Here is a 72,089-nt window from a genome sequence, read left to right on the forward strand (position 1 = left end):
CCCTACTAAACCACGTTGAGGAATTTTTCTCAGCATGAAGATTAAAAGTATATGATCGCCAGCCGCATACACAGATGACCCTTCTGGCTGCCATGGATGTAACGTGTGATGACATCACAGCTGATGCCTGCAGAGGCTGGATTAGACACTCTGAAAGATGATTTTCACGCTGTATCGCAAGAGAAGATATTTGTTGTGATGTGGATGAGAATCCGCTGCCCAAAAGACAGGAACGTCAGGAGGTGTAGGAAGACTGCACTGTAATTCCACTGCACTGCATGTACAGTTTTCCCAAAGGAGATTGTCTTATGTTCAGATTTCTACATTTGTTTGTGCTATGCAGTGCTGTCTTTTCCTGTCTGCATCACAATGACACTGTCTGTCAATAAATTATTGTACAAACAGTAAAAGCGTTAACGTGAATCATGTGCCGTCTCTTGCAATCAAACAATCAAAACCAGAAATGCACTTACTGTTTTGCAAATGACAAGGATGATTCGAGAAATGCTCCACTCATCACTCTCAGGTCACTCCGCTGCACACGTCTGATCACTTCTTTGTCACCCCCGACCTCACCGCTCCAGACAACGCAGATGTCTTACCGCTGGTCACTTTCCGGCGCTACCTACGGTCCCTCCCTCCTGCTTTTCCTCTGCTGTCTTGTCTGCACTCCCCCCCTCTGAGGAGCTCTCACTTTTGAATACCAACAGTGCCACAGACACTCTGTGTTCCACGCTTACATCCTGCTTGGACAACATATGCCCTCTTGCATCTGGACCAGCCCTTGCATCCCTGTCTGCCCCCTGGTTATCGGATGTACCACGTGAGCATCGCATCAGCCTCCGGTCAGCTGAGAGAAAATGGCACAAGTCAAAAGACCATACTGACCTCTCTCTCTCAACTTTCTCCGTTGACGTCACCTCTGCAAAAACTGATTATAACCACTCGAAGATCAGCAACTCTCCTGACTCTCGCACACTCTTAAAAACCTTCTCTGCTCTCCTCTGTCCGCCTGCTCCCACACCTTCATCGGAGTTAACGGCTGATGATTTTGCATCGTTCTTCGTAAAGAAAACTACCGCCATCAACAGCCAATTTTCTACGCCACCATCACCCGCCTTTTCTCCTATGTCTGAAGATGATGTTTCCAAGGTCATTGGTTCCAACCACCCTACCACCTGCCCACTGGATCCCATCCCCACCCATCTCCTCCATGCCATCTCTCCAGCAGTTGTGCCTGGTCTGACCCGCATCATCAACTCTTTGCTCACCACTGGGACATTTCCCACTGCTTTCAAAGAGGCCTGCATCACACCGCTACTGAAGAAACTCACTCTCAACCTTACACTGCTAGAACACTACAGGCCGGTGTAGTGTGTGAAAATGCATATCTTCCGTCAAAATGTAGATGACTGATTTTAACCTCTTATTATTTTCTGTCTTCTTAAAAAATAATTTTTTTACTTACCTCACTATTCTTAGCTTTGTATACTGTGCTAGGCTTTAATGGACTGGATTTCATTAACTTATGCATTTTGTTGCCTATATTGTTATAATTGCTTCCAATGTTTCCTCGTCTGTAAGTCGCTTTGGATAAAAACGTCTGCTAAATGACTAAATGTAAATTTTATGAAATGTGTAATGTCATGTGTAATGTGTAATGTGTAGTGTGTGGCCTTGAAATTTTAGCATGTCTACGTAATCATGAATAAATGCTTCTTGAGACACACAGTGTTGCTTCTTTGCATGCATCAAATGAATTGTTTCTGGCTATATGCATCCATGCATTAGTTTGAGAGGGGTGGAAATGGGACACTTGGATGAAACAAAACTGCCCCAAAAGTACCCCCCCCACTTTAAATACAGTTTTTTCTAAGTCAATTTGGTACATTTCTCAGATCCGATTTGAAATTCTCAAAACTTCTTGTTCAATCCTTACATCCTTGTGTCACGTGTGCACATCAAACAAGCATTTTCTCATTTCTTTGAACAAGTTGCAAATGCTTTGGTACATCCATGCAAATGATTATGACAAAATTCTGTGCAGATTCCTACATTATCAATTGCTTATGTCATGTTGATCAAAATGAATTATAATGGGTCTCTGTAGAATAGTATAATCCCCACGACATTTAAGCACTAGTTTTACAATATACAGTAAGTATACTTTAAGTAAACGGTGGCATTTTATTTTACTCAATTTAGTGTTTTGCATTGCTATATTCTTTCCACATAGGACTGCAAGACAACTTCACTGTGTTGCAGACGGCCCCTTTTCACACCTAAACAGTCTTTTGACACTCTCTACAGGGATCTCATCCCTGAACAAGAGAGGGGGCAGATTGGAGATGACCTGCCAAAGTACGTGTTAGGTTGGGACAATGTCAGTTTCCATCGCTCCAACATCATCAGGCAATGGTTTGCGGCCCACAACAGGATGCTGGTGGAGTTCCTCTCACCCTACTCAACCCCGTTGAGGAATTTTTCTCAGCATGAAGATTAAAAGTATATGATGGCCAGCCGCATACACAGATGACCCTTCTGGCTGCCATGGATGTAACGTGTGCTGACATCACAGCTGATGCCTGCAGAGGCTGGATTAGACACTCTGAAAGATGATTTTCACGCTGTATCGCAAGAGAAGATATTTGTTGTGATGTGGATGAGAATCCGTTGCCCAAAAGACAGGAACGTCAGGAGGTGTAGGAAGACTGCACTGTAATTCCACTGCACTGCATGTACAGTTTTCCCTAAGGAGATTGTCTTATGTTCAGATTTCTACATTTGTTTGTGCTATGCAGTGCTGTCTTTTCCTGTCTGCATCACAATGACACTGTCTGTCAATAAATTATTGTACAAACAGTAAAAGCGTTAACGTGAATCATGTGCCGTCTCTTGCAATCAAACAATCAAAACCAGAAATGCACTTACTGTTTTGCAAATGACAAGGATGATTCGAGAAATGCTCCACTCATCACTCTCAGGTCACTCCGCTGCACAAGTCTGATCACTTCTTTGTCACCCCCGACCTCACCGCTCCAGACAACGCAGCTGTCTTACCGCTGGTCACTTTCCGGCGCTACCTACGGTCCCTCCCTCCTGCTTTTCCTCTGCTGTCTTGTCTGCACTCCCCCCCTCTGAGGAGCTCTCTCTTTTGAAAACCAACAGTGCCACAGACACTCTGTGTTCCACGCTTACATCCTGCTTGGACAACATATGCCCTCTTACATCTGGACCAGCCCGTGCATCCCTGTCTGCCCCCTGGTTATCGGATGTACCACGTGAGCATCGCACCAGCCTCCGGTCAGCTGAGAGAAAATGGCACAAGTCAAAAGACCATACTGACCTCTCTCTCTCTACTTTCTCCGTTGACGTCACCTCTGCAAAAACTGATTATAACCACTCGAAGATCAGCAACTCTCGCACACTCTTAAAAACCTTCTCTGCTCTCCTCTGTCCGCCTGCTCCCACACCTTCATCGGAGTTAACGGCTGATGATTTTGCATCGTTCTTCGTAAAGAAAACTACCGCCATCAACAGCCAATTTTCTACGCCACCATCACCTGCCTTTTCTCCTATGTCTGAAGATGATGTTTCCAAGGTCATTGGTTCCAACCACCCTACCACCTGCCCACTGGATCCCATCCCCACCCATCTCCTCCATGCCATCTCTCCAGCAGTTGTGCCTGGTCTGACCCGCATCATCAACTCTTTGCTCACCACTGGGACATTTCCCACTGCTTTCAAAGAGGCCTGCATCACACCGCTACTGAAGAAACTCACTCTCAACCTTACACTGCTAGAACACTACAGGCCGGTGTAGTTTGTGAAAATGCATATCTTCCGTCAAAATGTAGATGACTGATTTTAACCTCTTATTATTTTCTGTCTTCTTAAAAAATTATTTTTTTACTTACCTCACTATTCTTAGCTTTGTATACTGTGCTAGGCTTTAATGGACTGGATTTAATTAACTTATGCATTTTGTTGCCTATATTGTTATAATTGCTTCCAATGTTTCCTCGTAAGTAAGTCGCTTTGGATAAAAACGTCTGCTAAATTACTAAATGTAAATTTTATGAAATGTGTAATGTCATGTGTAATGTGTAGTGTGTGGCCTTGAAATTTTAGCATGTCTACGTAATCATGAATAAATGCTTCTTGAGACACACAGTGTTGCTTCTTTGCATGCATCAAATTAATTGTTTCTGGCTATATGTATCCATGCATTAGTTTGAGAGGGGTGGAAATGGGACACTTGGGTGAAACAAAACTGCCCCAAAAGTACCCCCCCCCACTTTAAATACAGTTTTTTCTAAGTCAATTTGGTACATTTCTCTGATCCGATTTGAAATTCTCAAAACTTCTTGTTCAATCCTTACATCATTGTGTCACGTGTGCACATCAAACAAGCATTTTCTCATTTCTTTGAACAAGTTGCAAATGCTTTGGTACATCCATGCAAATTATTATGACAAAATTCTGTGCAGATTCCTACATTATCAATTGCTTATGTCATGTTGATCAAAATGCATTATAATGGGTCTCTGTAGAATAGTATAATCCCCACGACATTTAAGCACTAGTTTTACAATATACAGTAAGTATACTTTAAGTAAACAGTGGCATTTTATTTTACTCAATTTAGTGTTTTGCATTGCTATATTCTTTCCACATAGGACTGCAAGACAACTTCACTGTGTTGCAGACGGCCCCTTTTCACACCTAAACAGTCTTTTGACACTCTCTACAGGGATCTCATCCCTGAACAAGAGAGGGGGCAGATTGGAGATGACCTGCCAAAGTACGTGTTAGTTTGGGACAATGTCAGTTTCCATCGCTCCAACATCATCAGGCAATGGTTTGCGGCCCACAACAGGATGCTGGTGGAGTTCCTCTCACCCTACTCAACCACGTTGAGGAATTTTTCTCAGCATGAAGATTAAAAGTATATGATCGCCAGCCGCATACACAGATGACCCTTCTGGCTGCCATGGATGTAACGTGTGATGACATCACAGCTGATGCCTGCAGAGGCTGGATTAGACACTCTGAAAGATGATTTTCACGCTGTATCGCAAGAGAAGATATTTGTTGTGATGTGGATGAGAATCCGTTGCCCAAAAGACAGGAACGTCAGGAGGTGTAGGAAGACTGCACTGTAATTCCACTGCACTGCATGTACAGTTTTCCCTAAGGAGATTGTCTTATGTTTAGATTTCTACATTTGTTTGTGCTATGCAGTGCTGTCTTTTCCTGTCTGCATCACAATGACACTGTCTGTCAATAAATTATTGTACAAACAGTAAAAAAGTTAACGTGAATCATGTGCCGTCTCTTGCAATCAAACAATCAAAACCAGAAATGCACTTACTGTTTTGCAAATGACAAAGATGATTCGAGAAATGCTCCACTCATCACTCTCAGGTCACTCCGCTGCACACGTCTGATCACTTCTTTGTCACCCCCGACCTCACCGCTCCAGACAACGCAGATGTCTTACCGCTGGTCACTTTCCGGCGCTACCTACGGTCCCTCCCTCCTGCTTTTCCTCTGCTGTCTTGTCTGCACTCCCCCCCTCTGTGGAGATCTCTCTTTTGAATACCAACAGTGCAACAGACACTCTGTGTTCCACGCTTACATCCTGCTTGGACAACATATGCCCTCTTACATCTGGACCAGCCCGTGCATCCCTGTCTGCCCCCTGGTTATCGGATGTACCAAGTGAGCATCGCACCAGCCTCCGGTCAGCTGAGAGAAAATGGCACAAGTCAAAAGACCATACTGACCTCTCTCTCTCTACCAGTCTCTTCTCTCTTTTTTCTCCGTTGACGTCAATTCTGCAAAAACTGATTATAACCACTCGAAGATCAGCAACTCTCCTGACTCTCGCACACTCTTAAAAACCTTCTCTGCTCTCCTCTGTCCGCCTGCTCCCACACCTTCATCGGAGTTAACGGCTGATGATTTTGCATCGTTCTTCGTAAAGAAAACTACCGCCATCAACAGCCAATTTTCTACGCCACCATCACCCGCCTTTTCTCCTATGTCTGAAGATGATGTTTCCAAGGTCATTGGTTCCAACCACCCTACCACCTGCCCACTGGATCCCATCCCCACCCATCTCCTCCATGCCATCTCTCCAGCAGTTGTGCCTGGTCTGACCCGCATCATCAACTCTTTGCTCACCACTGGGACATTTCCCACTGCTTTCAAAGAGGCCTGCATCACACCGCTACTGAAGAAACTCACTCTCAACCTTACACTGCTAGAACACTACAGGCCGGTGTAGTGTGTGAAAATGCACATCTTCAGTCAAAATGTAGATGACTGATTTTAACCTCTTATTATTTTCTGTCTTCTTAAAAATTTTTTTTTTTACTTACCTCACTATTCTTTGCTTTGTATACTGTGCTAGGCTTTAATGGACTGGATTTAATTAACTTATGCATTTTGTTGCCTATATTGTTATAATTGCTTCCAATGTTTCCTCGTCTGTAAGTCGCTTTGGATAAAAACGTCTGCTAAATGACTAATTGTAAATTTTATGAAATGTGTAATGTCATGTGTAATGTGTAATGTGTAGTGTGTGGCCTTGAAATTTTAGCATGTCTACGTAATCATGAATAAATGCTTCTTGAGACACACAGTGTTGCTTCTTTGCATGCATCAAATGAATTGTTTCTGGCTAAACGTACAAAAAAGTATGAGCATATTAGCCCGGTTCTGTCAACCTTGCACTGGTCACCTATAAAGCATCGCATAAATTTTTAAATCTTGCTTATTACCTATAAAGCCTTGCATGGTTTAGCTCCTCACTACTTGAGAGAACTTCTAACGTATTATAGTCCATCACGTGCACTACGCTCTCAGCCGTCAGGTCAGTTGGTAATACCTAGAATTTCAAAATCAAGTGCAGGCGGCAGATCCTTTTCTTATCTAGCGCCTAAACTTTGGAACAGTCTTCCCTGCAATATCCGGGAGGCGGACACACTCTGTCAGTTTAAATCTAGACTAAAGACGCATCTTTTTAATCTTGCATACACTACATTATCATAATATATGTATTTCAAAGATCTAGGCTGCACTAGTTAGATCAACCGGAACCAGGGACACTTCCAATAACAACTGATGCATTTGTTGCATCAAAGAGTGCAGAACAGTACTCTACTCTCAGCCAGTCTTGTCTCATTGTTCCAAGGTTACAAGAGCGGAGCGGGCAGGGCGCAATCCATTCCTAGACCTGACAAATGCTGGACGAAGGAAGTGACGTCCCTACAAAACTTCAGCCACTATTAGATTATTAATGATAATTTTAAATCTATTTTTTTTTATTTTCGCCTTGTTGTGCAAGCACTGTTGAGCTTGTGCAGAGGCTGCAGTTTTTGCCAGAGGGGAACTGGAATCCCCTGGTTAGGCCTGGTTTCCCTCCGAGGTATTTTTTCTCCTCCAATGGAGTTTTGGGTTCCTCGCCACCGTTTGCATACTGTTTTGCACTGTTTTGCCTGGCCGGGGGGGCTGCTAGAATTTGTTAGTCTTATTTAATTAACACTGCATATAGGAATTTATTATGTGTCTGATATTTGACCTGTGTTTTGAATTCCATAACCTTTTATGTTTTACTTATAGTCATTTTTTCTTGTACAGCTGCTTTGTAACAATGAAAATTGTAAAAAGCGCTATATAAATAAAGCTGACTTGACTTGACTTGACTAAATGCATCCATGCATTAGTTTGAGAGGGGTGGAAATGGGACACTTGGATGAAACAAAACTGCCCCAAAAGTACCCCCCCCCCCACTTTAAATACAGTTTTTTCTAAGTCAATTTGGTACATTTCTCTGATCCGATTTGAAATTCTCAAAACTTCTTGTTCAATCCTTACATCCTTGTGTCACGTGTGCACATCAAACAAGCATTTTCTCATTTCTTTGAACAAGTTGCAAATGCTTTGGTACATCCATGCAAATGATTATGACTAAATTCTGTGCAGATTCCTACATTATCAATTGCTTATGTCATGTTGATCAAAATGCATTATAATGGGTCTCTGTAGAATAGTATAATCCCCACGACATTTAAGCACTAGTTTTACAATATACAGTAAGTATACTTTAAGTAAACGGTGGCATTTTATTTTACTCAATTTAGTGTTTTGCATTGCTATATTCTTTCCACATAGGACTGCAAGACAACTTCACTGTGTTGCAGACGGCCCCTTTTCACACCTAAACAGTCTTTTGACACTCTCTACAGGGATCTCATCCCTGAACAAGAGAGGGGGCAGATTGGAGATGACCTGCCAAAGTACGTGTTAGTTTGGGACAATGTCAGTTTCCATCGCTCCAACATCATCAGGCAATGGTTTGCGGCCCACAACAGGATGCTGGTGGAGTTCCTCTCACCCTACTCAACCCCGTTGAGGAATTTTTCTCAGCATGAAGATTAAAAGTATATGATGGCCAGCCGCATACACAGATGACCCTTCTGGCTGCCTTGGATGTAACGTGTGATGACATCACAGCTGATGCCTGCAGAGGCTGAATTAGACACTCTGAAAGATGATTTTCACGCTGTATCGCAAGAGAAGATATTTGTTGTGATGTGGATGAGAATCCGTTGCCCAAAAGACAGGAACGTCAGGAGGTGTAGGAAGACTGCACTGTAATTCCACTGCACTGCATGTACAGTTTTCCCAAAGGAGATTGTCTTATGTTCAGATTTCTACATTTGTTTGTGCTATGCAGTGCTGTCTTTTCCTGTCTGCATCACATTGACACTGTCTGTCAATAAATTATTGTACAAACAGTAAAAGCGTTAACGTGAATCATGTGCCGTTTCTTGCAATCAAACAATCAAAACCAGAAATGCACTTACTGTTTTGCAAATGACAAGGATGATTCGAGAAATGCTCCACTCATCACTCTCAGGTCACTCCGCTGCACACGTCTGATCACTTCTTTGTCACCCCCGACCTCACCGCTCCAGACAACGCAGCTGTCTTACCGCTGGTCACTTTCCGGCGCTACCTACGGTCCCTCCCTCCTGCTTTTCCTCTGCTGTCTTGTCTGCACTCCCCCCCTCTGAGGAGCTCTCTTTTGAAAACCAACAGTGCCACAGACACTCTGTGTTCCACGCTTACATCCTGCTTGGACAACATATGCCCTCTTACATCTGGACCAGCCCGCGCATCCCTGTCTGCCCCCTGGTTATCGGATGTACCACGTGAGCATCGCACCAGCCTCCGGTCAGCTGAGAGAAAATGGCACAAGTCAAAAGACCATACTGACCTCTCTCTCTCTACTTTCTCCGTTGACGTCACCTCTGCAAAAACTGATTATAACCACTCGAAGATCAGCAACTCTCCTGACTCTCCCACACTCTTAAAAACCTTCTCTGCTCTCCTCTGTCCGCCTGCTCCCACACCTTCATCGGAGTTAACGGCTGATGATTTTGCATCGTTCTTCGTAAAGAAAAATACCGCCTTCAACAGCCAATTTTCTACGCCACCATCACCCGCCTTTTCTCCTATGTCTGAAGATGATGTTTCCAAGGTCATTGGTTCCAACCACCCTACCACCTGCCCACTGGATCCCATCCCCACCCATCTCCTCTATGCCATCTCTCCAGAAGTTGTGCCTGGTCTGACCCGCATCATCAACTCTTTGCTCACCACTGGGACATTTCCCACTGCTTTCAAAGAGGCCTGCATCACACCGCTACTGAAGAAACTCACTCTCAACCTTACACTGCTAGAACACTACAGGCAAGTGTAGTGTGTGAAAATGCATATCTTCCGTCAAAATGTAGATGACTGATTTTAACCTCTTATTATTTTCTGTCTTCTTAAAAAATTATTTTTTTACTTACCTCACTATTCTTAGCTTTGTATACTGTGCTAGGCTTTAATGGACTGGATTTAATTAACTTATGCATTTTGTTGCCTATATTGTTATAATTGCTTCCAATGTTTCCTCGTCTGTAAGTCGCTTTGGATAAAAACGTCTGCTAAATGACTAATTGTAAATTTTATGAAATGTGTAATGTCATGTGTAATGTGTAATGTGTAGTGTGTGGCCTTGAAATTTTAGCATGTCTACGTAATCATGAATAAATGCTTCTTGAGACACACAGTGTTGCTTCTTTGCATGCATCAAATGAATTGTTTCTGGCTATATGCATCCATGCATTAGTTTGAGAGGGGTGGAAATGGGACACTTGGGTGAAACAAAACTGCCCAAAAGTTTGTTGCCTATATTGTTATAATTGCTTCCAATGTTTCCTCGTCTGTAAGTTGCTTTGGATAAAAACGTCTGCTAAATGATGTTGTGGAATTTTCTTATTCCTTAATCAAGGTGAGTCAATTTTGACAAACGCAATATACAGAGACATCAAGTACTTTGCAAAGTATTTTATTGTCGTTTAATCTGCATCATGAGCAATGAGCATGGTGCAGAGCAAAGGCGCTCTTTCCTCCTGCACCCAGAGTATATATATGATTAAAAACGTGACACCCCCTCCCTTTGCCCCTAACAAGAATCCCGAGCTGGTTTACGGGAAGTTCCGTTATTCCAAACAGAACATCTTGGCCTCTGCTCGAGGGCAAAGGCAGAGTGGTATGACGTGTTTAGAGAAAAACATGATAACATTAGAAAAGAAAACATAGATAAACACTTCGTAAACATATAGACAGACACATCAAGAAGCTAGACTAGAAAATTTTCATTACATTCCCCCCTTTTATCATATATGATAACCAAAATCTTTATACTTTGACCATGTAAGATGAGCAACGCCCTTTCTCTTACAGGTTTCATTCTTCTATCTAAACAGTTCTTAAAATCCCACTAGAATTGGTAACACCACCTGCTTCAGCCCCACTCCCCAACTTTAGCTATTCCACCATTTCAACAGACTGTTAGTCATATCATCCGGTTCCCTGATAATAAATTTTTTTCTGAGTTAGAGCTAGTCTTTTTCCTTTTTATTTGGCCGTTCCAGGGGACATAATTGCCCATATTTTCAAATTTTGTTGCCTTATCCAGAACATCAACTGAGGTACACGTACCTCTACACAAATACATATTTGTTCCCCAGTACCTAGCAGAATTAGGGTAACACTGTCCCTCCCCATACCATTTTATTAAACTTGGAATATAGTGTTAGACAGAAACAAAATTCTATAATCTCTAATTTCTCAGGGTTCGATGTGTCCCCGACTCGAACAGTTGATTCCCTTTGCGAGCACCAATAGTGCCCCTCCTGTCGCTTCAGTCAGCACGACCATTGCGAAGAGCCATACGGTTGGAGTTGCCCCTCCTTGGACACCTTTTTGCTGTGGGAGGTGTGTCTTTCCCACGACTTCCTCCTGAAATCTTTGACTACTTGGAAGTCTCCTGGCTGGAAGCTGTGGAATGATTTGTCAGCTCCGTTTGCTACTGCTCCTTTGACCTGCACAAATATTTTGAGAGCAAAAAAACAAAAACACATTGCTTGTAACATCCCCCCTTTTGAAGCGTGGTCTAGGCCATGCGTCAAAATCGCAAAAGCAGGGAAAGAATGTTTTGGCAAACAGGTGAGGCCATTTGGGCCTCCCCAAACATTGTCAGTGTATTTACATGAGCACTCCTTCCAGAGTGCACGCTCAGCTGGTTCTGCAAAATGTTTGCATCTCTGCAAGAGAAAGAGTTTTGTAAGTGATTTCTGGAGAAAATCTGTCTGTCTCTGATGTTGCTTGCTTTGCTGCAAGGTCAGCCGTCGGCTTCCTGCAAAAAAATTGTTTCAGATACAAAAGTGTGTGCGTCACAGTTACACACAACAATGGCTGATGGGAGAAGAATGGCAGATAGCATATCAGCAACCTATGTGTGATTAAGAATGTTTTTACCATCATCTTTTACAAAGTTTCTGTGTTTCCACAGTGTGCCAAAATCATGAGTTACACCAAATGCATATCTACTATCTGTGTGAATGTCTACATTTTTATTCTTTGCTAATCCCCATGCGCGTGTGAGTGCAATGAGCTCTGCTGTCTGAGCAGAGAAATGGTCCCTAAAAATGATATCAATTGCTTCTTTGCTTTTGGACTTGCGATGTCTGTAAAAAGATGGCGCCGGTGCAGGCTTGCCGTCAATCACTTAATATTGTTGTGTGTGTTTTAATTTGTTTTATGCAATTTTTTATACGATGCGCATCCTCAGTTTTAACCTACGACCGACTTACTCTTTTAAACTTGAAAGATGCTTCAATTGCGCTATCAAACCAAGCATTTTGTGTTGAGCCCTGCACCCCCCCCCCTACTACTGAAGTCGATACCTGCCCACCTTCGCCGCTGTCTGTACCTGTTACCGGTGAGAAAGCGCAGGAGGCGCCGTGGAAAGCGGGGCGGCCTAGCGATGAAGCTAAAAAACTTCATACGCTTACATCGGATGCCCGGAGTGCATCTGGCGTCTCTTGAGGATGGTATGGCTGGAGCTTTCCGTGTCCGCCGGCGCTCGCTGGAGCCAGTGTGCGGATGGATGGTTGCGGTTCTGCCTTCGTCGTTGACGCCGCCCCCTGGCTTTCGCTCTCCTCGGTTTTTGCGTGGGGGAGTGTGCAAGAACCATCTCCGCTCCCTTCCTCGGGAAAAACAGGCAGCTTCTTCGGACTATCTACCGCGGGTTCGGATGGCCTTGGTCAACGCCAGATCGGTAGTAAACAAAACATTTATTTTAAACGATCTTTTCTCTGCTTGTGAACTGGATTTTCTTTTTCTGACTGAAACATGGGTCACCATTGGGGATCTTAGCTCCTTTTCCGAAATGCTGCCGAAAAATTGCTTATTTTTAAATTCTCCCCGGATCTCGGGGCGAGGGGGAGGCCTGGCATCCATCTACAAAGACTCGTTTCTTTGTCATCTTGTGGCGTCAAACAAACAAAACAGCTTTGAACTGCAGTTATTTACTATTAAACTGGACAAGCCCTTGTTGGTTGCACTAATATATCGACCTCCGAAATATAACAAGGACTTTTTAAATGACTTCTCAACCCTTTTGGGAGATCTGTTACCCAAGTATGAACAACTATTAATTTTGGGAGATTTTAACATTCATGTCTGCTGTGCTGATGATTCTTTGGCAAAAGAATTTAAAAACCTTTTAAATGCCTTCGACTTAACCTCTCAGGTTAATATACCCACTCACCAGCATGGTCATACACTTGATCTGGTTTTAACTCATGGGGTTTCTTTCGGTGATCTTGATGTATGTGAAAATGGCTTCTCTGATCATAAGACTGTTTTGTTTTCCTTTTCATCTCAGTTAAATGTTGTCAGACAGGCATCTGCTGCTCGTCAGGCTCGGCTTATCACCTCAGCTACTAGAGAGGACTTTATGTCCACTTTTACTAAAGAAAGCCTACATATGGATGAGTGGAATGAAAATTTAAGTTGGAGGAATTACTTCTCAGTTTTAATACCATTTGTGTTGGTGTTATGGATTTGGTGGCACCTTTTAAAACATTTTTTCATAAATCTGGACCGGAGCCATGGTTAACTGACTCTACACGTGCTCTTAGGCAGATGTGTAGGCGAGCAGAGCGAAAGTGGAAAAAGGACAAACTTAATGTCTCTCTTCAAATACTAAGAGAATCCCTATCACAATACCAGAAAGCCGTTAAATCAGCAAAATCTATATATTTCACTGAAATTATAAACAAGAACAGTCATAAACCCAAAACTCTTTTTAATATTATTAATGCTACTCTTAACCCCTCCTCTGGCTCATTGTTAGAAGGATCCTCACAACTTTGCGAGGACTTTCTATCATTTTTTATGAGTAAAATAAATGATCTTAGAACAGGGATAAATCATCTACAGCCTAATCCCGCGGAGTACCAAAGATGTCCTACTGTTCTGAGTGATTTTACCCCGGTCTCCGATGTCCATTTTACTACATTAGTGACTCAGCTCAAGCCTTCTGGCTCGGCTATTGATGTAATTCCCCCTAAGCTTTTAAAACAAGTTCTGGATGTGGTAGCTCCTTACCTTTTGTCTATAATAAACTGCAGTCTAGAAACTGGTATTATTCCAGATCTGCTAAAACATGCAACTGTGCGGCCACTACTGAAAAAAACAAGTCTAGATCCCACGATTTTAGCAAATTTTAGACCTATTTCAAATCTGTCCTTTATTACAAAAATTATGGAGAAAACTGTTCTTGAACAATTGCAAACTTATTTAGCTGATAATATGATCTTTGAAGTTTTTCAATCTGGGTTCAGGAAACACCATTCCACTGAGACTGCTCTTTTGAAGGTATTAAATGATTTAGTTGTCATATGTGACTCAGGTGACCATGCTGCGCTGGTGTTGTTAGATCTTACCGCCGCCTTTGATACGGTTGATCATGCTATTCTTGTCGGTCGTCTGGTGCAGGCATTACAGGCAAAGCTCTGAACTGGTTTAAATCGTACCTTACAAACAGAACTTTTTCTATCAATATAGGTGATCATTCATCTAAAAGTGCTGTCTTAACATGTGGGGTTCCCCAAGGATCGATTTTGGCTCCCATTTTATTTTCTTTATATATGCTCCCATTGGGTTCAATTTTTAGAAAATATGGACTGGATTTTCACTGTTATGCGGATGACACGCAAATTTATCTGCCTATTAAACGAAACTCTAATGGTGTCGATGCCCTTCTTGCCTGTCTGTGTGATGTAAGGGTATGGCTATCGATGAACTTTCTGAATTTTAATGAAGATAAGACCGAAATCACTATATTTGGACCGTCTGACTCTGTGGCTGCCCCCAATATAAATCTCGGTGGGCTGTCCACTTGTGTCAAGCACCATGTAAAAAATCTGGGTGTTATCTTTGATGAACACTTGAAGTTTGATAGGCAGATAAATGTAGTGGTAAAATCATCATTTTTCCAGCTGAGACTCCTGTCAAAGGTAAAGACTTTTCTCTCGTTTAAAAACCTTGAGAAAGTCATTCATGCTTTTATTACGTCAAGACTGGACTATTGTAACTCACTATATTTTGGGATCAGTCAATCTTCTATGTCCCCGCTACAATTGGTCCAAAATGCAGCAGCTAGATTTTTAACTGGAACCCATAAACGTGCTCATATTACTCCTGTTTTAAGATCTCTGCATTGGTTGCCCGTGTGCCATAGAGTAGTTTTTAAACTCTTGCTTATTGTTTTAAAATCTTTAAATGGTCTGGGTCCCTCCTACATTGATGATCTACTGGTTGAGAGAAAGACTTGTAGATCTCTTCGGTCTTCCAACGATCAGACTCTGTCTTTTCCCAAGATGAAACGAAAGCGCAGGGGCTTCCGAGCCTTCTCATATGTTGCTCCTCAACTTTGGAACTCACTGCCAATGACAATAAAAAATGCTCCATCTGTGTCTTCTTTTAAGACTAGGCTAAAGACCTATCTCTTTGATAAGGCTTTTGATAGTTGATTTGTGTATCTTTATTATTATTTCTTTCTTATCACACTGTATAATATTGCCTCTTTTTTGTTAAAGCACATTGGTCAACCTTTGGTTGAAATTAATAGTGCTATATAAATAAAATGCCATTGCCATTGCCATTGCCATTGCCATTGTAATTGCAGACACGCTTTGCGGACAGCTGTCTGCCGCGGTCAGTATTTTCGTGACCCAAAAAACGAACAACTTGTTTTGCCAGCTGGACTTTGGAGACATTTACTTTGTGTTTTTTTTTTTTCTCTTATCTTTTAAACTGGAAACAAAGGCCTGCGCACCGGTAAATTTGGACATGGCACAACTATGCCTCTTTTTTCTTTTTTTATCTTTTTAAACTCATTAAATATTGGCCTTATGCCATTGAGGTCTTCTGATTTGAGGCTTCTGTTTTGAGGGGGAATTGCTGTTTGCGTGGATGGAAATTACCCTTGGGCGTTATCACAACAGGTTCACAGTTCCTAATCAACCCAACATAATATTTTCCTGTTCCCCGAAGTTGTACGGGCACCTTCCCAAAATTTCTTCATTAATCTTTTTGTGTGTGAAAACACTTCAAGTCCCCTTGTTGCTGACAGACAGGCATGATTCTCACGATGGGCGTGCAACAAATTTGAATATTGCACGTCGTCCCTTTCAACCCATTCTATGGCCTGCGCATATTTGGCAGCAAAACACCCACAGCTCCCCACACCATTGCAATCAACGTCATGAGGCTCTGTGAGGCAATACATTCTACATCATACTTACGTAATTCAATATTACATCGTACAGCTGTACGAGCGCTGCACACGGGTCGTGTTGGTATCATGCTCAATCTGTCTTCATACACATTATGACTCTGCACAGCAAATCAATCGGGCAGCAGTCAGACATGAGAAACCTGTGTTGAAATTTGACACTCCCCAACTCGCATTGCACCCTTTTGACATAAATTATTCTACATTAGAGCCACTAGCATTTAGGGAAAACACAGCTAGTTTAGACTCTGGCAAATTTAAACACTTCTTGTGAATCACAGTAGGCTATTTGTTGCCCCTGAATCTATCAAAAAATCAAGCAGTTTGTTGCACACGAGCATTGTGCATTTTAGCAAAGTTCAGAAAGCGTTTTCATTCATCATGGAATGTGAGCTAAGCAGATCTTCATTGCATACAGTAGGAAAAAGCATTTCTTCATTGCATATGCTAAGGGAAATCATACTCACCACCCTCGGAATGATGCCTCACCTCCTCACTTCCATCTACCTTTTCTCTTGACCTCCGCGATCTCAGAGGCTCAGGACAATCATTTCGCCAGTGCCCCGTCTTTCCGCAATTGAAACATTTCTCTGGATCATAGGTGCTAGAGGGTTTAAAACCTCCTCTTCCACGTCCACGCCACTGACCTCCTCTCCTCCCGTTTCCTCTTCCTCCATGCTCTACTCCGATATTCATTAGAGCCATGTGGAGTTCTTCATCTTGTGTGTTTTTCTTCTGAAGCTCTTTCTTGCCTGTTTGTCTTTCGGCGTGTACAGCATGACGGACGATCTCGCTCATTCTCGCACGATCTGGCTCGATGCACGATTTTTCCACTTCTCGTCTCAGCTCTTCTCTGAGATTCGCAGAAAAGTGGATCTGAGATGTCCTATGAACGGACCAATGTCCGGTCCGTCTGAATCAGGTTGAAGTCCAGAATGTTCTTTAAATACTTCCTCCACAGGCCATTTACCCTGTAACTTTCTTAGGTCAGATGGTTTCAGTTTGACTTTCAACAGTCTCTCTAATTCTTTCATTGAGGGTGAGAATTCTTTGCAAAATGTCAAAAGTTCTTTATACGTCGGTGCTGGTTGCGCTCTTTCCTGCTTTTGACACACCACGGGCTGTGTCATGTGTGGCACTGGTGCTGGTGGAGACACTGGTGGGGGCACTGGAGCTGCCTCAATCGGGTTCAGATGTCGGTGAGGAGGGACACAATCATCCTCCGGTTGGTGTTTGTAACAAGTCATAGATGGGGGTAAAGAAGTGTGGGAATTAAGATCAATATATAGATCGATATAAAATTGGATGATTAATTTTGTTTAAATCAGATGTATTTTCGTACATGACATGATTGTGAACAAAAGCTTGAAGTTGAGAGTCCTACAGTTGCTAGATGTTGCCTGAGATCGGAATTTGGTCAGTAAGTGGGGGGTTGCATGTTCTGCTTATGTGTGTGTGTAATAAGAACTACATTTTCTTTTTGGGGAAGAAATGGGTACACTTAAGGATCTTATTGTGGTATTAAACGTGCCTTTAAATTTAATATGTTTGATTCCATTGTTGATTAAAACTATGCATAAAATGTTGAAAATATAACCAAGTGTGTTAGTTGGTGTTAACCTAGAATTCAGCGCTGATTCTGTGGGATACTGTGGGGTTTTTTCCACAGGAAATTGCTATGTGTGTGTGTAAAGATTAGATTACACGGGGAGCCCCATGGAATGGGTGAGGGTCTTGTGTGCAAATTTGTTACAGATGTCGGGTTTGAAAAACAAGGCAGTGAGCTGGTTGGCTGAGACAGGACAAAGAAGGGAAAGCGGATTGGACCCAGGCTGAAGAAGAGATTCGGCGTGAAATATAAAACCATGTGTATGTGTTTTCTGGTGGTCGATCCTTTGTGAGACGTTTTTGTGTCTGAGGATCCACCGAAACAGCTGTTTGTTTGAGACTTCTGATCAATAAATTTCAACGTTTTCTGAACTGGCCTCTCTCCAATTTTTGAACGCGCAGAACAGTGTTTTAATGTTCATCAGAAGACAGAGGGGTTAAATCATTATATTCAAGCAAAACAGGGTACAATGGAGTTTTCGGTGGTGGCAGTTCTTCCAATGCCTTTTCTTTAAAAACATAGTCACGTCTATTTGCTTCCCTCTCCCATAACTCTAAACATTTACACGCTTCATCATATTTTTCCCTTTCTTTTTTGGACATTTTAAATATGTCTTTTTTCCCCATATGTTCTCTTATTTTCTCTAATTTTGTGGTACTAAATGTACCGTTTTCTGGAAAGTTAGCTTTTTCTATTAAATAGGGTACACCTTGTAAACTTCCCGTTCCCCAATTTTTCCTCATTTCTCTGTATGTTGGTTTATCCATATCATTTCTTAGTAGTCCCCCAGACTGTTTAGAATCTCTCTCGATTCTGAGTAGTCTCCCCTCTTTAACCAGACTGTTTTAAGCAGTCCCCCAGACTGTTTAGAATCTCTCTCGATTCTGAGTAGTCTCCCCTCTTTAACCAGACTGTTTTAAGCAGTCCCCCAGACTGTTTAGCGCTAAGTAGTCTCCCCTTTTGTTCCAGACTGTTCAGAAATCTATCTGACTCACCACTTTTCCTTTTTGTGCCTTGCACTGAGTTCTTTTGGGATCACGTCAGCTTGGGGTCCGGAGTAGAGTTCTCTCGTCCCTGTATGGGGTTAGAGCTGGATTTGCTATGTCCAGGATGATCAGTCAACTCTAGTCCGTTCTCCGTCAGCCTTGTGATCCCATGCTTCGTCGCCAAATTGTTGTGGAATTTTCTTATTCCTTAATCAAGGTGAGTCAATTTTGACAAACGCAATATACAGAGACATCAAGTACTTTGCAAAGTATTTTATTGTCGTTTAATCTGCATCATGAGCAATGAGCATGGTGCAGAGCAAAGGCGCTCTTTCCTCCTGCACCCAGAGTATATATATGATTAAAAACGTGACACCCCCTCCCTTTGCCCCCTAACAAGAATCCCGAGCTGGTTTACGGGAAGTTCCGTTATTCCAAACAGAACATCTTGGCCTCTGCTCGAGGGCAAAGGCAGAGTGGTATGACGTGTTTAGAGAAAAACATGATAACATTAGAAAAGAAAACATAGATAAACACTTCGTAAACATATAGACAGACACATCAAGAAGCTAGACTAGAAAATTTCCATTACAATGACTAAATGTAAATTTTATGAAATATGTAATGTCATGTGTAATGTGTAGTGTGTGGCCTTGAAATTTTAGCATGTCTACGTAATCATGAATAAATGCTTCTTGAGACACACAGTGTTGCTTCTTTGCATGCATCAAATGAATTGTTTCTGGCTATTTGCATCCATGCATTAGTTTGATAAGGGTGGAAATGGGACACTTGGGTGAAACAAAACTGCCCCCCACTTTAAATACAGTTTTTTCTAAGTCAATTTGGTACATTTCTCTGATCCGATTTGAAATTCTCAAAACTTCTTGTTCAATCCTTACATCCTTGTGTCACATGTGCACATCAAACAAGCATTTTCTCATTTCTTTGAACAAGTTGCAAATGCTTTGGTACATCCATGCAAATGATTATGACAAAATTCTGTGCAGATTCCTACATTATCAATTGCTTATGTCATGTTGATCAAAATGCATTATAATGGGTCTCTGTAGAATAGTATAATCCCCACGACATTTAAGCACTAGTTTTACAATATACAGTAAGTATACTTTAAGTAAACAGTGGCATTTTATTTTACTCAATTTAGTGTTTTGCATTGCTATATTCTTTCCACATAGGACTGCAAGACAACTTCACTGTGTTGCAGACGGCCCCTTTTCACACCTAAACAGTCTTTTGACACTCTCTACAGGGATCTCATCCCTGAACAAGAGAGGGGGCAGATTGGAGATGACCTGCCAAAGTACGTGTTAGTTTGGGACAATGTCAGTTTCCATCGCTCCAACATCATCAGGCAATGGTTTGCGGCCCACAACAGGATGCTGGTGGAGTTCCTCTCACCCTACTCAACCCCGTTGAGGAATTTTTCTCAGCATGAAGATTAAAAGTATATGATGGCCAGCCGCATACACAGATGACCCTTCTGGCTGCCTTGGATGTAACGTGTGATGACATCACAGCTGATGCCTGCAGAGGCTGGATTAGACACTCTGAAAGATGATTTTCACGCTGTATCGCAAGAGAAGATATTTGTTGTGATGTGGATGAGAATCCGTTGCCCAAAAGACTGGAACGTCAGGAGGTGTAGGAAGACTGCACTGTAATTCCACTGCACTGCATGTACAGTTTTCCCTAAGGAGATTGTCTTATGTTCAGATTTCTACATTTGTTTGTGCTATGCAGTGCTGTCTTTTCCTGTCTGCATCACAATGACACTGTCTGTCAATAAATTATTGTACAAACAGTAAAAGCGTTAACGTGAATCATGTGCCGTCTCTTGCAATCAAACAATCAAAACCAGAAATGCACTTACTGTTTTGCAAATGACAAGGATGATTCGAGAAATGCTCCACTCATCACTCTCAGGTCACTCCGCTGCACACGTCTGATCACTTCTTTGTCACCCCCGACCTCACCGCTCCAGACAACGCAGATGTCTTACCGCTGGTCACTTTCCGGCGCTACCTACGGTCCCTCCCTCCTGCTTTTCCTCTGCTGTCTTGTCTGCACTCCCCCCCTCTGAGGAGCTCTCTCTTTTGAATACCAACAGTGCCACAGACACTCTGTGTTCCACTCTTACATCCTGCTTGGACAACATATGCCCTCTTGCATCTGGACCAGCCCGTGCATCCCTGTCTGCCCCCTGGTTATCGGATGTACCACGTGAGCATCGCACCAGCCTCCGGTCAGCTGAGAGAAAATGGCACAAGTCAAAAGACCATACTGACCTCTCTCTCTCTACTTTCTCCGTTGACGTCACCTCTGCAAAAACCGATTATAACCACTCGAAGATCAGCAACTCTCCTGACTCTCGCACACTCTTAAAAACCTTCTCTGCTCTCCTCTGTCCGCCTGCTCCCACACCTTCATCGGAGTTAACGGCTGATGATTTTGCATCGTTCTTCGTAAAGAAAACTACCGCCATCAACAGCCAATTTTCTACGCCACCATCACCCGCCTTTTCTCCTATGTCTGAAGATGATGTTTCCAAGGTCATTGGTTCCAACCACCCTACCACCTGCCCACTGGATCCCATCCCCACCCATCTCCTCCATGCCATCTCTCCAGCAGTTGTGCCTGGTCTGACCTGCATCATCAACTCTTTGCTCACCACTGGGACATTTCCCACTGCTTTCAAAGAGGCCTGCATCACACCGCTACTGAAGAAACTCACTCTCAACCTTACACTGCTAGAACACTACAGGCCGGTGTAGTGTGTGAAAATGCATATCTTCCGTCAAAATGTAGATGACTGATTTTAACCTCTTATTATTTTCTGTCTTCTTAAAAAATTATTTTTTTACCTACCTCACTATTCTTAGCTTTGTATACTGTGCTAGGCTTTAATGGACTGGATTTAATTAACTTATGCATTTTGTTGCCTATATTGTTATAATTGCTTCCAATGTTTCCTCGTCTGTAAGTCGCTTTGGATAAAAACGTCTGCTAAATGACTAAATGTAAATTTTATGAAATGTGTAATGTCATGTGTAATGTGTAATGTGTAGTGTGTGGCCTTGAAATTTTAGCATGTCTACGTAATCATGAATAAATGCTTCTTGAGACACACAGTGTTGCTTCTTTGCTTGCATCAAATGAATTGTTTCTGGCTATATGCATCCATGCATTAGTTTGAGAGGGGTGGAAATGGGACACTTGGGTGAAACAAAACTGCCCCAAAAGTACCCCCCCACTTTAAATACAGTTTTTTCTAAGTCAATTTGGTACATTTCTCTGATCCGATTTGAAATTCTCAAAACTTCTTGTTCAATCCTTACATCCTTGTGTCACGTGTGCACATCAAACAAGCATTTTCTCATTTCTTTGAACAAGTTGCAAAATGCTTTGGTACATCCATGCAAATGATTATGACTAAATTCTGTGCAGATTCCTACATTATCAATTGCTTATGTCATGTTGATCAAAATGCATTATAATGGGTCTCTGTAGAATAGTATAATCCCCACGACATTTAAGCACTAGTTTTACAATATACAGTAAGTATACTTTAAGTAAACGGTGGCATTTTATTTTACTCAATTTAGTGTTTTGCATTGCTATATTCTTTCCACATAGGACTGCAAGACAACTTCACTGTGTTGCAGACGGCCCCTTTTCACACCTAAACAGTCTTTTGACACTCTCTACAGGGATCTCATCCCTGAACAAGAGAGGGGGCAGATTGGAGATGACCTGCCAAAGTACGTGTTAGTTTGGGACAATGTCAGTTTCCATCGCTCCAACATCATCAGGCAATGGTTTGCGGCCCACAACAGGATGCTGGTGGAGTTCCTCTCACCCTACTCAACCCCGTTGAGGAATTTTTCTCAGCATGAAGATTAAAAGTATATGATGGCCAGCCGCATACACAGATGACCCTTCTGGCTGCCTTGGATGTAACGTGTGATGACATCACAGCTGATGCCTGCAGAGGCTGGATTAGACACTCTGAAAGATGATTTTCACGCTGTATCGCAAGAGAAGATATTTGTTGTGATGTGGATGAGAATCCGTTGCCCAAAAGACAGGAACGTCAGGAGGTGTAGGAAGACTGCACTGTAATTCCACTGCACTGCATGTACAGTTTTCCCTAAGGAGATTGTCTTATGTTCAGATTTCTACATTTGTTTGTGCTATGCAGTGCTGTCTTTTCCTGTCTGCATCACAATGACCAGGCCCGTCGCGACAAGGCAAGCAAACCAAGCAATTGCTTGGGGCCCCGAGCTGGCTGGGGGCCCCGAGCTGGCCTGGGGCCCAAAGACAACAACTGGTTAAGAATAAAATGCAACGACAAACTGAGCGCCCCTTTGACAGTCAATGCAGTAAAGTGCAATGACACTTTTATTGGGATCCCCCTCAAGGGGCCCCTTTCGTGATCTCTGCTGCCGGCAAAAACAAAACCTCCGTCGGCAGTCATGAAGCGGAATTATGCTTCAGGATCCCAAAAAAGAAAGAAGAGAAAGGAAGAGGAGGATAAGAATAAACAAGATAGTGGTAAGTGATAAATTACACTGGATAAAATAGCTCTTCTTGTCTTGGTGTCATTTTGCAGCAGGTAGGCTTGCAAAAATATGTTAGCTAACGTTACCTGTAACCTGCCTGACGGCAAATGCTGCTTGTAACGAACAGTTAGTGCAACTTCGGACGGAATATGGTTACATACTACTGTAATATGTTTTTTAACGGGATAAGGAAGAAGCAGATCTGTTCCAGAATCACTGTTTATCGTATTTAATGACATGACATTGCTATAGCTTTGTAATAGGTTTTGATGAAAGTGGCATAACGTTAGCATGCTATACTAACTATTCCACCGTGATGATCTATTTACCAAATGCGGGTGTTAGGAAAACCACACAATAAATTCCGTGCATCAAACATTAGCTTGGGATGTTTTTTAGCATTAGTAACCCTTAACAAAGTGTTAGGAATATCTGGTCGTCTATCTATGTAATGTTTATAGATATTTTAAAATGGTTTCTTAAAGGTTTACAAAAAATGTTTAATCATTACCCGATACCTAATATATTATATGATAGATATAATGTGTGTTACAATAAACTGTTAATTTACAGCACTACTAATAATTAGTAAACATATAATTATAATTTCATTGTTTGTTAACAGTAAAAAGACTGTTTGCTAACAGTTAAATGACAGTAAACTAAAGATTAATTAACTATCAATTTACCATCTATTAATGATTGTTATTATTAAGTGTTACCATCTTTTCTTTCTCCCTCAAGGTGCTTTGCTTAAATTTCTCAGCCCTCAGGCTCTTCCTAAGGAGACCTCCACTGATGAAGGTAGAGTGAATTTCTCTCACTGAGCTGAGCTGTTAATAGTGACCTCTTTCAATATGCTAACAGTGAAATGGTAAAACGTACTTCACAGGTAATTTCAGATTTTTTTTTTCAATTATTTTCCCAGCTACACCATCAACTTCATCCTCAACATCAGATGCATCACTTCTCAGTGCTGATGTTTCCTCTATAGCACAAGGTACCACCACAAGCTCTAGAATTACAGCTGATATCCTGCACAGCCCAGAGTTTAAACTGATAAGTGTGTGCTGTCATATTGTTAGAAAAACAACAGTGCAAATCACTATTGAATTCCCACCAAACTGTGTAAATAGAGAAAGGCCAAGAAAGGCTCACAGGACTGGCACTTACGTCAATTGAGCGCGATGTTCGCCAGTCTTTGGACATGGAGGACATTGTCATTGCCTTTGCAGAAAACAAGGCTCGCAAACAGCAGTTTTAGATAATTTGCACGTTTGTGAGAACTGAAAAATGTTAGTGTGTGTGTGTTTTTAAGTATGTTGGATTTAGTTATTGTGCACTTTTTTAATGTATATTTGATTTTATGGTACAGTGGTGTTTTTTGCAAATGGTCAATTGTTGAAAATGTTAAAATGTTATGCACATTATATGCAACAGCAGTATTTGCACTGTAATTTTATTTTATTTATGCACTGTTTATGCAACAGCAGTTTATGCACTGTAAACCTTTTTTATTTATATAAAGTGTGGTTGAACTTAAACTTTATGGCTATGCTGGGGTTCCTGTAGGCTTTGCGTGTGTGCGGGCGGGGCGGGGAGTTGGGGGGGCCTCCATGTCCATTTTGCTTGGGGCCCCCAAATTCCTTCAAACGGCCCTGACAATGACACTGTCTGTCAATAAATTATTGTAAAAACAGTAAAAGCGTTAACGTGACTCATGTGCCGTCTCTTGCAATCAAACAATCAAAACCAGAAATGCACTTACTGTTTTGCAAATGACAAGGATGATTCGAGAAATGCTCCACTCATCACTCTCAGTTCACTCCGCTGCACACGTCTGATCACTTCTTTGTCACCCCCGAACTCACCGCTCCAGACAACGCAGATGTCTTACCGCTGGTCACTTTCCGGCGCTACCTACGGTCCCTCCCTCCTGCTTTTCCTCTGCTGTCTTGTCTGCACTCCCCCCCTCTGAGGAGCTCTCTCTTTTGAATACCAACAGTGCCACAGACACTCTGTGTTCCACGCTTACATCCTGCTTGGACAACATATGCCCTCTTACATCTGGACCAGCCCGTGCATCCCTGTCTGCCCCCTGGTTATCGGATGTACCACGTGAGCATCGCACCAGCCTCCGGTCAGCTGAGAGAAAATGGCACAAGTCAAAAGACCATACTGACCTCTCTCTCTCTACTTTCTCCGTTGACGTCACCTCTGCAAAAACTGATTATAACCACTTGAAGATCAGCAACTCTCGCACACTCTTAAAAACCTTCTCTGCTCTCCTCTGTCCGCCTGCTCCCACACCTTCATCGGAGTTAACGGCTGATGATTTTGCATCGTTCTTCGTAAAGAAAACTACCGCCATCAACAGCCAATTTTCTACGCCACCATCACCTGCCTTTTCTCCTATGTCTGAAGATGATGTTTCCAAGGTCATTGGTTCCAACCACCCTACCACCTGCCCACTGGATCCCATCCCCACCCATCTCTCCGGCAGTTGTGCCTGGTCTGACCCGCATCATCAACTCTTTGCTCACCACTGGGACATTTCCCACTGCTTTCAAAGAGGCCTGCATCACACCGCTACTGAAGAAACTCACTCTCACCCTTACACTGCTAGAACACTACAGGCCGGTGTAGTGTGTGAAAATGCATATCTTCCGTCAAAATGTAGATGACTGATTTTAACCTCTTATTATTTTCTGTCTTCTTAAAAAATTATTTTTTTACTTACCTCACTATTCTTAGCTTTGTATACTGTGCTAGGCTTTAATGGACTGGATTTAATTAACTTATGCAATTTGTTGCCTATATTGTTATAATTGCTTCCAATGTTTCCTCGTCTGTATGTCGCTTTGGAAAAAAATGTCTGCTAAATGACTAAATTTTATGAAATGTGTAATGTCATGTGTAATGTGTAGTGTGTGGCCTTGAAATTTTAGCATGTCTACGTAATCATGAATAAATGCTTCTTGAGACACACAGTGTTGCTTCTTTGCATGCATCAAATGAATTGTTTCTGGCTATATGCATCCATGCATTAGTTTGAGAGGGGTGGAAATGGGACACTTGGGCGAAACAAAACTGCCCCAAAAGTACCCCCCCCACTTTAAATACAGTTTTTTCTAAGTCAATTTGGTACATTTCTCAGATCCGATTTGAAATTCTCAAAACTTCTTGTTCAATCCTTACATCCTTGTGTCACGTGTGCACATCAAACAAGCATTTTCTCATTTCTTTGAACAAGTTGCAAATGCTTTGGTACATCCATGCAAATGATTATGACAAAATTCTGTGCAGATTCCTACATTATCAATTGCTTATGTCATGTTGATCAAAATGCATTATAAAGGGTCTCTGTAGAATAGTATAATCCCCACGACATTTAAGCACTAGTTTTACAATATACAGTAAGTATACTTTAAGTAAACAGTGGCATTTTATTTTACTCAATTTAGTGTTTTGCATTGCTATATTCTTTCCACATAGGACTGCAAGACAACTTCACTGTGTTGCAGACGGCCCCTTTTCACACCTAAAAAGTCTTTTGACACTCTCTACAGGGATCTCATCCCTGAACAAGAGAGGGGGCAGATTGGAGATGACCTGCCAAAGTACGTGTTAGTTTGGGACAATGTCAGTTTCCATCGCTCCAACATCATCAGGCAATGGTTTGCGGCCCACAACAGGATGCTGGTGGAGTTCCTCTCACCCTACTCAACCACGTTGAGGAATTTTTCTCAGCATGAAGATTAAAAGTATATGATCGCCAGCCTTATACACAGATGACCCTTCTGGCTGCCATGGATGTAACGTGTGATGACATCACAGCTGATGCCTGCAGAGGCTGGATTAGACACTCTGAAAGATGATTTTCACGCTGTATCGCAAGAGAAGATATTTGTTGTGATGTGGATGAGAATCCGTTGCCCAAAAGACAGGAACGTCAGGAGGTGTAGGAAGACTGCACTGTAATTCCACTGCACTGCATGTACAGTTTTCCCTAAGGAGATTGTCTTATGTTCAGATTTCTACATTTGTTTGTGCTATGCAGTGCTGTCTTTTCCTGTCTGCATCACAATGACACTGTCTGTCAATAAATTATTGTACAAACAGTAAAAGCGTTAACGTGAATCATGTGCCGTCTCTTGCAATCAAACAATCAAAACCAGAAATGCACTTACTGTTTTGCAAATGACAAGGATGATTCGAGAAATGCTCCACTCATCACTCTCAGGTCACTCCGCTGCACACGTCTGATCACTTCTTTGTCACCCCCGACCTCACCGCTCCAGACAACGCAGATGTCTTACCGCTGGTCACTTTCCGGCGCTACCTACGGTCCCTCCCTCCTGCTTTTCCTCTGCTGTCTTGTCTGCACTCCCCCCCTCTGTGGAGCTCTCTCTTTTGAATACCAACAGTGCCACAGACACTCTGTGTTCCACGCTTACATCCTGCTTGGACAACATATGCCCTCTTACATCTGGACCAGCCCGTGCATCCCTGTCTGCCCCCTGGTTATCGGATGTACCACGTGAGCATCGCACCAGCCTCCGGTCAGCTGAGAGAAAATGGCACAAGTCAAAAGACCATACTGACCTCTCTCTCTCTACTTTCTCCGTTGACGTCACCTCTGCAAAAACTGATTATAACCACTCGAAGATCAGCAACTCTCCTGACTCTCGCACACTCTTAAAAACCTTCTCTGCTCTCCTCTGTCCGCCTGCTCCCACACCTTCATCGGAGTTAACGGCTGATGATTTTGCATCGTTCTTCGTAAAGAAAACTACCGCCATCAACAGCCAATTTTCTACGCCACCATCACCTGCCTTTTCTCCTATGTCTGAAGATGATGTTTCCAAGGTCATTGGTTCCAACCACCCTACCACCTGCCCACTGGATCCCATCCCCACCCATCTCCTCCATGCCATCTCTCCAGCAGTTGTGCCTGGTCTGACCCGCATCATCAACTCTTTGCTCACCACTGGGACATTTCCCACTGCTTTCAAAGAGGCCTGCATCACACCGCTACTGAAGAAACTCACTCTCAACCTTACACTGCTAGAACACTACAGGCCGGTGTAGTTTGTGAAAATGCATATCTTCCGTCAAAATGTAGATGACTGATTTTAACCTCTTATTATTTTCTGTCTTCTTAAAAAATTATTTTTTTACTTACCTCACTATTCTTAGCTTTGTATACTGTGCTAGGCTTTAATGGACTGGATTTAATTAACTTATGCATTTTGTTGCCTATATTGTTATAATTGCTTCCAATGTTTCCTCGTAAGTAAGTCGCTTTGGATAAAAACGTCTGCTAAATTACTAAATGTAAATTTTATGAAATGTGTAATGTCATGTGTAATGTGTAGTGTGTGGCCTTGAAATTTTAGCATGTCTACGTAATCATGAATAAATGCTTCTTGAGACACACAGTGTTGCTTCTTTGCATGCATCAAATTAATTGTTTCTGGCTATATGTATCCATGCATTAGTTTGAGAGGGGTGGAAATGGGACACTTGGGTGAAACAAAACTGCCCCAAAAGTACCCCCCCCCACTTTAAATACAGTTTTTTCTAAGTCAATTTGGTACATTTCTCTGATCCGATTTGAAATTCTCAAAACTTCTTGTTCAATCCTTACATCATTGTGTCACGTGTGCACATCAAACAAGCATTTTCTCATTTCTTTGAACAAGTTGCAAATGCTTTGGTACATCCATGCAAATTATTATGACAAAATTCTGTGCAGATTCCTACATTATCAATTGCTTATGTCATGTTGATCAAAATGCATTATAATGGGTCTCTGTAGAATAGTATAATCCCCACGACATTTAAGCACTAGTTTTACAATATACAGTAAGTATACTTTAAGTAAACAGTGGCATTTTATTTTACTCAATTTAGTGTTTTGCATTGCTATATTCTTTCCACATAGGACTGCAAGACAACTTCACTGTGTTGCAGACGGCCCCTTTTCACACCTAAACAGTCTTTTGACACTCTCTACAGGGATCTCATCCCTGAACAAGAGAGGGGGCAGATTGGAGATGACCTGCCAAAGTACGTGTTAGTTTGGGACAATGTCAGTTTCCATCGCTCCAACATCATCAGGCAATGGTTTGCGGCCCACAACAGGATGCTGGTGGAGTTCCTCTCACCCTACTCAACCACGTTGAGGAATTTTTCTCAGCATGAAGATTAAAAGTATATGATCGCCAGCCGCATACACAGATGACCCTTCTGGCTGCCATGGATGTAACGTGTGATGACATCACAGCTGATGCCTGCAGAGGCTGGATTAGACACTCTGAAAGATGATTTTCACGCTGTATCGCAAGAGAAGATATTTGTTGTGATGTGGATGAGAATCCGTTGCCCAAAAGACAGGAACGTCAGGAGGTGTAGGAAGACTGCACTGTAATTCCACTGCACTGCATGTACAGTTTTCCCTAAGGAGATTGTCTTATGTTTAGATTTCTACATTTGTTTGTGCTATGCAGTGCTGTCTTTTCCTGTCTGCATCACAATGACACTGTCTGTCAATAAATTATTGTACAAACAGTAAAAAAGTTAACGTGAATCATGTGCCGTCTCTTGCAATCAAACAATCAAAACCAGAAATGCACTTACTGTTTTGCAAATGACAAAGATGATTCGAGAAATGCTCCACTCATCACTCTCAGGTCACTCCGCTGCACACGTCTGATCACTTCTTTGTCACCCCCGACCTCACCGCTCCAGACAACGCAGATGTCTTACCGCTGGTCACTTTCCGGCGCTACCTACGGTCCCTCCCTCCTGCTTTTCCTCTGCTGTCTTGTCTGCACTCCCCCCCTCTGTGGAGATCTCTCTTTTGAATACCAACAGTGCAACAGACACTCTGTGTTCCACGCTTACATCCTGCTTGGACAACATATGCCCTCTTACATCTGGACCAGCCCGTGCATCCCTGTCTGCCCCCTGGTTATCGGATGTACCAAGTGAGCATCGCACCAGCCTCCGGTCAGCTGAGAGAAAATGGCACAAGTCAAAAGACCATACTGACCTCTCTCTCTCTACCAGTCTCTTCTCTCTTTTTTCTCCGTTGACGTCAATTCTGCAAAAACTGATTATAACCACTCGAAGATCAGCAACTCTCCTGACTCTCGCACACTCTTAAAAACCTTCTCTGCTCTCCTCTGTCCGCCTGCTCCCACACCTTCATCGGAGTTAACGGCTGATGATTTTGCATCGTTCTTCGTAAAGAAAACTACCGCCATCAACAGCCAATTTTCTACGCCACCATCACCCGCCTTTTCTCCTATGTCTGAAGATGATGTTTCCAAGGTCATTGGTTCCAACCACCCTACCACCTGCCCACTGGATCCCATCCCCACCCATCTCCTCCATGCCATCTCTCCAGCAGTTGTGCCTGGTCTGACCCGCATCATCAACTCTTTGCTCACCACTGGGACATTTCCCACTGCTTTCAAAGAGGCCTGCATCACACCGCTACTGAAGAAACTCACTCTCAACCTTACACTGCTAGAACACTACAGGCCGGTGTAGTGTGTGAAAATGCACATCTTCAGTCAAAATGTAGATGACTGATTTTAACCTCTTATTATTTTCTGTCTTCTTAAAAATTTTTTTTTTTACTTACCTCACTATTCTTTGCTTTGTATACTGTGCTAGGCTTTAATGGACTGGATTTAATTAACTTATGCATTTTGTTGCCTATATTGTTATAATTGCTTCCAATGTTTCCTCGTCTGTAAGTCGCTTTGGATAAAAACGTCTGCTAAATGACTAATTGTAAATTTTATGAAATGTGTAATGTCATGTGTAATGTGTAATGTGTAGTGTGTGGCCTTGAAATTTTAGCATGTCTACGTAATCATGAATAAATGCTTCTTGAGACACACAGTGTTGCTTCTTTGCATGCATCAAATGAATTGTTTCTGGCTAAACGTACAAAAAAGTATGAGCATATTAGCCCGGTTCTGTCAACCTTGCACTGGTCACCTATAAAGCATCGCATAAATTTTTAAATCTTGCTTATTACCTATAAAGCCTTGCATGGTTTAGCTCCTCACTACTTGAGAGAACTTCTAACGTATTATAGTCCATCACGTGCACTACGCTCTCAGCCGTCAGGTCAGTTGGTAATACCTAGAATTTCAAAATCAAGTGCAGGCGGCAGATCCTTTTCTTATCTAGCGCCTAAACTTTGGAACAGTCTTCCCTGCAATATCCGGGAGGCGGACACACTCTGTCAGTTTAAATCTAGACTAAAGACGCATCTTTTTAATCTTGCATACACTACATTATCATAATATATGTATTTCAAAGATCTAGGCTGCACTAGTTAGATCAACCGGAACCAGGGACACTTCCAATAACAACTGATGCATTTGTTGCATCAAAGAGTGCAGAACAGTACTCTACTCTCAGCCAGTCTTGTCTCATTGTTCCAAGGTTACAAGAGCGGAGCGGGCAGGGCGCAATCCATTCCTAGACCTGACAAATGCTGGACGAAGGAAGTGACGTCCCTACAAAACTTCAGCCACTATTAGATTATTAATGATAATTTTAAATCTATTTTTTTTTATTTTCGCCTTGTTGTGCAAGCACTGTTGAGCTTGTGCAGAGGCTGCAGTTTTTGCCAGAGGGGAACTGGAATCCCCTGGTTAGGCCTGGTTTCCCTCCGAGGTATTTTTTCTCCTCCAATGGAGTTTTGGGTTCCTCGCCACCGTTTGCATACTGTTTTGCACTGTTTTGCCTGGCCGGGGGGGCTGCTAGAATTTGTTAGTCTTATTTAATTAACACTGCATATAGGAATTTATTATGTGTCTGATATTTGACCTGTGTTTTGAATTCCATAACCTTTTATGTTTTACTTATAGTCATTTTTTCTTGTACAGCTGCTTTGTAACAATGAAAATTGTAAAAAGCGCTATATAAATAAAGCTGACTTGACTTGACTTGACTAAATGCATCCATGCATTAGTTTGAGAGGGGTGGAAATGGGACACTTGGATGAAACAAAACTGCCCCAAAAGTACCCCCCCCCCCACTTTAAATACAGTTTTTTCTAAGTCAATTTGGTACATTTCTCTGATCCGATTTGAAATTCTCAAAACTTCTTGTTCAATCCTTACATCCTTGTGTCACGTGTGCACATCAAACAAGCATTTTCTCATTTCTTTGAACAAGTTGCAAATGCTTTGGTACATCCATGCAAATGATTATGACTAAATTCTGTGCAGATTCCTACATTATCAATTGCTTATGTCATGTTGATCAAAATGCATTATAATGGGTCTCTGTAGAATAGTATAATCCCCACGACATTTAAGCACTAGTTTTACAATATACAGTAAGTATACTTTAAGTAAACGGTGGCATTTTATTTTACTCAATTTAGTGTTTTGCATTGCTATATTCTTTCCACATAGGACTGCAAGACAACTTCACTGTGTTGCAGACGGCCCCTTTTCACACCTAAACAGTCTTTTGACACTCTCTACAGGGATCTCATCCCTGAACAAGAGAGGGGGCAGATTGGAGATGACCTGCCAAAGTACGTGTTAGTTTGGGACAATGTCAGTTTCCATCGCTCCAACATCATCAGGCAATGGTTTGCGGCCCACAACAGGATGCTGGTGGAGTTCCTCTCACCCTACTCAACCCCGTTGAGGAATTTTTCTCAGCATGAAGATTAAAAGTATATGATGGCCAGCCGCATACACAGATGACCCTTCTGGCTGCCTTGGATGTAACGTGTGATGACATCACAGCTGATGCCTGCAGAGGCTGAATTAGACACTCTGAAAGATGATTTTCACGCTGTATCGCAAGAGAAGATATTTGTTGTGATGTGGATGAGAATCCGTTGCCCAAAAGACAGGAACGTCAGGAGGTGTAGGAAGACTGCACTGTAATTCCACTGCACTGCATGTACAGTTTTCCCAAAGGAGATTGTCTTATGTTCAGATTTCTACATTTGTTTGTGCTATGCAGTGCTGTCTTTTCCTGTCTGCATCACATTGACACTGTCTGTCAATAAATTATTGTACAAACAGTAAAAGCGTTAACGTGAATCATGTGCCGTTTCTTGCAATCAAACAATCAAAACCAGAAATGCACTTACTGTTTTGCAAATGACAAGGATGATTCGAGAAATGCTCCACTCATCACTCTCAGGTCACTCCGCTGCACACGTCTGATCACTTCTTTGTCACCCCCGACCTCACCGCTCCAGACAACGCAGCTGTCTTACCGCTGGTCACTTTCCGGCGCTACCTACGGTCCCTCCCTCCTGCTTTTCCTCTGCTGTCTTGTCTGCACTCCCCCCCTCTGAGGAGCTCTCTTTTGAAAACCAACAGTGCCACAGACACTCTGTGTTCCACGCTTACATCCTGCTTGGACAACATATGCCCTCTTACATCTGGACCAGCCCGCGCATCCCTGTCTGCCCCCTGGTTATCGGATGTACCACGTGAGCATCGCACCAGCCTCCGGTCAGCTGAGAGAAAATGGCACAAGTCAAAAGACCATACTGACCTCTCTCTCTCTACTTTCTCCGTTGACGTCACCTCTGCAAAAACTGATTATAACCACTCGAAGATCAGCAACTCTCCTGACTCTCCCACACTCTTAAAAACCTTCTCTGCTCTCCTCTGTCCGCCTGCTCCCACACCTTCATCGGAGTTAACGGCTGATGATTTTGCATCGTTCTTCGTAAAGAAAAATACCGCCTTCAACAGCCAATTTTCTACGCCACCATCACCCGCCTTTTCTCCTATGTCTGAAGATGATGTTTCCAAGGTCATTGGTTCCAACCACCCTACCACCTGCCCACTGGATCCCATCCCCACCCATCTCCTCTATGCCATCTCTCCAGAAGTTGTGCCTGGTCTGACCCGCATCATCAACTCTTTGCTCACCACTGGGACATTTCCCACTGCTTTCAAAGAGGCCTGCATCACACCGCTACTGAAGAAACTCACTCTCAACCTTACACTGCTAGAACACTACAGGCAAGTGTAGTGTGTGAAAATGCATATCTTCCGTCAAAATGTAGATGACTGATTTTAACCTCTTATTATTTTCTGTCTTCTTAAAAAATTATTTTTTTACTTACCTCACTATTCTTAGCTTTGTATACTGTGCTAGGCTTTAATGGACTGGATTTAATTAACTTATGCATTTTGTTGCCTATATTGTTATAATTGCTTCCAATGTTTCCTCGTCTGTAAGTCGCTTTGGATAAAAACGTCTGCTAAATGACTAATTGTAAATTTTATGAAATGTGTAATGTCATGTGTAATGTGTAATGTGTAGTGTGTGGCCTTGAAATTTTAGCATGTCTACGTAATCATGAATAAATGCTTCTTGAGACACACAGTGTTGCTTCTTTGCATGCATCAAATGAATTGTTTCTGGCTATATGCATCCATGCATTAGTTTGAGAGGGGTGGAAATGGGACACTTGGGTGAAACAAAACTGCCCAAAAGTTTGTTGCCTATATTGTTATAATTGCTTCCAATGTTTCCTCGTCTGTAAGTTGCTTTGGATAAAAACGTCTGCTAAATGATGTTGTGGAATTTTCTTATTCCTTAATCAAGGTGAGTCAATTTTGACAAACGCAATATACAGAGACATCAAGTACTTTGCAAAGTATTTTATTGTCGTTTAATCTGCATCATGAGCAATGAGCATGGTGCAGAGCAAAGGCGCTCTTTCCTCCTGCACCCAGAGTATATATATGATTAAAAACGTGACACCCCCTCCCTTTGCCCCTAACAAGAATCCCGAGCTGGTTTACGGGAAGTTCCGTTATTCCAAACAGAACATCTTGGCCTCTGCTCGAGGGCAAAGGCAGAGTGGTATGACGTGTTTAGAGAAAAACATGATAACATTAGAAAAGAAAACATAGATAAACACTTCGTAAACATATAGACAGACACATCAAGAAGCTAGACTAGAAAATTTTCATTACATTCCCCCCTTTTATCATATATGATAACCAAAATCTTTATACTTTGACCATGTAAGATGAGCAACGCCCTTTCTCTTACAGGTTTCATTCTTCTATCTAAACAGTTCTTAAAATCCCACTAGAATTGGTAACACCACCTGCTTCAGCCCCACTCCCCAACTTTAGCTATTCCACCATTTCAACAGACTGTTAGTCATATCATCCGGTTCCCTGATAATAAATTTTTTTCTGAGTTAGAGCTAGTCTTTTTCCTTTTTATTTGGCCGTTCCAGGGGACATAATTGCCCATATTTTCAAATTTTGTTGCCTTATCCAGAACATCAACTGAGGTACACGTACCTCTACACAAATACATATTTGTTCCCCAGTACCTAGCAGAATTAGGGTAACACTGTCCCTCCCCATACCATTTTATTAAACTTGGAATATAGTGTTAGACAGAAACAAAATTCTATAATCTCTAATTTCTCAGGGTTCGATGTGTCCCCGACTCGAACAGTTGATTCCCTTTGCGAGCACCAATAGTGCCCCTCCTGTCGCTTCAGTCAGCACGACCATTGCGAAGAGCCATACGGTTGGAGTTGCCCCTCCTTGGACACCTTTTTGCTGTGGGAGGTGTGTCTTTCCCACGACTTCCTCCTGAAATCTTTGACTACTTGGAAGTCTCCTGGCTGGAAGCTGTGGAATGATTTGTCAGCTCCGTTTGCTACTGCTCCTTTGACCTGCACAAATATTTTGAGAGCAAAAAAACAAAAACACATTGCTTGTAACATCCCCCCTTTTGAAGCGTGGTCTAGGCCATGCGTCAAAATCGCAAAAGCAGGGAAAGAATGTTTTGGCAAACAGGTGAGGCCATTTGGGCCTCCCCAAACATTGTCAGTGTATTTACATGAGCACTCCTTCCAGAGTGCACGCTCAGCTGGTTCTGCAAAATGTTTGCATCTCTGCAAGAGAAAGAGTTTTGTAAGTGATTTCTGGAGAAAATCTGTCTGTCTCTGATGTTGCTTGCTTTGCTGCAAGGTCAGCCGTCGGCTTCCTGCAAAAAAATTGTTTCAGATACAAAAGTGTGTGCGTCACAGTTACACACAACAATGGCTGATGGGAGAAGAATGGCAGATAGCATATCAGCAACCTATGTGTGATTAAGAATGTTTTTACCATCATCTTTTACAAAGTTTCTGTGTTTCCACAGTGTGCCAAAATCATGAGTTACACCAAATGCATATCTACTATCTGTGTGAATGTCTACATTTTTATTCTTTGCTAATCCCCATGCGCGTGTGAGTGCAATGAGCTCTGCTGTCTGAGCAGAGAAATGGTCCCTAAAAATGATATCAATTGCTTCTTTGCTTTTGGACTTGCGATGTCTGTAAAAAGATGGCGCCGGTGCAGGCTTGCCGTCAATCACTTAATATTGTTGTGTGTGTTTTAATTTGTTTTATGCAATTTTTTATACGATGCGCATCCTCAGTTTTAACCTACGACCGACTTACTCTTTTAAACTTGAAAGATGCTTCAATTGCGCTATCAAACCAAGCATTTTGTGTTGAGCCCTGCACCCCCCCCCCTACTACTGAAGTCGATACCTGCCCACCTTCGCCGCTGTCTGTACCTGTTACCGGTGAGAAAGCGCAGGAGGCGCCGTGGAAAGCGGGGCGGCCTAGCGATGAAGCTAAAAAACTTCATACGCTTACATCGGATGCCCGGAGTGCATCTGGCGTCTCTTGAGGATGGTATGGCTGGAGCTTTCCGTGTCCGCCGGCGCTCGCTGGAGCCAGTGTGCGGATGGATGGTTGCGGTTCTGCCTTCGTCGTTGACGCCGCCCCCTGGCTTTCGCTCTCCTCGGTTTTTGCGTGGGGGAGTGTGCAAGAACCATCTCCGCTCCCTTCCTCGGGAAAAACAGGCAGCTTCTTCGGACTATCTACCGCGGGTTCGGATGGCCTTGGTCAACGCCAGATCGGTAGTAAACAAAACATTTATTTTAAACGATCTTTTCTCTGCTTGTGAACTGGATTTTCTTTTTCTGACTGAAACATGGGTCACCATTGGGGATCTTAGCTCCTTTTCCGAAATGCTGCCGAAAAATTGCTTATTTTTAAATTCTCCCCGGATCTCGGGGCGAGGGGGAGGCCTGGCATCCATCTACAAAGACTCGTTTCTTTGTCATCTTGTGGCGTCAAACAAACAAAACAGCTTTGAACTGCAGTTATTTACTATTAAACTGGACAAGCCCTTGTTGGTTGCACTAATATATCGACCTCCGAAATATAACAAGGACTTTTTAAATGACTTCTCAACCCTTTTGGGAGATCTGTTACCCAAGTATGAACAACTATTAATTTTGGGAGATTTTAACATTCATGTCTGCTGTGCTGATGATTCTTTGGCAAAAGAATTTAAAAACCTTTTAAATGCCTTCGACTTAACCTCTCAGGTTAATATACCCACTCACCAGCATGGTCATACACTTGATCTGGTTTTAACTCATGGGGTTTCTTTCGGTGATCTTGATGTATGTGAAAATGGCTTCTCTGATCATAAGACTGTTTTGTTTTCCTTTTCATCTCAGTTAAATGTTGTCAGACAGGCATCTGCTGCTCGTCAGGCTCGGCTTATCACCTCAGCTACTAGAGAGGACTTTATGTCCACTTTTACTAAAGAAAGCCTACATATGGATGAGTGGAATGAAAATTTAAGTTGGAGGAATTACTTCTCAGTTTTAATACCATTTGTGTTGGTGTTATGGATTTGGTGGCACCTTTTAAAACATTTTTTCATAAATCTGGACCGGAGCCATGGTTAACTGACTCTACACGTGCTCTTAGGCAGATGTGTAGGCGAGCAGAGCGAAAGTGGAAAAAGGACAAACTTAATGTCTCTCTTCAAATACTAAGAGAATCCCTATCACAATACCAGAAAGCCGTTAAATCAGCAAAATCTATATATTTCACTGAAATTATAAACAAGAACAGTCATAAACCCAAAACTCTTTTTAATATTATTAATGCTACTCTTAACCCCTCCTCTGGCTCATTGTTAGAAGGATCCTCACAACTTTGCGAGGACTTTCTATCATTTTTTATGAGTAAAATAAATGATCTTAGAACAGGGATAAATCATCTACAGCCTAATCCCGCGGAGTACCAAAGATGTCCTACTGTTCTGAGTGATTTTACCCCGGTCTCCGATGTCCATTTTACTACATTAGTGACTCAGCTCAAGCCTTCTGGCTCGGCTATTGATGTAATTCCCCCTAAGCTTTTAAAACAAGTTCTGGATGTGGTAGCTCCTTACCTTTTGTCTATAATAAACTGCAGTCTAGAAACTGGTATTATTCCAGATCTGCTAAAACATGCAACTGTGCGGCCACTACTGAAAAAAACAAGTCTAGATCCCACGATTTTAGCAAATTTTAGACCTATTTCAAATCTGTCCTTTATTACAAAAATTATGGAGAAAACTGTTCTTGAACAATTGCAAACTTATTTAGCTGATAATATGATCTTTGAAGTTTTTCAATCTGGGTTCAGGAAACACCATTCCACTGAGACTGCTCTTTTGAAGGTATTAAATGATTTAGTTGTCATATGTGACTCAGGTGACCATGCTGCGCTGGTGTTGTTAGATCTTACCGCCGCCTTTGATACGGTTGATCATGCTATTCTTGTCGGTCGTCTGGTGCAGGCATTACAGGCAAAGCTCTGAACTGGTTTAAATCGTACCTTACAAACAGAACTTTTTCTATCAATATAGGTGATCATTCATCTAAAAGTGCTGTCTTAACATGTGGGGTTCCCCAAGGATCGATTTTGGCTCCCATTTTATTTTCTTTATATATGCTCCCATTGGGTTCAATTTTTAGAAAATATGGACTGGATTTTCACTGTTATGCGGATGACACGCAAATTTATCTGCCTATTAAACGAAACTCTAATGGTGTCGATGCCCTTCTTGCCTGTCTGTGTGATGTAAGGGTATGGCTATCGATGAACTTTCTGAATTTTAATGAAGATAAGACCGAAATCACTATATTTGGACCGTCTGACTCTGTGGCTGCCCCCAATATAAATCTCGGTGGGCTGTCCACTTGTGTCAAGCACCATGTAAAAAATCTGGGTGTTATCTTTGATGAACACTTGAAGTTTGATAGGCAGATAAATGTAGTGGTAAAATCATCATTTTTCCAGCTGAGACTCCTGTCAAAGGTAAAGACTTTTCTCTCGTTTAAAAACCTTGAGAAAGTCATTCATGCTTTTATTACGTCAAGACTGGACTATTGTAACTCACTATATTTTGGGATCAGTCAATCTTCTATGTCCCCGCTACAATTGGTCCAAAATGCAGCAGCTAGATTTTTAACTGGAACCCATAAACGTGCTCATATTACTCCTGTTTTAAGATCTCTGCATTGGTTGCCCGTGTGCCATAGAGTAGTTTTTAAACTCTTGCTTATTGTTTTAAAATCTTTAAATGGTCTGGGTCCCTCCTACATTGATGATCTACTGGTTGAGAGAAAGACTTGTAGATCTCTTCGGTCTTCCAACGATCAGACTCTGTCTTTTCCCAAGATGAAACGAAAGCGCAGGGGCTTCCGAGCCTTCTCATATGTTGCTCCTCAACTTTGGAACTCACTGCCAATGACAATAAAAAATGCTCCATCTGTGTCTTCTTTTAAGACTAGGCTAAAGACCTATCTCTTTGATAAGGCTTTTGATAGTTGATTTGTGTATCTTTATTATTATTTCTTTCTTATCACACTGTATAATATTGCCTCTTTTTTGTTAAAGCACATTGGTCAACCTTTGGTTGAAATTAATAGTGCTATATAAATAAAATGCCATTGCCATTGCCATTGCCATTGCCATTGTAATTGCAGACACGCTTTGCGGACAGCTGTCTGCCGCGGTCAGTATTTTCGTGACCCAAAAAACGAACAACTTGTTTTGCCAGCTGGACTTTGGAGACATTTACTTTGTGTTTTTTTTTTTTCTCTTATCTTTTAAACTGGAAACAAAGGCCTGCGCACCGGTAAATTTGGACATGGCACAACTATGCCTCTTTTTTCTTTTTTTATCTTTTTAAACTCATTAAATATTGGCCTTATGCCATTGAGGTCTTCTGATTTGAGGCTTCTGTTTTGAGGGGGAATTGCTGTTTGCGTGGATGGAAATTACCCTTGGGCGTTATCACAACAGGTTCACAGTTCCTAATCAACCCAACATAATATTTTCCTGTTCCCCGAAGTTGTACGGGCACCTTCCCAAAATTTCTTCATTAATCTTTTTGTGTGTGAAAACACTTCAAGTCCCCTTGTTGCTGACAGACAGGCATGATTCTCACGATGGGCGTGCAACAAATTTGAATATTGCACGTCGTCCCTTTCAACCCATTCTATGGCCTGCGCATATTTGGCAGCAAAACACCCACAGCTCCCCACACCATTGCAATCAACGTCATGAGGCTCTGTGAGGCAATACATTCTACATCATACTTACGTAATTCAATATTACATCGTACAGCTGTACGAGCGCTGCACACGGGTCGTGTTGGTATCATGCTCAATCTGTCTTCATACACATTATGACTCTGCACAGCAAATCAATCGGGCAGCAGTCAGACATGAGAAACCTGTGTTGAAATTTGACACTCCCCAACTCGCATTGCACCCTTTTGACATAAATTATTCTACATTAGAGCCACTAGCATTTAGGGAAAACACAGCTAGTTTAGACTCTGGCAAATTTAAACACTTCTTGTGAATCACAGTAGGCTATTTGTTGCCCCTGAATCTATCAAAAAATCAAGCAGTTTGTTGCACACGAGCATTGTGCATTTTAGCAAAGTTCAGAAAGCGTTTTCATTCATCATGGAATGTGAGCTAAGCAGATCTTCATTGCATACAGTAGGAAAAAGCATTTCTTCATTGCATATGCTAAGGGAAATCATACTCACCACCCTCGGAATGATGCCTCACCTCCTCACTTCCATCTACCTTTTCTCTTGACCTCCGCGATCTCAGAGGCTCAGGACAATCATTTCGCCAGTGCCCCGTCTTTCCGCAATTGAAACATTTCTCTGGATCATAGGTGCTAGAGGGTTTAAAACCTCCTCTTCCACGTCCACGCCACTGACCTCCTCTCCTCCCGTTTCCTCTTCCTCCATGCTCTACTCCGATATTCATTAGAGCCATGTGGAGTTCTTCATCTTGTGTGTTTTTCTTCTGAAGCTCTTTCTTGCCTGTTTGTCTTTCGGCGTGTACAGCATGACGGACGATCTCGCTCATTCTCGCACGATCTGGCTCGATGCACGATTTTTCCACTTCTCGTCTCAGCTCTTCTCTGAGATTCGCAGAAAAGTGGATCTGAGATGTCCTATGAACGGACCAATGTCCGGTCCGTCTGAATCAGGTTGAAGTCCAGAATGTTCTTTAAATACTTCCTCCACAGGCCATTTACCCTGTAACTTTCTTAGGTCAGATGGTTTCAGTTTGACTTTCAACAGTCTCTCTAATTCTTTCATTGAGGGTGAGAATTCTTTGCAAAATGTCAAAAGTTCTTTATACGTCGGTGCTGGTTGCGCTCTTTCCTGCTTTTGACACACCACGGGCTGTGTCATGTGTGGCACTGGTGCTGGTGGAGACACTGGTGGGGGCACTGGAGCTGCCTCAATCGGGTTCAGATGTCGGTGAGGAGGGACACAATCATCCTCCGGTTGGTGTTTGTAACAAGTCATAGATGGGGGTAAAGAAGTGTGGGAATTAAGATCAATATATAGATCGATATAAAATTGGATGATTAATTTTGTTTAAATCAGATGTATTTTCGTACATGACATGATTGTGAACAAAAGCTTGAAGTTGAGAGTCCTACAGTTGCTAGATGTTGCCTGAGATCGGAATTTGGTCAGTAAGTGGGGGGTTGCATGTTCTGCTTATGTGTGTGTGTAATAAGAACTACATTTTCTTTTTGGGGAAGAAATGGGTACACTTAAGGATCTTATTGTGGTATTAAACGTGCCTTTAAATTTAATATGTTTGATTCCATTGTTGATTAAAACTATGCATAAAATGTTGAAAATATAACCAAGTGTGTTAGTTGGTGTTAACCTAGAATTCAGCGCTGATTCTGTGGGATACTGTGGGGTTTTTTCCACAGGAAATTGCTATGTGTGTGTGTAAAGATTAGATTACACGGGGAGCCCCATGGAATGGGTGAGGGTCTTGTGTGCAAATTTGTTACAGATGTCGGGTTTGAAAAACAAGGCAGTGAGCTGGTTGGCTGAGACAGGACAAAGAAGGGAAAGCGGATTGGACCCAGGCTGAAGAAGAGATTCGGCGTGAAATATAAAACCATGTGTATGTGTTTTCTGGTGGTCGATCCTTTGTGAGACGTTTTTGTGTCTGAGGATCCACCGAAACAGCTGTTTGTTTGAGACTTCTGATCAATAAATTTCAACGTTTTCTGAACTGGCCTCTCTCCAATTTTTGAACGCGCAGAACAGTGTTTTAATGTTCATCAGAAGACAGAGGGGTTAAATCATTATATTCAAGCAAAACAGGGTACAATGGAGTTTTCGGTGGTGGCAGTTCTTCCAATGCCTTTTCTTTAAAAACATAGTCACGTCTATTTGCTTCCCTCTCCCATAACTCTAAACATTTACACGCTTCATCATATTTTTCCCTTTCTTTTTTGGACATTTTAAATATGTCTTTTTTCCCCATATGTTCTCTTATTTTCTCTAATTTTGTGGTACTAAATGTACCGTTTTCTGGAAAGTTAGCTTTTTCTATTAAATAGGGTACACCTTGTAAACTTCCCGTTCCCCAATTTTTCCTCATTTCTCTGTATGTTGGTTTATCCATATCATTTCTTAGTAGTCCCCCAGACTGTTTAGAATCTCTCTCGATTCTGAGTAGTCTCCCCTCTTTAACCAGACTGTTTTAAGCAGTCCCCCAGACTGTTTAGAATCTCTCTCGATTCTGAGTAGTCTCCCCTCTTTAACCAGACTGTTTTAAGCAGTCCCCCAGACTGTTTAGCGCTAAGTAGTCTCCCCTTTTGTTCCAGACTGTTCAGAAATCTATCTGACTCACCACTTTTCCTTTTTGTGCCTTGCACTGAGTTCTTTTGGGATCACGTCAGCTTGGGGTCCGGAGTAGAGTTCTCTCGTCCCTGTATGGGGTTAGAGCTGGATTTGCTATGTCCAGGATGATCAGTCAACTCTAGTCCGTTCTCCGTCAGCCTTGTGATCCCATGCTTCGTCGCCAAATTGTTGTGGAATTTTCTTATTCCTTAATCAAGGTGAGTCAATTTTGACAAACGCAATATACAGAGACATCAAGTACTTTGCAAAGTATTTTATTGTCGTTTAATCTGCATCATGAGCAATGAGCATGGTGCAGAGCAAAGGCGCTCTTTCCTCCTGCACCCAGAGTATATATATGATTAAAAACGTGACACCCCCTCCCTTTGCCCCCTAACAAGAATCCCGAGCTGGTTTACGGGAAGTTCCGTTATTCCAAACAGAACATCTTGGCCTCTGCTCGAGGGCAAAGGCAGAGTGGTATGACGTGTTTAGAGAAAAACATGATAACATTAGAAAAGAAAACATAGATAAACACTTCGTAAACATATAGACAGACACATCAAGAAGCTAGACTAGAAAATTTCCATTACAATGACTAAATGTAAATTTTATGAAATATGTAATGTCATGTGTAATGTGTAGTGTGTGGCCTTGAAATTTTAGCATGTCTACGTAATCATGAATAAATGCTTCTTGAGACACACAGTGTTGCTTCTTTGCATGCATCAAATGAATTGTTTCTGGCTATTTGCATCCATGCATTAGTTTGATAAGGGTGGAAATGGGACACTTGGGTGAAACAAAACTGCCCCCCACTTTAAATACAGTTTTTTCTAAGTCAATTTGGTACATTTCTCTGATCCGATTTGAAATTCTCAAAACTTCTTGTTCAATCCTTACATCCTTGTGTCACATGTGCACATCAAACAAGCATTTTCTCATTTCTTTGAACAAGTTGCAAATGCTTTGGTACATCCATGCAAATGATTATGACAAAATTCTGTGCAGATTCCTACATTATCAATTGCTTATGTCATGTTGATCAAAATGCATTATAATGGGTCTCTGTAGAATAGTATAATCCCCACGACATTTAAGCACTAGTTTTACAATATACAGTAAGTATACTTTAAGTAAACAGTGGCATTTTATTTTACTCAATTTAGTGTTTTGCATTGCTATATTCTTTCCACATAGGACTGCAAGACAACTTCACTGTGTTGCAGACGGCCCCTTTTCACACCTAAACAGTCTTTTGACACTCTCTACAGGGATCTCATCCCTGAACAAGAGAGGGGGCAGATTGGAGATGACCTGCCAAAGTACGTGTTAGTTTGGGACAATGTCAGTTTCCATCGCTCCAACATCATCAGGCAATGGTTTGCGGCCCACAACAGGATGCTGGTGGAGTTCCTCTCACCCTACTCAACCCCGTTGAGGAATTTTTCTCAGCATGAAGATTAAAAGTATATGATGGCCAGCCGCATACACAGATGACCCTTCTGGCTGCCTTGGATGTAACGTGTGATGACATCACAGCTGATGCCTGCAGAGGCTGGATTAGACACTCTGAAAGATGATTTTCACGCTGTATCGCAAGAGAAGATATTTGTTGTGATGTGGATGAGAATCCGTTGCCCAAAAGACTGGAACGTCAGGAGGTGTAGGAAGACTGCACTGTAATTCCACTGCACTGCATGTACAGTTTTCCCTAAGGAGATTGTCTTATGTTCAGATTTCTACATTTGTTTGTGCTATGCAGTGCTGTCTTTTCCTGTCTGCATCACAATGACACTGTCTGTCAATAAATTATTGTACAAACAGTAAAAGCGTTAACGTGAATCATGTGCCGTCTCTTGCAATCAAACAATCAAAACCAGAAATGCACTTACTGTTTTGCAAATGACAAGGATGATTCGAGAAATGCTCCACTCATCACTCTCAGGTCACTCCGCTGCACACGTCTGATCACTTCTTTGTCACCCCCGACCTCACCGCTCCAGACAACGCAGATGTCTTACCGCTGGTCACTTTCCGGCGCTACCTACGGTCCCTCCCTCCTGCTTTTCCTCTGCTGTCTTGTCTGCACTCCCCCCCTCTGAGGAGCTCTCTCTTTTGAATACCAACAGTGCCACAGACACTCTGTGTTCCACTCTTACATCCTGCTTGGACAACATATGCCCTCTTGCATCTGGACCAGCCCGTGCATCCCTGTCTGCCCCCTGGTTATCGGATGTACCACGTGAGCATCGCACCAGCCTCCGGTCAGCTGAGAGAAAATGGCACAAGTCAAAAGACCATACTGACCTCTCTCTCTCTACTTTCTCCGTTGACGTCACCTCTGCAAAAACCGATTATAACCACTCGAAGATCAGCAACTCTCCTGACTCTCGCACACTCTTAAAAACCTTCTCTGCTCTCCTCTGTCCGCCTGCTCCCACACCTTCATCGGAGTTAACGGCTGATGATTTTGCATCGTTCTTCGTAAAGAAAACTACCGCCATCAACAGCCAATTTTCTACGCCACCATCACCCGCCTTTTCTCCTATGTCTGAAGATGATGTTTCCAAGGTCATTGGTTCCAACCACCCTACCACCTGCCCACTGGATCCCATCCCCACCCATCTCCTCCATGCCATCTCTCCAGCAGTTGTGCCTGGTCTGACCTGCATCATCAACTCTTTGCTCACCACTGGGACATTTCCCACTGCTTTCAAAGAGGCCTGCATCACACCGCTACTGAAGAAACTCACTCTCAACCTTACACTGCTAGAACACTACAGGCCGGTGTAGTGTGTGAAAATGCATATCTTCCGTCAAAATGTAGATGACTGATTTTAACCTCTTATTATTTTCTGTCTTCTTAAAAAATTATTTTTTTACCTACCTCACTATTCTTAGCTTTGTATACTGTGCTAGGCTTTAATGGACTGGATTTAATTAACTTATGCATTTTGTTGCCTATATTGTTATAATTGCTTCCAATGTTTCCTCGTCTGTAAGTCGCTTTGGATAAAAACGTCTGCTAAATGACTAAATGTAAATTTTATGAAATGTGTAATGTCATGTGTAATGTGTAATGTGTAGTGTGTGGCCTTGAAATTTTAGCATGTCTACGTAATCATGAATAAATGCTTCTTGAGACACACAGTGTTGCTTCTTTGCTTGCATCAAATGAATTGTTTCTGGCTATATGCATCCATGCATTAGTTTGAGAGGGGTGGAAATGGGACACTTGGGTGAAACAAAACTGCCCCAAAAGTACCCCCCCACTTTAAATACAGTTTTTTCTAAGTCAATTTGGTACATTTCTCTGATCCGATTTGAAATTCTCAAAACTTCTTGTTCAATCCTTACATCCTTGTGTCACGTGTGCACATCAAACAAGCATTTTCTCATTTCTTTGAACAAGTTGCAAAATGCTTTGGTACATCCATGCAAATGATTATGACTAAATTCTGTGCAGATTCCTACATTATCAATTGCTTATGTCATGTTGATCAAAATGCATTATAATGGGTCTCTGTAGAATAGTATAATCCCCACGACATTTAAGCACTAGTTTTACAATATACAGTAAGTATACTTTAAGTAAACGGTGGCATTTTATTTTACTCAATTTAGTGTTTTGCATTGCTATATTCTTTCCACATAGGACTGCAAGACAACTTCACTGTGTTGCAGACGGCCCCTTTTCACACCTAAACAGTCTTTTGACACTCTCTACAGGGATCTCATCCCTGAACAAGAGAGGGGGCAGATTGGAGATGACCTGCCAAAGTACGTGTTAGTTTGGGACAATGTCAGTTTCCATCGCTCCAACATCATCAGGCAATGGTTTGCGGCCCACAACAGGATGCTGGTGGAGTTCCTCTCACCCTACTCAACCCCGTTGAGGAATTTTTCTCAGCATGAAGATTAAAAGTATATGATGGCCAGCCGCATACACAGATGACCCTTCTGGCTGCCTTGGATGTAACGTGTGATGACATCACAGCTGATGCCTGCAGAGGCTGGATTAGACACTCTGAAAGATGATTTTCACGCTGTATCGCAAGAGAAGATATTTGTTGTGATGTGGATGAGAATCCGTTGCCCAAAAGACAGGAACGTCAGGAGGTGTAGGAAGACTGCACTGTAATTCCACTGCACTGCATGTACAGTTTTCCCTAAGGAGATTGTCTTATGTTCAGATTTCTACATTTGTTTGTGCTATGCAGTGCTGTCTTTTCCTGTCTGCATCACAATGACCAGGCCCGTCGCGACAAGGCAAGCAAACCAAGCAATTGCTTGGGGCCCCGAGCTGGCTGGGGGCCCCGAGCTGGCCTGGGGCCCAAAGACAACAACTGGTTAAGAATAAAATGCAACGACAAACTGAGCGCCCCTTTGACAGTCAATGCAGTAAAGTGCAATGACACTTTTATTGGGATCCCCCTCAAGGGGCCCCTTTCGTGATCTCTGCTGCCGGCAAAAACAAAACCTCCGTCGGCAGTCATGAAGCGGAATTATGCTTCAGGATCCCAAAAAAGAAAGAAGAGAAAGGAAGAGGAGGATAAGAATAAACAAGATAGTGGTAAGTGATAAATTACACTGGATAAAATAGCTCTTCTTGTCTTGGTGTCATTTTGCAGCAGGTAGGCTTGCAAAAATATGTTAGCTAACGTTACCTGTAACCTGCCTGACGGCAAATGCTGCTTGTAACGAACAGTTAGTGCAACTTCGGACGGAATATGGTTACATACTACTGTAATATGTTTTTTAACGGGATAAGGAAGAAGCAGATCTGTTCCAGAATCACTGTTTATCGTATTTAATGACATGACATTGCTATAGCTTTGTAATAGGTTTTGATGAAAGTGGCATAACGTTAGCATGCTATACTAACTATTCCACCGTGATGATCTATTTACCAAATGCGGGTGTTAGGAAAACCACACAATAAATTCCGTGCATCAAACATTAGCTTGGGATGTTTTTTAGCATTAGTAACCCTTAACAAAGTGTTAGGAATATCTGGTCGTCTATCTATGTAATGTTTATAGATATTTTAAAATGGTTTCTTAAAGGTTTACAAAAAATGTTTAATCATTACCCGATACCTAATATATTATATGATAGATATAATGTGTGTTACAATAAACTGTTAATTTACAGCACTACTAATAATTAGTAAACATATAATTATAATTTCATTGTTTGTTAACAGTAAAAAGACTGTTTGCTAACAGTTAAATGACAGTAAACTAAAGATTAATTAACTATCAATTTACCATCTATTAATGATTGTTATTATTAAGTGTTACCATCTTTTCTTTCTCCCTCAAGGTGCTTTGCTTAAATTTCTCAGCCCTCAGGCTCTTCCTAAGGAGACCTCCACTGATGAAGGTAGAGTGAATTTCTCTCACTGAGCTGAGCTGTTAATAGTGACCTCTTTCAATATGCTAACAGTGAAATGGTAAAACGTACTTCACAGGTAATTTCAGATTTTTTTTTTCAATTATTTTCCCAGCTACACCATCAACTTCATCCTCAACATCAGATGCATCACTTCTCAGTGCTGATGTTTCCTCTATAGCACAAGGTACCACCACAAGCTCTAGAATTACAGCTGATATCCTGCACAGCCCAGAGTTTAAACTGATAAGTGTGTGCTGTCATATTGTTAGAAAAACAACAGTGCAAATCACTATTGAATTCCCACCAAACTGTGTAAATAGAGAAAGGCCAAGAAAGGCTCACAGGACTGGCACTTACGTCAATTGAGCGCGATGTTCGCCAGTCTTTGGACATGGAGGACATTGTCATTGCCTTTGCAGAAAACAAGGCTCGCAAACAGCAGTTTTAGATAATTTGCACGTTTGTGAGAACTGAAAAATGTTAGTGTGTGTGTGTTTTTAAGTATGTTGGATTTAGTTATTGTGCACTTTTTTAATGTATATTTGATTTTATGGTACAGTGGTGTTTTTTGCAAATGGTCAATTGTTGAAAATGTTAAAATGTTATGCACATTATATGCAACAGCAGTATTTGCACTGTAATTTTATTTTATTTATGCACTGTTTATGCAACAGCAGTTTATGCACTGTAAACCTTTTTTATTTATATAAAGTGTGGTTGAACTTAAACTTTATGGCTATGCTGGGGTTCCTGTAGGCTTTGCGTGTGTGCGGGCGGGGCGGGGAGTTGGGGGGGCCTCCATGTCCATTTTGCTTGGGGCCCCCAAATTCCTTCAAACGGCCCTGACAATGACACTGTCTGTCAATAAATTATTGTAAAAACAGTAAAAGCGTTAACGTGACTCATGTGCCGTCTCTTGCAATCAAACAATCAAAACCAGAAATGCACTTACTGTTTTGCAAATGACAAGGATGATTCGAGAAATGCTCCACTCATCACTCTCAGTTCACTCCGCTGCACACGTCTGATCACTTCTTTGTCACCCCCGAACTCACCGCTCCAGACAACGCAGATGTCTTACCGCTGGTCACTTTCCGGCGCTACCTACGGTCCCTCCCTCCTGCTTTTCCTCTGCTGTCTTGTCTGCACTCCCCCCCTCTGAGGAGCTCTCTCTTTTGAATACCAACAGTGCCACAGACACTCTGTGTTCCACGCTTACATCCTGCTTGGACAACATATGCCCTCTTACATCTGGACCAGCCCGTGCATCCCTGTCTGCCCCCTGGTTATCGGATGTACCACGTGAGCATCGCACCAGCCTCCGGTCAGCTGAGAGAAAATGGCACAAGTCAAAAGACCATACTGACCTCTCTCTCTCTACTTTCTCCGTTGACGTCACCTCTGCAAAAACTGATTATAACCACTTGAAGATCAGCAACTCTCGCACACTCTTAAAAACCTTCTCTGCTCTCCTCTGTCCGCCTGCTCCCACACCTTCATCGGAGTTAACGGCTGATGATTTTGCATCGTTCTTCGTAAAGAAAACTACCGCCATCAACAGCCAATTTTCTACGCCACCATCACCTGCCTTTTCTCCTATGTCTGAAGATGATGTTTCCAAGGTCATTGGTTCCAACCACCCTACCACCTGCCCACTGGATCCCATCCCCACCCATCTCTCCGGCAGTTGTGCCTGGTCTGACCCGCATCATCAACTCTTTGCTCACCACTGGGACATTTCCCACTGCTTTCAAAGAGGCCTGCATCACACCGCTACTGAAGAAACTCACTCTCACCCTTACACTGCTAGAACACTACAGGCCGGTGTAGTGTGTGAAAATGCATATCTTCCGTCAAAATGTAGATGACTGATTTTAACCTCTTATTATTTTCTGTCTTCTTAAAAAATTATTTTTTTACTTACCTCACTATTCTTAGCTTTGTATACTGTGCTAGGCTTTAATGGACTGGATTTAATTAACTTATGCAATTTGTTGCCTATATTGTTATAATTGCTTCCAATGTTTCCTCGTCTGTATGTCGCTTTGGAAAAAAATGTCTGCTAAATGACTAAATTTTATGAAATGTGTAATGTCATGTGTAATGTGTAGTGTGTGGCCTTGAAATTTTAGCATGTCTACGTAATCATGAATAAATGCTTCTTGAGACACACAGTGTTGCTTCTTTGCATGCATCAAATGAATTGTTTCTGGCTATATGCATCCATGCATTAGTTTGAGAGGGGTGGAAATGGGACACTTGGGCGAAACAAAACTGCCCCAAAAGTACCCCCCCCACTTTAAATACAGTTTTTTCTAAGTCAATTTGGTACATTTCTCAGATCCGATTTGAAATTCTCAAAACTTCTTGTTCAATCCTTACATCCTTGTGTCACGTGTGCACATCAAACAAGCATTTTCTCATTTCTTTGAACAAGTTGCAAATGCTTTGGTACATCCATGCAAATGATTATGACAAAATTCTGTGCAGATTCCTACATTATCAATTGCTTATGTCATGTTGATCAAAATGCATTATAAAGGGTCTCTGTAGAATAGTATAATCCCCACGACATTTAAGCACTAGTTTTACAATATACAGTAAGTATACTTTAAGTAAACAGTGGCATTTTATTTTACTCAATTTAGTGTTTTGCATTGCTATATTCTTTCCACATAGGACTGCAAGACAACTTCACTGTGTTGCAGACGGCCCCTTTTCACACCTAAAAAGTCTTTTGACACTCTCTACAGGGATCTCATCCCTGAACAAGAGAGGGGGCAGATTGGAGATGACCTGCCAAAGTACGTGTTAGTTTGGGACAATGTCAGTTTCCATCGCTCCAACATCATCAGGCAATGGTTTGCGGCCCACAACAGGATGCTGGTGGAGTTCCTCTCACCCTACTCAACCACGTTGAGGAATTTTTCTCAGCATGAAGATTAAAAGTATATGATCGCCAGCCTTATACACAGATGACCCTTCTGGCTGCCATGGATGTAACGTGTGATGACATCACAGCTGATGCCTGCAGAGGCTGGATTAGACACTCTGAAAGATGATTTTCACGCTGTATCGCAAGAGAAGATATTTGTTGTGATGTGGATGAGAATCCGTTGCCCAAAAGACAGGAACGTCAGGAGGTGTAGGAAGACTGCACTGTAATTCCACTGCACTGCATGTACAGTTTTCCCTAAGGAGATTGTCTTATGTTCAGATTTCTACATTTGTTTGTGCTATGCAGTGCTGTCTTTTCCTGTCTGCATCACAATGACACTGTCTGTCAATAAATTATTGTACAAACAGTAAAAGCGTTAACGTGAATCATGTGCCGTCTCTTGCAATCAAACAATCAAAACCAGAAATGCACTTACTGTTTTGCAAATGACAAGGATGATTCGAGAAATGCTCCACTCATCACTCTCAGGTCACTCCGCTGCACACGTCTGATCACTTCTTTGTCACCCCCGACCTCACCGCTCCAGACAACGCAGATGTCTTACCGCTGGTCACTTTCCGGCGCTACCTACGGTCCCTCCCTCCTGCTTTTCCTCTGCTGTCTTGTCTGCACTCCCCCCCTCTGTGGAGCTCTCTCTTTTGAATACCAACAGTGCCACAGACACTCTGTGTTCCACGCTTACATCCTGCTTGGACAACATATGCCCTCTTACATCTGGACCAGCCCGTGCATCCCTGTCTGCCCCCTGGTTATCGGATGTACCACGTGAGCATCGCACCAGCCTCCGGTCAGCTGAGAGAAAATGGCACAAGTCAAAAGACCATACTGACCTCTCTCTCTCTACTTTCTCCGTTGACGTCACCTCTGCAAAAACTGATTATAACCACTCGAAGATCAGCAACTCTCCTGACTCTCGCACACTCTTAAAAACCTTCTCTGCTCTCCTCTGTCCGCCTGCTCCCACACCTTCATCGGAGTTAACGGCTGATGATTTTGCATCGTTCTTCGTAAAGAAAACTACCGCCATCAACAGCCAATTTTCTACGCCACCATCACCCGCCTTTTCTCCTATGTCTGAAGATGATGTTTCCAAGGTCATTGGTTCCAACAACCCTACCACCTGCCCACTGGATCCCATCCCCACCCATCTCTCCAGCAGTTGTGCCTGGTCTGACCCGCATCATCAACTCTTTGCTCACCACTGGGACATTTCCCACTGCTTTCAAAGAGGCCTGCATCACACTGCTACTGAAGAAACTCACTCTCAACCTTATACTGCTAGAACACTACAGGCCGGTGTAGTGTGTGAAAATGCACATCTTCCGTCAAAATGTAGATGACTGATTTTAACCTCTTATTATTTTCTGTCTTCTTAAAAAATTATTTTTTTACTTACCTCACTATTCTTAGCTTTGTATACTGTGCTAGGCTTTAATGGACTGGATTTAATTAACTTATGCATTTTGTTGCCTATATTGTTATAATTGCTTCCAATATTTCCTCGTCTGTAAGTCGCTTTGGATAAAAACGTCTGCTAAATGACTAAATGTAAATTTTATGAAATGTGTAATGTCATGTGTAATGTGTAATGTGTAGTGTGTGGCCTTGAAATTTTAGCATATCTACGTAATCATGAATAAATGCTTCTTGAGACACACAGTGTTGCTTCTTTGCATGCATCAAATGAATTGTTTCTGGCTATATGCATCCATGCATTAGTTTGAGAGGGGTGGAAATGGGACACTTGGGTGAAACAAAACTGCCCCAAAAGTAACCCCCCCACTTTAAATACAGTTTTTTCTAAGTCAATTTGGTACATTTCTCTGATCCGATTTGAAATTCTCAAAACTTCTTGTTCAATCCTTACATCCTTGTGTCACGTGTGCACATCAAACAAGCATTTTCTCATTTCTTTGAACAAGTTGCAAATGCTTTGGTACATCCATGCAAATGATTATGACAAAATTCTGTGCAGATTCCTACATTATCAATTGCTTATGTCATGTTGATCAAAATGCATTATAATGGGTCTCTGTAGAATAGTATAATCCCCACGACATTTAAGCACTAGTTTTAAAATATACAGTAAGTATACTTTAAGTAAACAGTGGCATTTTATTTTACTCAATTTAGTGTTTTGCATTGCTATATTCTTTCCACATAGGACTGCAAGACAACTTCACTGTGTTGCAGACGGCCCCTTTTCACACCTAAACAGTCTTTTGACACTCTCTACAGGGATCTCATCCCTGAACAAGAGAGGGGGCAGATTGGAGATGACCTGCCAAAGTACGTGTTAGTTTGGGACATTGTCAGTTTCCATCGCTCCAACATCATCAGGCAATGGTTTGCGGCCCACAACAGGATGCTGGTGGAGTTCCTCTCACCCTACTCAACCACGTTGAGGAATTTTTCTCAGCATGAAGATTAAAAGTATATGATCGCCAGCTGCATACACAGATGACCCTTCTGGCTGCCATGGATGTAACGTGTGATGACATCACAGCTGATGCCTGCAGAGGCTGGATTAGACACTCTGAAAGATGATTTTCACGCTGTATCGCAAGAGAAGATATTTGTTGTGATGTGGATGAGAATCCGTTGCCCAAAAGACAGGAACGTCAGGAGGTGTAGGAAGACTGCACTGTAATTCCACTGCACTGCATGTACAGTTTTCCCTAAGGAGATTGTCTTATGTTTAGATTTCTACATTTGTTTGTGCTATGCAGTGCTGTCTTTTCCTGTCTGCATCACAATGACACTGTCTGTCAATAAATTATTGTAAAAACAGTAAAAGCGTTAACGTGACTCATGTGCCGTCTCTTGCAATCAAACAATCAAAACCAGAAATGCACTTACTGTTTTGCAAATGACAAGGATGATTCGAGAAATGCTCCACTCATCACTCTCAGTTCACTCCGCTGCACACGTCTGATCACTTCTTTGTCACCCCCGAACTTACCGCTCCAGACAACGCAGATGTCTTACCGCTGGTCACTTTCCGGCGCTACCTACGGTCCCTCCCTCCTGCTTTTCCTCTGCTGTCTTGTCTGCACTCCCCTCCTCTGAGGAGCTCTCTCTTTTGAATACCAGCAGTGCCACAGACACTCTGTGTTCCACGCTTACATCCTGCTTGGACAACATATGCCCTCTTACATCTGGACCAGCCCGTGCATCCCTGTCTGCCCCCTGGTTATCGGATGTACCACGTGAGCATCGCACCAGCCTCCGGTCAGCTGAGAGAAAATGGCACAAGTCAAAAGACCATACTGACCTCTCTCTCTCTACTTTCTCCGTTGACGTCACCTCTGCAAAAACTGATTATAACCACTCGAAGATCAGCAACTCTCGCACACTCTTAAAAACCTTCTCTGCTCTCCTCTGTCCGCCTGCTCCCACACCTTCATCGGAGTTAACGGCTGATGATTTTGCATCGTTCTTCGTAAAGAAAACTACCGCCATCAACAGCCAATTTTCTACGCCACCATCACCCGCCTTTTCTCCTATGTCTGAAGATGATGTTTCCAAGGTCATTGGTTCCAACCACCCTACCACCTGCCCACTGGATCCCATCCCCACCCATCTCCTCCATGCCATCTCTCCAGCAGTTGTGCCTGGTCTGACCCGCATCATCAACTCTTTGCTCACCACTGGGACATTTCCCACTGCTTTCAAAGAGGCCTGCATCACACTGCTACTGAAGAAACTCACTCTCAACCTTATACTGCTAGAACACTACAGGCCGGTGTAGTGTGTGAAAATGCACATCTTCCGTCAAAATGTAGATGACTGATTTTAACCTCTTATTATTTTCTGTCTTCTTAAAAAATTATTTTTTTACTTACCTCACTATTCTTAGCTTTGTATACTGTGCTAGGCTTTAATGGACTGGATTTAATTAACTTATGCATTTTGTTGCCTATATTGTTATAATTGCTTCCAATATTTCCTCGTCTGTAAGTCGCTTTGGATAAAAACGTCTGCTAAATGACTAAATGTAAATTTTATGAAATGTGTAATGTCATGTGTAATGTGTAATGTGTAGTGTGTGGCCTTGAAATTTTAGCATATCTACGTAATCATGAATAAATGCTTCTTGAGACACACAGTGTTGCTTCTTTGCATGCATCAAATGAATTGTTTCTGGCTATATGCATCCATGCATTAGTTTGAGAGGGGTGGAAATGGGACACTTGGGTGAAACAAAACTGCCCCAAAAGTAACCCCCCCACTTTAAATACAGTTTTTTCTAAGTCAATTTGGTACATTTCTCTGATCCGATTTGAAATTCTCAAAACTTCTTGTTCAATCCTTACATCCTTGTGTCACGTGTGCACATCAAACAAGCATTTTCTCATTTCTTTGAACAAGTTGCAAAATGCTTTGGTACATCCATGCAAATGATTATGACTAAATTCTGTGCAGATTCCTACATTATCAATTGCTTATGTCATGTTGATCAAAATGCATTATAATGGGTCTCTGTAGAATAGTATAATCCCCACGACATTTAAGCACTAGTTTTACAATATACAGTAAGTATACTTTAAGTAAACAGTGGCATTTTATTTTACTCAATTTAGTGTTTTGCATTGCTATATTCTTTCCACATAGGACTGCAAGACAACTTCACTGTGTTGCAGACGGCCCCTTTTCACACCTAAACAGTCTTTTGACACTCTCTACAGGGATCTCATCCCTGAACAAGAGAGGGGGCAGATTGGAGATGACCTGCCAAAGTACGTGTTAGTTTGGGACATTGTCAGTTTCCATCGCTCCAACATCATCAGGCAATGGTTTGCGGCCCACAACAGGATGCTGGTGGAGTTCCTCTCACCCTACTCAACCACGTTGAGGAATTTTTCTCAGCATGAAGATTAAAAGTATATGATCGCCAGCTGCATACACAGATGACCCTTCTGGCTGCCATGGATGTAACGTGTGATGACATCACAGCTGATGCCTGCAGAGGCTGGATTAGACACTCTGAAAGATGATTTTCACGCTGTATCGCAAGAGAAGATATTTGTTGTGATGTGGATGAGAATCCGTTGCCCAAAAGACAGGAACGTCAGGAGGTGTAGGAAGACTGCACTGTAATTCCAATGCACTGCATGTACAGTTTTCCCTAAGGAGATTGTCTTATGTTTAGATTTCTACATTTGTTTGTGCTATGCAGTGCTGTCTTTTCCTGTCTGCATCACAATGACACTGTCTGTCAATAAATTATTGTAAAAACAGTAAAAGCGTTAACGTGACTCATGTGCCGTCTCTTGCAATCAAACAATCAAAACCAGAAATGCACTTACTGTTTTGCAAATGACAAGGATGATTCGAGAAATGCTCCACTCATCACTCTCAGTTCACTCCGCTGCACACGTCTGATCACTTCTTTGTCACCCCCGAACTCACCGCTCCAGACAACGCAGATGTCTTACCGCTGGTCACTTTCCGGCGCTACCTACGGTCCCTCCCTCCTGCTTTTCCTCTGCTGTCTTGTCTGCACTCCCCTCCTCTGAGGAGCTCTCTCTTTTGAATACCAGCAGTGCCACAGACACTCTGTGTTCCACGCTTACATCCTGCTTGGACAACATATGCCCTCTTACATCTGGACGATCCCGTGCATCCCTGTCTGCCCCCTGGTTATCGGATGTACCACGTGAGCATCGCACCAGCCTCCGGTCAGCTGAGAGAAAATGGCACAAGTCAAAAGACCATACTGACCTCTCTCTCTCTACTTTCTCCGTTGACGTCACCTCTGCAAAAACTGATTATAACCACTCGAAGATCAGCAACTCTCGCACACTCTTAAAAACCTTCTCTGCTCTCCTCTGTCCGCCTGCTCCCACACCTTCATCGGAGTTAACGGCTGATGATTTTGCATCATTCTTCGTAAAGAAAACTACCGCCATCAACAGCCAATTTTCTACGCCACCATCACCTGCCTTTTCTCCTATGTCTGAAGATGATGTTTCCAAGGTCATTGGTTCCAACCACCCTACCACCTGCCCACTGGATCCCATCCCCACCCATCTCTCCAGCAGTTGTGCCTGGTCTGACCCGCATCATCAACTCTTTGCTCACCACTGGGATATTTCCCACTGCTTTCAAAGAGGCCTGCATCACACCGCTACTGAAGAAACTCACTCTCAACCTTACACTGCTAGAACACTACAGGCCGGTGTAGTGTGTGAAAATGCATATCTTCCGTCAAAATGTAGATGACTGATTTTAACCTCTTATTATTTTCTGTCTTCTTAAAAAATTATTTTTTTACTTACCTCACTATTCTTAGCTTTGTATACTGTGCTAGGCTTTAATGGACTGGATTTAATTAACTTATGCATTTTGTTGCCTATATTGTTATAATTGCTTCCAATGTTTCCTCGTAAGTAAGTCGCTTTGGATAAAAACGTCTGCTAAATTACTAAATGTAAATTTTATGAATTGTGTAATGTCATGTGTAATGTGTAATGTGTGGCCTTGAAATTTTAGCATGTCTACGTAATCATGAATAAATGCTTCTTGAGACACACAGTGTTGCTTCTTTGCATGCATCAAATGAATTGTTTCTGGCTATATGCATCCATGCATTAGTTTGAGAGGGGTGGAAATGGGACACTTGGGTGAAACAAAACTGCCCCAAAAGTACCCCCCCCCCCCACTTTAAATACAGCTTTTTCTAAGTCAATTTGGTACATTTCTCTGATCCGATTTGAAATTCTCAAAACTTCTTGTTCAATCCTTACATCCTTGTGTCACGTGTGCACATCAAACAAGCATTTTCTCATTTCTTTGAACAAGTTGCAAATGCTTTGGTACATCCATGCAAATGATTATGACAAAATTCTGTGCAGATTCCTACATTATCAATTGCTTATGTCATGTTGATCAAAATGCATTATAAAGGGTCTCTGTAGAATAGTATAATCCCCACGACATTTAAGCACTAGTTTTACAATATACAGTAAGTATACTTTAAGTAAACAGTGGCATTTTATTTTACTCAATTTAGTGTTTTGCATTGCTATATTCTTTCCACATAGGACTGCAAGACAACTTCACTGTGTTGCAGACGGCCCCTTTTCACACCTAAACAGTCTTTTGACACTCTCTACAGGGATCTCATCCCTGAACAAGAGAGGGGGCAGATTGGAGATGACCTGCCAAAGTACGTGTTAGTTTGGGACAATGTCAGTTTCCATCGCTCCAACATCATCAGGCAATGGTTTGCGGCCCACAACAGGATGCTGGTGGAGTTCCTCTCACCCTACTCAACCACGTTGAGGAATTTTTCTCAGCATGAAGATTAAAAGTATATGATTGCCAGCCGCATACACAGATGACCCTTCTGGCTGCCATGGATGTAACGTGTGATGACATCACAGCTGATGCCTGCAGAGGCTGGAATAGACACTCTGAAAGATGATTTTCACGCTGTATCGCAAGAGAATATATTTGTTGTGATGTGGATGAGAATCCGTTGCCCAAAAGACAGGAACGTCAGGAGGTGTAGGAAGACTGCACTGTAATTCCACTGCACTGCATGTACAGTTTTCCCTAAGGAGATTGTCTTATGTTCAGATTTCTACATTTGTTTGTGCTATGCAGTGCTGTCTTTTCCTGTCTGCATCACAATGACACTGTCTGTCAATAAATTATTGTACAAACAGTAAAAGCGTTAACATGAATCATGTGCCGTCTCTTGCAATCAAACAATCAAAACCAGAAATGCACTTACTGTTTTGCAAATGACAAGGATGATTCGAGAAATGCTCCACTCATCACTCTCAGGTCACTCCGCTGCACACGTCTGATCACTTCTTTGTCACCCCCGACCTCACCGCTCCAGACAACGCAGATGTCTTACCGCTGGTCACTTTCCGGCGCTACCTACGGTCCCCCCCCCCTGCTTTTCCTCTGCTGTCTTGTCTGCACTCCCCCCCTCTGTGGAGCTCTCTCTTTTGAATACCAACAGTGCCACAGACACTCTGTGTTCCACGCTTACATCCTGCTTGGACAACATATGCCCTCTTACATCTGGACCAGCCCGTGCATCCCTGTCTGCCCCCTGGTTATCGGATGTACCACGTGAGCATCGCACCAGCCTCCGGTCAGCTGAGAGAAAATGGCACAAGTCAAAAGACCATACTGACCTCTCTCTCTCTACTTTCTCCGTTGACGTCACCTCTGCAAAAACTGATTATAACCACTCGAAGATCAGCAACTCTCCTGACTCTCGCACACTCTTAAAAACCTTCTCTGCTCTCCTCTGTCCGCCTGCTCCCACACCTTCATCCGAGTTAACGGCTGATGATTTTGCATCGTTCTTCGTAAAGAAAACTACCGCCATCAACAGCCAATTTTCTACGCCACCATCACCCGCCTTTTCTCTTATGTCTGAAGATGATGTTTCCAAGGTCATTGGTTCCAACCTTCCTACCACCTGCCCACTGGATCCCATCCCCACCCATCTCCTCCATGCCATCTCTCCAGCAGTTGTGCCTGGTCTGACCCGCATCATCAACTCTTTGCTCACCACTGGGACATTTCCCACTGCTTTCAAAGAGGCCTGCATCACACCGCTACTGAAGAAACTCACTCTCAACCTTACACTGCTAGAACACTACAGGCCGGTGTAGTGTGTGAAAATGCATATCTTCCGTCAAAATGTAGATGACTGATTTTAACCTCTTATTATTTTCTGTCTTCTTAAAAAAGTATTTTTTTACTTACCTCACTATTCTTAGCTTTGTATACTGTGCTAGGCTTTAATGGACTGGATTTAATTAACTTATGCATTTTGTTGCCTATATTGTTATAATTGCTTCCAATGTTTCCTCGTCTGTAAGTCGCTTTGGATAAAAACGTCTGCTAAATTACTAAATGTAAATTTTATGAAATGTGTAATGTCATGTGTAATGTGTAATGTGTAGTGTGTGGCCTTGAAATTTTAGCATGTCTACGTAATCATGAATAAATGCTTCTTGAGACACACAGTGTTGCTTCTTTGCATGCATCAAATTAATTGTTTCTGGCTATATGCATCCATGCATTAGTTTGAGAGGGGTGGAAATGGGACACTTGGGTGAAACAAAACTGCCCCAAAAGTACCCCCCCCACTTTAAATAGAGTTTTTTCTAAGTCAATTTGGTACATTTCTCTGATCCGATTTGAAATTCTTAAAACTTCTTGTTCAATCCTTACATCATTGTGTCACGTGTGCACATCAAACAAGCATTTTCTCATTTCTTTGAACAAGTTGCAAATGCTTTGGTTCATCCATGCAAATGATTATGACAAAATTCTGTGCAGATTCCTACATTATCAATTGCTTATGTCATGTTGATCAAAATGCATTATAATGGGTCTCTGTAGAATAGTATAATCCCCACGACATTTAAGCACTAGTTTTACAATATACAGTAAGTATACTTTAAGTAAACAGTGGCATTTTATTTTACTCAATTTAGTGTTTTGCATTGCTATATTCTTTCCACATAGGACTGCAAGACAACTTCACTGTGTTGCAGACGGCCCCTTTTCACACCTAAACAGTCTTTTGACACTCTCTACAGGATCTCATCCCTGAACAAGAGAGGGGGCAGATTGGAGATGACCTGCCAAAGTACGTGTTAGTTTGGGACAATGTCAGTTTCCATCGCTCCAACATCATCAGGCAATGGTTTGCGGCCCACAACAGGATGCTGGTGGAGTTCCTCTCACCCTACTCAACCACGTTGAGGAATTTTTCTCAGCATGAAGATTAAAAGTATATGATCGCCAGCCTTATACACAGATGACCCTTCTGGCTGCCATGGATGTAACGTGTGATGACATCACAGCTGATGTCTGCAGAGGCTGGATTAGACACTCTGAAAGATGATTTTCACGCTGTATCGCAAGAGAAGATATTTGTTGTGATGTGGATGAGAATCCGTTGCCCAAAAGACAGGAACGTCAGGAGGTGTAGGAAGACTGCACTGTAATTCCACTGCACTGCATGTACAGTTTTCCCTAAGGAGATTGTCTTATGTTCAGATTTCTACATTTGTTTGTGCTATGCAGTGCTGTCTTTTCCTGTCTGCATCACAATGACACTGTCTGTCAATAAATTATTGTACAAACAGTAAAAGCGTTAACGTGAATCATGTGCCGTCTCTTGCAATAAACAATCAAAACCAGAAATGCACTTACTGTTTTGCAAATGACAAGGATGATTCGAGAAATGCTCCACTCATCACTCTCAGGTCACTCCGCTGCACACGTCTGATCACTTCTTTGTCACCCCCGACCTCACCGCTCCAGACAACGCAGATGTCTTACCGCTGGTCACTTTCCGGCGCTACCTACGGTCCCTCCCTCCTGCTTTTCCTCTGCTGTCTTGTCTGCACTCCCCCCTCTGAGGAGCTCTCTCTTTTGAATACCAACAGTGCCACAGACACTCTGTGTTCCACGCTTACATCCTGCTTGGAAAACATATGCCCTCTTACATCTGGACCAGCCCGTGCATCCCTGTCTGCCCCCTGGTTATCGGATGTACCACGTGAGCATCGCACCAGCCTCCGGTCAGCTGAGAGCAAATGGCACAAGTCAAAAGACCATACTGACCTCTCTCTCTCTACTTTCTCCGTTGACGTCACCTCTGCAAAAACTGATTATAACCACTCGAAGATCAGCAACTCTCCTGACTCTCGCACACTCTTAAAAACCTTCTCTGCTCTCCTCTGTCCGCCTGCTCCCACACCTTCATCGGAGTTAACTACTGAAGAAACTCACTCTCAACCTTACACTGCTAGAACACTACAGGCCGGTGTAGTGTGTGAAAATGCATATCTTCCGTCAAAATGTAGATGACTGATTTTAACCTCTTATTATTTTCTGTCTTCTTAAAAAAATATTTTTTTTACTTACCTCACTATTCTTAGCTTTGTATACTGTGCTAGGCTTTAATGGACTGGATTTAATTAACTTATGCATTTTGTTGCCTATATTGTTATAATTGCTTCCAATGTTTCCTCGTCTGTAAGTCGCTTTGGATAAAAACGTCTGCTAAATGACTAAATGTAAATTTTATGAAATGTGTAATGTCATGTGTAATGTGTAATGTGTAGTGTGTGGCCTTGAAATTTTAGCATGTCTACGTAATCATGAATAAATGCTTCTTGAGACACACAGTGTTGCTTCTTTGCATGCATCAAATTAATTGTTTCTGGCTATATGCATCCATGCATTAGTTTGAGAGGGGTGGAAATGGGACACTTGGGTGAAACAAAACTGCCCCAAAAGTAACCCCCCCACTTTAAATACAGTTTTTTCTAAGTCAATTTGGTACATTTCTCTGATCCGATTTGAAATTCTCAAAACTTCTTGTTCAATCCTTACATCATTGTGTCACGTGTGCACATCAAACAAGCATTTTCTCATTTCTTTGAACAAGTTGCAAATGCTTTGGTACATCCATGCAAATGATTATGACAAAACTCTGTGCAGATTCCTACATTATCAATTGCTTATGTCATGTTGATCAAAATGCATTATAATGGGTCTCTGTAGAATAGTATTATTCCCACGACATTTAAGCACTAGTTTTACAATATACAGTAAGTATACTGTTGTGGAATTCTTATTCCTTAATCAAGGTGAGTCAATTTTGACAAACGCAATATACAGAGACATCAGGTACTTTGCAAAGTATTTTATTGTCGTTTAATCTGCATCATAAGCAATGAGCATGGTGCAGAGCAAAGGCGCTCTTTCCTTCTGCACCCAGAGTTTATATATTAAAACGTGAAAACCCCCTCCCTTTGCCCCCTAGCCAGAATCCCGAGCTGGTTTCCGAGAAGTGATGCCCGTTATTCCAAACAGAACATCTTGGCCTCTGCTCGAGGGCAAAGGCAGAGTGGTATGACGTGTATAGAGAAAAACATGATAACATAGAGAAGAAAACATGGATAAAAACTTCATAAACATATAGATAGACACATCAAGAAGCTAGACTAGAAAATTTCCATTACATTCCCCCCTTTTATCATATATGATAACCAAAATCTTTATACTTTGACCATGTAAGATGAGCAACGCCCTTTCTCTTACAGGTTTCATTCTTCTATCTAAACAGTTCTTAAAATCCCACTAGAATCGGTAACACCACCTGCTTCAGCCTTCGTCACTTTCCATATTCTTAATCTCATTTGTGGAATTGCTCCCGTTCCCTCATAACTAAAATTTTTCTGAGTTAGAGCTAGTCTAAAACTTTCTCTTTTTCCTTTTTATTTGGCCGTCCCAGGGGACATAATGGCCCACATTTTCAAATTTTGTTGCCTTATCCAGAACATCAACTGAGGTACACGTACCTCTACACAAATACATATTCATTCCCCAGTACCTAGCAGAATTAGGGTAACACTGTCCGTCCCCATACCATTTTATTAAACTTGGAATATAGTGTTGCACAAAAACAAAATTCTATAATCTCTAATTTCTCGGGGTTCGATGCGTCCCCGACTCAACAGTTGATTCCCTTTGCGAGCACCAATAGTGCCCCTCCTGTCGCTTCAGTCAGCACGACCATTGCGAAGAGCCATTGTGGATGCCATTTTGATGGGCCTATGGTTGGAGTTGCCACTCCTTGGACCTTTTTGCAGTGGGAGGTGTGTCTTTCCCACGACTTCCTGGAAGCTGTGTAATGATTTGTCAGCTCCATTTGCTACTGCTCTTTTGACCTGCACAAAAATTTTGAGAGCAAAAAACACAAAAACACATTGCTTGTAACATCCCCCCTTTTGACACGTGGTCTAGACCACGTGTCAAAATTGCAAAAGCAGGGAAAAAATGTTTTGGCAAACAGGTGAGGCCATTTGGGCCCCCCCAAACATTGTCTGTGTATTTACATGAGCACTCCTTCCAGAGTGCACGCTCAGCTGGTTCTGCAAAATGTTTGCATCTCTGCAAGAGAAAGAGTTTTGTTAGTGATTTCTGGAGACAATCTGTCTGTCTCTGATGTTGCTTGCTTTGCTGCAAGGTCAGCTCGTCGGCTTCCTGCAAAAATTGTTTCAGATACAAAAGTGTGTGTGTCACAGTCACACACAACAATGGCAATTGGTAGAAGAATGGCAGATAGTAAATCAGCAACCTGTGTGTGGTTAAGAATCTTTTTACCATCAGCTTTCAAAAAGTTCCTGTGTTTCCAACGTGTGCCAAAATCATGAGCTACACCAAATGCATATCTACTGTCTGTGTGAATGTCTACATTTTTATTCTTTGCTAATTTGCATGCGTGTGTGAGTGCAATGAGCTCTGCTGTCTGAGCAGAGAAATGGTCCCTAAAAATGATATCAATTGCTTCTTTTCTCTTGGACTTGCGATGTCTGTAATTGCAGACACGCTTTTCGGACAGCTGTCTGCCGCGGTCAGTAATTTTGTGACCCAAAAATGAACAAATCGTTTTGCCAGCTGGACTTTGGAGACATTTACTTCTACTCTCTTATCTTTTAAACTGGAAACAAAGGCCTGCGCACCGGTAAATTTGGGCATGGCACAACTATGCCTTTTTTGAGAAACTCGTTGAATATTGGCCTTATGCCATTGAGGTCTTCTGATTTGAGGCTTCTGTTTTGAGGGGGTATTGCTGTTTGCGTGGATGGAAATTACCCTTGGGCGTTATCACAACAGGTTCTCAGTTCCTAATCAACCAAACATAATATTTTCCTGTTATCAACAGCTGACGGGCACCTTTCCCAAAATTTCTTCATTCATCTTTTTGTGTGTGAAAACACTTCAAGTCCCCTTGTTGCTGTCAGACAGGCATGATTTTCACGATGGGCGTGCAACAAATTTGAATATTGCACGTCGTCCCTTTTAACCCATTCTATGGCGTGCGCATATTTGTCAGCAAAACACCCACATCTCCCCACACCATTGTAATCAACGTCATGAGGCTCTGTGAGGCAATACCTTCTACATCATACTCACGTAATTCAATATTACATCGTACAGCTGTACGAGCGCTGCACACGGGTCGTGTTGGTATCATGCTCAATCTGTCATCATACACATTATGACTCTGCCCAGCAAATGAATCGGGCAGCAGTCAGACATGAGAAACCTGTGTTGAAATTTGACACTCCCCAACTCACATTGCACCCTTTTGACATAAATTATTTTACATTAGAGCCACTAGCATTTAGGGAAAACACAGCTAGTTTAGACTCTGGCAAATTAAAACACTTCTTGTGAATCACAGTAGGCTATTTGTTGCCCCTGAATCTATCAAAAACTCAAGCGGTTTGTTGCACACAAGCATTGTGCATTTTAGCAAAGTTCAGAAAGCGTTTTCATTCATCATGGAATGTGAGCTAAGCAGATCTTCATTGCATACAGTAGGAAAAAGCATTTCTTCATTGCATATGCTAAGGGAAATCATACTCACCACCCTCGGAATGATGCCTCACCTCCTCACTTCCATCTACCTTTTCTCTTGACCTCCGTGATCTCCGAGGCTCAGGACAATCTTTGTGCCAGTGCCCCGTTCTTCCACAATTGAAACACTTCTCTGGATCATAATTACTAGAGGGTTTAAAACCTCCTCTCCCTCGCCATCTTCCTATTCTTCCGTGTTCTCCTCAGATATTCATTAGAGCCATGTGGAGTTCTTTATCTTGTGTGTTTTTCTTCTGAAGCTCTTTCTTGCATGTTTGTCTTTCGGCGTGTACAGCATGACGGACAATCTCACTCATTCTCGCGCGATCTGGCTCGATGCACGATTTTTCCACTTCTCGTCTCAGCTCTTCTCTGAGGTTCCGCAGAAAAGCGGATCTGAGATGTCCTTCGAACGGACCAATGTCCGGTCCGTCTGAATCAGGTTGAAGTCCAGAATATTCTTTAAATACTTCCTCCACAGGCCATTTACCCTGTAACTTTCTCAGGTCAGATGGTTTCAGTTTGACTTTCAACAGTCTCTCTTATTCTTTCATTGAGGGTGAGAATTCTTTGCAAAATGTCAAAAGTTCTTTATCTGTCGGTGCTGGTTGCGCTCTTTCTTGCTTTTGACGCACCACGGGCTGTGGTGGAGACGGCACTGGTGCTGGTGGAGACACTGATGGGGGCACTGGAGCTGCCTCGATCGGGTTCAGATGTCGGTGAGGAGGGACACAATCATCCTCCGGTTGGTGTTTGTAACAAGTCATAGATGGGGGTAAAGGAGACAGAGGGGTTAAATCATTATATTCAAGCAAAACAGGGTACAATGGAGTTTTCGGTGGTGGCGGTTCTTCCAATGCCATTTCTTTAAAAACATAGTCACGTCTATTAGCTTCCCTCTCCCATAACTCTAAACATTTACACGCTTCATCATATTTTTCCCTTTCTTTTTTGGACATTTTAAATATGTCTTTTTTACCCATGTGTTCTGTTATTTTTCCTAATTTTGTGGTACTAAATGTACTGTTTTCTGGAAAGTTAGCTTTTTCGTTTAAATAGGGTACACCTTGTAAACTTCCCGTTCCCCACCCTTTCCTCATTTCTCTGTATGTTGGTTTATCCATATCATTTCTTAGTAGTCCCCCAGACTGTTTAGAATCTCTCTCGATTCTGAGTAGTCTCCCCTCTTTAACCAGACTGTTTTAATCAGTCCCCCAGACTGTTTAGAATCTCTCGATTCTGAGTAGTCTCCCCTCTTTAACCAGACTGTTTTAATCAGTCCCCCAGACTGTTTAGCGCTAAGTAGTCTCCCCTTTCGTTCCAGACTGTTCAGAAATCTATCTGACTCACCACTTTTCCTTTTTGTGCCTTGCACTGAGTTCTTTTGGGATCACGTCAGCCTGGGGTCCGGAGTAGAGTTCTCTCGTCCCTGTTTGGGGTTAGAGCTGGATTTGCTATGTCCAGGATGATCAGTCAACTCTAGTCCGTTCTCCGTCAGCCTTGTGATCCCATACCTCGTCGCCAAATTGTTGTGGAATTTTCTTATTCCTTAATCAAGGTGAGTCAATTTTGACAAACGCAATATACAGAGACATCAGGTACTTTGCAAAGTATTTTATTGTCGTTTAATCTGCATCATAAGCAATGAGCATGGTGCAGAGCAAAGGCGCTCTTTCCTTCTGCACCCAGAGTTTATATATTAAAACGTGAAAACCCCCTCCCTTTGCCCCCTAGCCAGAATCCCGAGCTGGTTTCCGAGAAGTGATGCCCGTTATTCCAAACAGAACATCTTGGCCTCTGCTCGAGGGCAAAGGCAGAGTGGTATGACGTGTATAGAGAAAAACATGATAACATAGAGAAGAAAACATGGATAAAAACTTCATAAACATATAGATAGACACATCAAGAAGCTAGACTAGAAAATTTCCATTACAATACTTTAAGTAAACGGTGGCATTTTATTTTACTCAATTTAGTGTTTTGCATTGCTATATTCTTTCCACATAGGACTGCAAGACAACTTCACTGTGTTGCAGACGGCCCCATTTCACACCTAAACAGTCTTTTGACACTCTCTACAAGGATCTCATCCCTGAACAAGAGAGGGGGCAGATTGGAGATGACCTGCCAAAGTACGTGTTAGTTTGGGACAATGTCAGTTTCCATCGCTCCAACATCATCAGGCAATGGTTTGCGGCCCACAACAGGATGCTGGTGGAGTTCCTCTCACCCTACTCAACCCCGTTGAGGAATTTTTCTCAGCATGAAGATTAAAACTATATGATGGCCAGCCGCATACACATATGACCCTTCTGGCTGCCTTGGGTGTAACGTGTGATGACATCACAGCTGATGCCTGCAGAGGCTGGATTAGACACTCTGAAAGATGATTTTCACGCTGTATCGCAAGAGAAGATATTTGTTGTGATGTGGATGATAATCCGTTGCCCAAAAGACAGGAACGTCAGGAGGTGTAGGAAGACTGCACTGTAATTCCACTGCACTGCATGTACAGTTTTCCCAAAGGAGATTGTCTTATGTTCAGATTTCTACATTTGTTTGTGCTATGCAGTGCTGTCTTTTCCTGTCTGCATCACAATGACACTGTCTGTCAATAAATTATTGTACAAACAGTAAAAGCGTTAACGTGAATCATGTGCCGTCTCTTGCAATCAAACAATCAAAACCAGAAATGCACTTACTGTTTTGCAAATGACAAGGATGATTCGAGAAATGCTCCACTCATCACTCTCAGGTCACTCCGCTGCACACGTCTGATCACTTCTTTGTCACCCCCGACCTCACTGCTCCAGACAACGCAGATGTCATGATGGAAGAACGGAGAGAGGCCCAATTGCGGTGAAACAGCTGGTTTTATTTACCCTGCCCACAGGGAACACAAGAGAGCATGCACAACCCCGAAGGGAGAGACAAAAACCCCGAAGGGAGAGAAGAATGACCCCGAAGGGAGAGTTCTCAGGCGATCCTCTATCGACGCGTCTGCAGCACAGGTTGGTTGTCACACCCGGAGAATCCGGGTTCTAGACGGCGGCTGCGGACCGCAACGATAGAAGCAGGGTTTGGTGATAGGCAGGGTATGCTCCAGGGTCCCAGACGGCGTGGCTGGGTAAAGTCCCGGGGAGCTGGTGGGAGAGCTTCGTGGGCAGCCGATGCAGGGAGTCACTGGAGCGCCGGCGGGAAACTAGCGGGCAGATGCAGATGAAAAAATAATAGGAGGAATACAAAACTACCTAGGGAAAATAACAAACACTAGAAGAACCGAACTAGACTAGACTAAATAAATAATGCAAATAACAGATAGAAGAGAGTTTGAAGTCTAGACTCGACTGGACTGGACTGGACTGGACAGGACAAGGAGTCAGCTAAAGGTAGTGCTAAAATAAACACACACACGCAACGGACTGACAAAGAACAAGAGCACACGAGGGAATGAAATAGGAAACCTCTTAATTACTGAATGGGCAACAGCCGCGTAGCGCAACCCGCGAGCGGGAAGCGCTAGCGAAACTCGCTACAGGTGACAGGGTGATCAGCGGAGTCGTGAGGGAAACCCAGTGAGGGAGACACGGGGGCGGGGCTGGTGACGCAGACACAGAACACGCGGAAAACTGTCAAACAATTCCCCACGCGTTCAACATGAAACAAAACACAGTCACGCAGGCAAAAAACTGAACCACAGACCCAGAGTCATGACAGCAGATGTCTTACCGCTGGTCACTTTCCGGCGCTACCTACGGTCCCTCCCTCTTGCTTTTCCTCTGCTGTCTTGTCTGCACTCCCCCCCTCTGAGGAGCTCTCACTTTTGAATACCAACAGTGCCACAGACACTCTGTGTTCCACGCTTACATCCTGCTTGGACAACATATGCCCTCTTGAATCTGGACCAGCCCGTGCATCCCTGTCTGCCCCCTGGTTATCGGATGTACCACGTGAGCATCGCACCAGCCTCCGGTCAGCTGAGAGAAAATGGCACAAGTCAAAAGACCATACTGACCTCTCTCTCTCTACTTTCTCCGTTGACGTCACATCTGCAAAAACTGATTATAACCACTCGAAGATCAGCAACTCTCCTGACTCTCGCACACTCTTAAAAACCTTCTCTGCTCTCCTCTGTCCGCCTGCTCCCACACCTTCATCGGAGTTAACGGCTGATGATTTTGCATCGTTCTTCGTAAAGAAAACTACCGCCATCAACAGCCAATTTTCTACGCCACCATCACCCGCCTTTTCTCCTATGTCTGAAGATGATGTTTCCAAGGTCATTGGTTCCAACCACCCTACCACCTGCCCACTGGATCCCATCCCCACCCATCTCCTCCATGCCATCTCTCCAGCAGTTGTGCCTGGTCTGACCCGCATCATCAACTCTTTGCTCACCACTGGGACATTTCCCACTGCTTTCAAAGAGGCCTGCATCACACCGCTACTGAAGAAACTCACTCTCAACCTTACACTGCTAGAACACTACAGGCCGGTGTAGTGTGTGAAAATGCATATCTTCCGTCAAAATGTAGATGACTGATTTTAACCTCTTATTATTTTCTGTCTTCTTAAAAAATTATTTTTTTACCTACCTCACTATTCTTAGCTTTGTATACTGTGCTAGGCTTTAATGGACTGGATTTAATTAACTTATGCATTTTGTTGCCTATATTGTTATAATTGCTTCCAATGTTTCCTCGTCTGTAAGTCGCTTTGGATAAAAACGTCTGCTAAATGACTAAATGTAAATTTTATGAAATGTGTAATGTCATGTGTAATGTGTAATGTGTAGTGTGTGGCCTTGAAATTTTAGCATGTCTAAGTAATGATGAATAAATGCTTCTTGAGACACACAGTGTTGCTTCTTTGCATGCATCAAATTAATTGTTTCTGGCTAAACGTACAAAAAAGTATGAGCATATTAGCCCGGTTCTGTCAACCTTGCACTGGTTACCTATAAAGCATCGCATAAATTTTTAAATCTTGCTTATTACCTATAAAGCCTTGCATGGTTTAGCTCCTCACTACTTGAGAGAACTTCTAACGTATTATAGTCCATCACGTGCACTACGCTCTCAGGCGTCAGGTCAGTTGGTAATACCTAGAATTTCAAAATCAAGTGCAGGCGGCAGATCCTTTTCTTATCTAGCGCCTAAACTTTGGAACAGTCTTCCCTGCAATATCCGGGAGGCGGACACACTCTGTCAGTGTAAATCTAGACTAAAGACGCATCTTTTTAATCTTGCATACACTACATTATCATAATATATGTATTTCAAAGATCTAGGCTGCACTAGTTAGATCAACCGGAACCAGGGACACTTCCAATAACAACTGATGCATTTGTTGCATCAAAGAGTGCAGAACAGTACTCTACTCTCAGCCAGTCTTGTCTCATTGTTCCAAGGTTACAAGAGCGGAGCGGGCAGGGCGCAATCCATTCCTAGACCTGACAAATGCTGGACGAAGGAAGTGACGTCCCTACAAAACTTCAGCCACTATTAGATTATTAATGATAATTTTAAATCTAATTTTTTTATTTTCGCCTTGTTGTGCAAGCACTGTTGAGCTTGTGCAGAGGCTGCAGTTTTTGCCAGAGGGGAACTGGAATCCCCTGGTTAGGCCTGGTTTCCCTCCGAGGTTTTTTTTCTCCTCCAATGGAGTTTTGGGTTCCTCGCCACCGTTTGCATACTGTTTTGCACTGTTTTGCCTGGCCGGGGGGGGCTGCTAGAATTTGTTAGTCTTATTTAATTAACACTGCATATAGGAATTTATTGTGTGTCTGATATTTGACCTGTGTTTTGAATTCCATAATCTTTTATGTTTTACTTATAGTCATT

This window comes from Barbatula barbatula (assembly GCF_947034865.1).
Source record: "Barbatula barbatula genome assembly, chromosome: 14".
NCBI classification, from domain to species: Eukaryota; Metazoa; Chordata; class Actinopteri; order Cypriniformes; family Nemacheilidae; genus Barbatula; species Barbatula barbatula.